The sequence below is a fragment of the Xenopus laevis genome, chromosome 9_10L, assembly GCF_017654675.1.
Source record: "Xenopus laevis strain J_2021 chromosome 9_10L, Xenopus_laevis_v10.1, whole genome shotgun sequence".
NCBI lineage: Eukaryota > Metazoa > Chordata > Amphibia > Anura > Pipidae > Xenopus > Xenopus laevis.
Window position 1 is genome coordinate 82,500,503 of NC_054387.1, and position 64,734 is coordinate 82,565,236.

At 43.5% G+C, this 64,734-nt stretch overlaps 2 protein-coding genes across 6 annotated transcripts in view; one reads left to right on the forward strand and one right to left on the reverse strand.

Annotated features, from left to right (window-relative positions):
- The window catches only part of traf3ip1.L (TRAF3 interacting protein 1 L homeolog), a 22,477-nt gene extending 20,384 nt beyond the window's left edge, over positions 1–2,093 (forward strand). Inside the window, exons 14-15 of the mRNA XM_018236042.2 lie at positions 47–270; positions 805–2,093. Coding sequence (XP_018091531.1) covers positions 47–270; positions 805–958 — 378 coding nt within the window. The 3' untranslated portion in view covers positions 959–2,093. The remainder of the gene's footprint in view (positions 1–46; positions 271–804) is intronic.
- Positions 2,094–6,954: 4,861 nt separating this feature from the next.
- Positions 6,955–60,445, reverse strand: usp40.L (ubiquitin specific peptidase 40 L homeolog). 5 transcript variants are annotated; one of them, XM_041577302.1, is made up of 32 exons: positions 60,212–60,445; positions 59,111–59,344; positions 56,417–56,484; positions 49,793–49,906; positions 49,149–49,313; positions 48,707–48,853; positions 42,686–42,829; positions 40,833–40,961; positions 39,619–39,705; positions 39,260–39,370; positions 38,787–39,069; positions 38,598–38,679; positions 38,124–38,295; positions 36,224–36,308; positions 34,888–34,958; positions 34,261–34,574; positions 33,763–33,889; positions 28,549–28,606; positions 27,846–27,902; positions 27,597–27,685; positions 19,377–19,463; positions 18,818–18,854; positions 17,689–17,756; positions 16,517–16,591; positions 15,865–15,970; positions 15,498–15,592; positions 14,659–14,777; positions 13,684–13,749; positions 13,383–13,593; positions 12,976–13,071; positions 11,670–11,761; positions 6,955–9,056 (listed from the first exon to the last, which is right to left on the reverse strand). In XM_041577302.1, the coding sequence occupies exons 2-32, from the start codon at positions 59,313–59,315 to the stop codon at positions 8,945–8,947; spliced, it is 3,672 nt and encodes a 1,223-aa protein (XP_041433236.1). In that variant the 5' UTR covers positions 59,316–59,344; positions 60,212–60,445; the 3' UTR covers positions 6,955–8,944. The 5 variants fall into 5 exon arrangements, with proteins under 5 accessions (XP_041433236.1, XP_041433235.1, XP_018091536.1 ...); XM_041577301.1 differs by lacking the exon at positions 60,212–60,445 and adding an exon at positions 59,932–60,205; XM_018236047.2 differs by lacking the exon at positions 60,212–60,445 and adding an exon at positions 59,871–60,205.
- Between the last annotated feature and the right edge of the window lie 4,289 nt (positions 60,446–64,734).

Genomic DNA, 64,734 nt, shown 5'->3' on the forward strand with positions numbered 1-64,734 from the left:
GGAGCTCTGCTTAGGGCTGATATGGTTATTATTGGTTATTATTCAGGAAAAGCTATTGCTATCTGATGCTGGGAAGAAAAAAGAGAAGGATATGGTGACAAGGGAGATTGAGAAGCTCCGTAGTTCTATTCAGACACTGTGCCGAAGTGCCCTACCCTTGGGCAAGATCATGGACTACCTTCAGGAGGATGTGGACACAATGCAGAATGAGCTGCAGATATGGAGACGCGAGAACAATCAGCATGCCAAAGCGTTGCTCCAGGAGCAGAGGTAATATATATATATATGCTGTATATACCATATGCACATTCCTTGCAGTACTGCTAATAGTGATTTGGCCTTGATGTTGATAATTTAAATAGTGTTATAGTTTCTGCATAGAATATTTAAACTAATTTATTTTCCCTAGCACTCTGAACACATGACTTGACACAAGGCTGTCACATAGCAGGCCTTTTGGATGTGTTGCACCCTTAGTTGTGGTTGTGAGACAAGAGACGTTTCTAAAATTAGAGAAAAGGGCATACTGCCAAATATTATATAAAAAGACATTTAGATATCTACATATAGGTAGATAGTGTGGGTATAGTAGGGAAAGAAGCCAGCACTAGAGCAAGATGTTGGTATAAATACATTGTCACTGGTAGGTTTGTTTTGCTCTGGGCCTCACAGCAAAAGGAGATGCCCTGGTAACATAGGCCAGGATTGCAGGATAGAGCTGCAAGGCTTGTGTTTATGCAAGAGATAAACCGTTTAGAGCTGTAAATCTCAGAACAATTCATGTGTCCTCTTCCTTCTACCCAGTGTCACTGAGACAGCTGTGGAGCCCCTGAAGGCAGAGCTAGCAGAGCTTGAGCAACTGATCAAAGAGCAGCAGGACAAAATATGCACCATGAAATCCAACATTCTGTGTAACGAGGAGAAGATCCAGAAGATGGTGCTGAGAATTAACGCGTAGCATCTAGGGTGGAGTGAAATGATAACACCTACTAGGATTTTCTTCACTGCTTCCCATGCCAAGTGGAAGAAAGTTCAGCTGATCTGTTGTGCTCTGGTTACTGATGCATTGTTTCTCTCTTTATAAATCTATCTCAGGAGTTCCCTCTTCTGCACACCTGCCATGTTCTTTACCTACTGAATGCTGTAAGGCTTGGCAATTGCAGAGGAGACTACTTCTGCTCTTTATTCAAAGCCATATGCTTTTGGTGAGATTAGGAGAAGTTGTATCAATGTTGTATGTTTACATATGTGTAATATACTATAAAAAACAAGGGAAAATGTCGTGCTCACCACTAATTTTTCAAAACATTAAGCAGGGGTGCAATGAGGCTGTGACCACAAAATTCATACAGACATACAAGAGGTCCTCTGCACTCAATCCAAAGCAGCAAAGTACGTTGCTGGTAAAACTTAGTCCCTGTGTAAAATGTATAATGCAGCAATTGAAGTGTTAAAGAATGAGATGAAATATGAGTGAAGGACTGGCCATACCTGGATGACTTCTTTAACTTACTTGCTGCTTTCAAAGTTAAAACTCCCAAACATGGTTGCCCTTTTATTATAACTAAAGGGAACCATGTTTGGGAGTTTTAACTTTAAAACAATCCCTATTTTGTTTAAAGGGTAAAGCATTTCTAAGTAGCTCAAGTGTGTGTGCGCTCTCTCTCTGTCTCTCTCTCTCTCAATTTATATATAGTGCACATGTGTCTCTTCTTTAAATGCCATCTGCATTCAGCATTTGATCATTCATTGGACTCTCTTCTTTCACAATGCAGAAAACAATCAAGCACTTTGTTAATCTAAACTGCACTAACAGAGTGAAAGCTCTTCACATTTTATAAATTGTCTATGTCTGCTTTCCAGATCCCACAGTAGCTGCAGCGTCTCTGCTTTCATTGACTCTGATTCTACTGAAGGATCTCAGTATGTGTATTTTTGCAGAGCATGCAGCTCTTCTAATGTAAAACCTCCCATACTGCACTGTGGCTTAGACAGTTATTAGACTTCAACATTTATATATTGTTTTATATGTTATTTATATGCACAGAAATTACACACTATGTATTTTGTAAAACTTAAAATATTCTGTCAAATTGGATGTGTTTTTTTTTTTAAATTAATTTACATTTTTAACAGGCTTTGAACGGATGATAAATGGAATGACTAATCCACCTTTGATTAAACCTGAGGTGGGTAAATGTAACAGTTAGTTTAAAATGACCAATGGAATAACCGAGCTTTCCTTACTATGACAAAAAAATAATTTTATTTAATCCCCACACATACACGCTCATACGCACAGTGAGATGTTCTGGAAGGTGCTCTAGAAATAAGTCATTCTGGGAGATTTCCATAATATAATGATAAAAACACTGACATGTACGTGAGGATATCACTAGGTATCGGATATACAGTAAGTAGAAGGAAATATACAGATTTTATAGTTTGATTGTATTATTTATCCATTGCAATATTGTACCCCTAGCAGAGACAGGGGCTGCCCAGCCTGCAGTCTTACAGGTATTGTGACAGCTGGGACATTAAAAAGGTATGTATAACAAGGGAAAGATTGCAATTGGCATTTTGTTTAGCCAGAGATCCATAATATAAAGCCATACTGTATATCCCCAAACAAAAATGTATGTATGCATGCACATGGGTGCTTTTAAAGGGGTGCTTCACTTTTAGATTTGATGTAGATGTTGATATTCTGAGACAATTTGCAATTGGTTTTCATATTTTTGTGGTTTTTAAGTTATTTTGCTTTTTGTTTGGAAGATCTCCAGTTTTGTATTTCAGCAGCTATCTGGTTGCTGTGGTCTTGTTTACCCTAGCAACCAGGCCGTGATTGAAATGAGAGATTATAAATAGGCAAAGGACAGAATATAGCAAGATAAGTACGGTAATAAAAAGTAATCACAATAAAACAGTAGCCTGAGAGAGCAATCATTGTTGTCTACTTGTCAGTGACCCACATCTAAAAGTTAGAAAGAGGCAGAAAAGGAGGGCAAATAATTAAAAAGAACTTTTAAAATAAGTGGCAGTGTTCCGAGGAATAGCACATTTTATAACATACTAAAAGTTAGCTTAAAGCTGAATCGCCCCTTTTAGGCAGAGAGGACATTCATACTGGGTGCTTAGCATCAGAGGCTCCACTAGGAGGCACTAAAATTTGGTCAAACTCTATTGGGTAACAATTTTTACAAATATTAAGTCCACATATATTCAACTAGCAGCGCTCTACCTCTTTTTACAAAATGTTTCTCCTAAATTTACACTAGAGCAGAGGTTACCCCATGGGGTGGGGGTTGGGCAATCTGATGTCCAGTTAGGGTGAAATTTAAAAGGATTGTTCAACTTTGAGATAACTTTTAGTTTGATGTAGGGAGGGATATTCTGAGACAATTTGCAATTGGTTTTCATTTTTTATTATTTGTGGATTTTGAGTTATTTCGCTTTTTATTCAACAGCTCTTCAATTTGCATATTAAGCAATCTGGTAACCAGGGGCCAAATTCCCCTAGCAACCATGCATTGATTTGAATAAGAGACCGGAATATGAATAGGAGAGGCCTGAATAGAAGGATCAGTAATAAAAAGTAACAATAAACAATACATTTGTAGCCTTACAGAGCATTTGTTTTTTTAGAAGGGAGTCAGCAACTCCCATTTGAAAGCTGCAAAGAGTCAGAAGAAAAAGGCAAATAATAAAAAATAAATAATGAAAACCAATTGAATTAGAATTGGCCGTTCTATAACTTAATAAAAGTTACCTTAAAGGTGAACCAGCCCTTTAAGGGGAAGGCAGTGAGATTTGGAAAGAGCACTTACTGGCTGCCCTGTATATTCCTCCAGTGAGTGGCTGATGTATTGATGTATCAGGAACCTTATTATAAGTGGCAGGAGTCCTATCAAATGGTCAAACTCAAAGGGGGTGGTGGTTAAACTTAAAATTAACCCAACAGCAACTGAGCTAGAGGTTGTAGTTGAAGAGGTGGAGGGTTGCAAGTTGTAAGAACTGATTTTTTATGAAACCCTTTTCCTTACTGTTCAGATGGGCCTTTCCCAGGGGTCCCTCCAGCTGTTACTGATGTTCTTTAGTATTCTACCAGGAACCAAAGGCCGTCGTGGTTTAACTGCAGCTCACACATTATAATGACCCCTGCAACGTGTGTGAAAGGCTGAAGCACAAACCTTGCAGGTTATTCACTATTGGATATTCACTTCCCTCCCGTGGGAGCCTGCTAATAAGTGAATGTGTTTGCTTACAAACATCTAAACACTGGCCAAAGGATATGCCCATGTCCTAGTGCACTGACACTTGCTACTTCTGCCAGTTAGGGTAAGAGGACTCCACGAGTGATTTTGTCGCGATCCGACGTGCTGCGACAAAACGCATGCGAATTGTGTGCGACAAAAATAAGGCAAGAGATAGAATTGTCGCATGGTGTCGCAGCGTTGATCCGACGCGACACGACTGTCGGATGCAGACTCAGCATGCAATTAATCTGACGCAGACGCAGCGCGTGTTGATCCGACGCAACATGACTGTTGGATGCAGATGCAGCGGATCAACGCTGCGACAATTCTATCTCTTGCCTTATTTTTGTCGCATGTGACAATTTACTTGCGTTTTGTCACAGCGCGTTGGATCGCGACAAAATCGCTCGTGGAGTCCTACCATAAGGCGCAGACTTTCCTTTATAACTGAACAATCTGTTACAAAGAAAGCTTCTGAATTCCGGGAAGAACATCTCCCATACGCTCTATTTGAATTAATTCAAAAATGCTTCCTTTTTCTCTGTAATAACAAAACCGTACCTTGTACTTGATCCCAACTAACGTAAAATGAATCCTTATTGGAAGCAGAACTAGCCTATTGGGTTTATTTAATCTTTACATGATTTTTTGATAAATTAAGGTATAACCCTCCAAATTTCAGAAGATATCCCTTATCAGGAAAACCCCCAGGTCCTGAGCATTTTGGATAGCAGGTCCCATACCCGTACAGCAATAAACACAAAATGATTACAACTTGAATAATAATTATATAGTGCGGAGAAGTCCGTGTTTTAAACAAGTAATGCCTTGATGTGTCATTATTATAGGCCCATATGTTTTTCCTTGCCGGGAATTCCATTTCCCATAGCGCTCACCAAAAGAAACGAAATCCAGATCCGTTACTGAGCCCTCCAGTGTAAATTGTAGCAATTCCCTGTTAGTGACAAAGGCTCTGGCCAGAACTTGAAACTGACAGAAGCAGAATGAGCAGCAGTGCAAGCTGCCTAAAGAAGCGCTGAGTCAGTGTATTACCCCATATACATATGGTTTCCCATTGGAACACTCGCCTTTCTCTGTTTCCCCCTCTTGTGGGAAAACCAACTAATTGTACAGCTAATATTTGCTTTTAATCCCCATTCATTTGTAATGTTTACTCACTGGGTTCATGTACTTGTCTTTTTCCAACTCTCACTTCTCGGCGGCCCTTTTATCTTCCTACGGTTGAACGTTTGTGGGGTTGTCACAATTCAAGCACAGGGCTGCACTGAGGGTGCTTTGTGGGAATGATTGTGAATAAGGTGTAACAGTACAACATGTCACACAACTACTTTCACTAACTAGACTGGCTATGTTGCCTGCTTTACTGCAGTTTCTGCTTCAGCAAAATACGGGCACTTTATAGTATACTGTACAATTAATATGATAGGAAGCAATTTATTTTTTGTGTGCCTCCCACAAACTGCTCCTCATGCTGCCCCCATATTGTGCCTTCTTGTTCAGTGATCCCTTTCTCTTGCACTGCTCTCATTATTATTATTATTATCTTCCCCACCTCTTGTCTTTCCCCAGTGCCACTTTGAATTGCACCAGTTTGTTTAATATAAACCTAGTGATGGGCGAATGAGCGGCAAATTTCTGTGTTTCGCCTTCAACTAATACGCAAATTTGCTGCGAAAATTTGCCGGCGACAGTTCCGACACGGGAGAGAAACTGACGCCCATTGACTTTTTTGTCAATTGTCGTCGGAATCAAAAGTTGCGTTTTGTAAATTTTTTGGCGAAACGGGACAAATTTGCCCATCACTAATATAAACCCATGGATGAGCACTTTTTTGTGTGTGTAACATGCACACAGATAAACATTTTTGTTCTTAATGAGCCATTCCCTGTGTATTTTGCAGCCCAGGTGATCCTAAATTGCTGCTTCATGGTTACAAATTGCCCCCTAGCCAATAGGAACACATCCCTCCCACAGGACACTAGTAAAACTACAGAGGTCCTCCCACACAGTATGGGATGTGAATTTTCCTGCTGGGCTGCTGTGCAGTTGATTCGAATATGGTTGATTTTGCATGTGCTTTTAGGTTTTGATTGTTTACTGCACTCCAGGGTTTAACCCCTTCAGTGGTGCAGATAGAGGACTTTAAAAGATGCCAGAAGGTAAGCTCCTAGCTACTGACCCATCATATAGCACCAGCTCCACTGCAATGTAGGAAGAAGGCATGGAACAAAATGATGATGGCACGTCTACTGTACATAACTCAAGGTTATTATTCACTATTTATAATTTGTAGAGTAGATACTAGTGATGTGCGGGTCAGGGTTTTCCCGACCCGTTCCCACTCGCCTTCAGCCTGCGCCGCACTTCCAGGCTCCTTTTATAGACCTGTGATGATGTCACAAAAAAGGAGGGGCAAGCAGGCACGTGGCTATAAAGCCAGAAGTCACCACCCGTGAAGAGCAGTGTGAGGTAGACCCAAACCTGCCCGACCCACAGGTAAACCCACCCTTTCCACCCAAGTGCATAAGTCACTAGTTCATACGCACTATTCACTACATCATGGGCACGTATTCCTTCCATTCCTGTGTAACACTCACAAGGCAGAGGCGACGCTCTTTACTACTGTCCCATCTGATAGCGCCAGCTCTACTAATGCACAAACCACACAAGATGGTAACATTTATATTTTATTAGAATTGCTTATAGAAACACACCAATCAGCCACCTTATCTAAAGTAGAATTGTTTAGTTGTGACATGTCTATGCCCCCTGTATGAGCAATGTGTCCAGGTGCCTCTGCTAGTCAGCCAGTAGTACAGTATTGATCAGACAGAGGCACTGGGCAACGCTCCAGCTTCTTATTACCGTTTCATTGAAGGAAAGCACTGCAGTAACCTCATGCACAGGCATCTCATCAGAATCTATACTGGCAAAACAAAATTCTGCAAACACAACTGAGAAATGAAGCCCAGAAACATCTATAAATGGAACCTGTCTGCAGCCGTCACTGTGGAAAGGGGAGACTTGGTCGGCTGTAGTGCAGGGTTTGTGTTGGCCACTCGTGCACTGATTTAGTCAGGCAGTTTGGCTGATATCATATTGATGCTGCTGCTGCATTTAGGTGCAACTTGGAGGTGAAACAGAAAATGTCTTATTGTATGAGGGGCCTCAGCAGACAGGGAAGCATGAGATGCTCAGCACGCTCTCCATTCTGTTTGGGGCACTAGTTTGTCTTATACACCAAAGCACAATTGGCATCTGCGTGAGAGAACATTTCTCTGCCTTTCAGCAAATTGGTTGGATAAGAACAGTCGGCCTATAGGGAGCCTGTAATTAAATGCTTAATACCTTTTTCTGTGATCAACCTTAATTACAAATGATTTGTTACTGGATAAATAACAGTAAATGAAAGACACGAATGGCAGATTTAGTATTGGGCTGATTCCCAGCACTTGTTGAAGGATTCGGATTCAGCCAAATGCTACGTGTTCAGCCACACCAAACACATTGATTACAATCTATCTGTGATCATGGTAGAATTTATATATACGTAATCCAGGGTTCAGCTTTGGTTTGGCATTCAGCTGAATGATTTCTGGCTCAATCTAGAAACTATGGATCTCAGTGTGTGCCTAAAAAATGTGTGATCCATAATGATGATAAAAGGGAAAATAAATGTAAATTCTGACACATGATACTATGGATCTAACAGCAGAAGTGCCAAACATAAGGTAAATGTTAAGAATTTAGGCAAAGGCACAGAAAAGAAAGGCTGTTACTGCTGATAGGGCTGTACAGTGTTTTGTGCAATTGGGCAGGTTAAAAGTGCATTTAAATGTATTTCATGCTCATTTGAACCATTTGGACTTTCCTTTCAGGTATAAGGAATGTATTATTACTTAATAAGGAACCATTAAAAGAGAGAGTGGGGGGGGGTGTTAAGTGTGTTTGTTTGTGTGTGAGAGAGAGAGTGAGAGAAGGGGTGCAAATCGCCGGCATAGTGCTCATTACTAACATACCTGTGCTTCTTATGTACCCTGTGCCCATTAACTTGAGAGTCTGGATGGCACTCCCCCCAGGTTATATTCCTAACTGTATTTCTAGGAGAAGCACAGGTGTTTGTATTTCATTTGGGAGTGCAAGGACCTATGTCCAAGGTAACGTTTGGGGCAGGTTGCAAATAAAACATGGTGGTTTGTGCCTGTTTCTTGCACTTTGTTCTACATTCTGTAAATGACCCCTAGTATGTTTATGTGAGTATATGCAGGGTGTGTTTTAGAAGAGAAACATGTGTGCGTGTGTGTATCATGTAAAAGAATATATAGGTGGATGTATGCTAGTATGAGAGCGAGCATTAGTGTAATAACGATTATTATTTGTGTAATAACTGTTCCCTGGAGCAGACATTTGGTTCAGTAAGAAATAACAGGAGAAATGGGGAAGTAGAGGGAGAAATGGAGAGGGAAGGCACTTTTATATAGAGGCATGTCCCTGATTTGTATGTGTATAGATCCTTTATGTTGTGGGGGTTTAAGAAACCCAGTGCGTAATTTCATCCACAAGAGGTAGTGCAACTTGTTGTTGTTATCTCACAGAGACAACCACCTGCAGCAGATCCTCTCATCCCTGAGGTATAAGGAACTCCCAATGAGTGGGACTCTGCGCTATCTGAACGCGCCCACTCGGATTGAGAGAGAAGTCTCCGCTTTGCGGGCCTTTGGATGGGCCTTTCCATGGCTTCCAGATGGATTATTCTGCAGTCCCTCTGTGCGCTGACTGTAAGGAGAGACCGAGAGAAAAATATGACTATACTTGTGGTGCGTGTAGCAGGAAGGCTCCTACACAAAACAGACACATTCCTAGACAAAAAGTAACATTTCTTTAGCTGCTCCCACATTTAGGGTAGGGGGCACACTGGGCGATTCGGGGAGATTTAGTCGCCTGGCGACTAATCACCTCGTCTTTGTAGCAATCAATCTCCCCGAACGCCTTCCCTCTGTCTTGAGCCGGCTAAAATGAAAAATCGCCTGCGCTAAAGCACACGCGGCACAAGACAGAGGGAAGGCGTTCGGGAGATTGGTCGCCGCAAAGATGAGGCAATTAGTTGCTAGGCGACTAAATCTCCCCAAATCGCCAAGTGCGCCCCTACCCTAAACAGAGCAATGTTCTTCAGACTTTTTGTGTTGAAGCTGTCCTTTATCATCCAACAGATATACAAAAACACAGTCCCACAATTGGATAGCCATTAAAGGAGAACTAAACTCTAAAAGTTAATATGGTTAAACATCCCATATTTTATATACTGAACTTACTCTACCAGCCTAAAGTTTCAGCTTGTCAATAGCAGCAATGATCCAGGACTTCAAACTTGTCACAGGGGGTCACCATCTTGGAAAGTGTCTGTGACACTCACATGCTCAGTGGGCTCTGAGCAGCTGTTGAGAAGCTAAGCTTAGGGGTCGTCGCAAATTATCAAGCAGAAAATGAGGTTTGTCTGTAATATAAGCTGATGCTACAGGGCTGATTATTAAATTCTGATGCTAGTTGCACTGGTTAATGTGCTGTCATGTACTAATTATCTTTATTAATTATCAATCAGCCTTATATTGTGACATTTATATTCTATGTGTACTGTTTACTTTGTGTCGGTCCCTAAGCTCAGTAATGACATCAGCACAGAGCATGTGCAGTGAATTAGCAGAAAAGAAGATGGGGAGCTACTGGGGCATCTTTGGAGACACAGATCTTTACTGCTAAAGGGCTGTGGTTGCCTTGGGCTGGTATAGAAGCACAAAACATTATGTACAACATTTCTAGCTACTTCTTTATTTAGGCTTTAGTTGGGATACTATTTAAAAGAGACAGAAACTCACTTTGACATAATTTATCAATCCCGCCCTACTCCCCAGCCACTATGTTTATATATTCAGATCTTTTAGGCTACCTGGACTTCTGTTCTTGAAATGCAACTCACATTGCATCCTTCCGGCCGCCATCTTGGACAGATCAACTTTTGTTGTTCCCACTGTCTTCTTTGCTATGCACCCCTGTAAATGAACTACCCCTGCCAAGCTGCTAGCTAGTACTCATTTATATATGTGTGTCAGAACAACTAAAAGCAATGCACACATGCATCTTTATGGTAACACCCCCAGCACATGTGCTGATCAGGGACCAGAGAAAGAAGAGGTGGAGGAGCATTAAGTAGTGCCCTTGCTCTACCCACTCACAATAGAAGCAATTGGGCTTTCATAGCTGGTGAATAGTGTCTCTGTGGATAGTTATAATAATGCCAGGAGATTACTGACCTATTAGATAACTAGGTAATTGTGTTGCTTTAATATCCTTTTGCTGGTAAATATGGTTATAAGGTTTGCAACTTGCAGCTTCCTCTTTAACGCAGTGCTATTGGCAGGGCTTTCTGCATCCCAGGAAGAAACACATTCCACTTATGAGCTGCTGAACCCAACCTTGGTGTAGTGTTTCTCTTGCTCAGTCTCTATACCAGATGCTGCCCCCCAGGGATCACAAAGTAGAGCTTTGAGGGTCAGCCTGTGCACACTAGTAAGTACTAGCTAGCAGCTTGGCAGGGGTAGTTCATTTACAGGGGAGCATAGCAAAGAAGACAGTGGGAACAACAAAAGTTGTTCTGTCCAAGATGGCGGCTGGAAGGATGCAATGTGAGTTGCATTTCAGGAGCAAAAATCCAGGTAGCCTAAAAGATCTGAATATATAAATAGTGGCTGGGGAGTAGGGGGACTTTTGGTAGGGCGGGATTGATAATTTATGTAAAAGTGAGTTTCTGTCTCTTTTAAATAGTATCCCAAGAGGCCACATAATGAGGGGAAAGTGTCAGATGCATGTTGTACAACTAGTGGCTGCTCCATGAGACTTCAGCTAAAAGTGGAAAATGAAGATCAATATGGAACCTGCCATTCATACATGTAACATTGTTAAGGGCTTTTTTTAAACATCATAATCCATATTCTAATGGCTATTAAGGAAAAAATAGAAACGAACCTTTACTTAGATGTATTTCCATTTACAAATACATTAATACACTGCTAAACTTCTGTATAGATCTCTTAAGCTAATGCCACGAGAAGGGAAGAAACAACCCTGTGTGGCATTAGACCAGTAAGATATCAAGGTCAGTGTCAACCCATGACCCAGTTCCAGTTGAGAAGAGAGGGAAATGAATGGATAAAGGTGCTTTTAATCCCAGAAATGCCTTTTTCTCCTACTTCTAGATTGGCCAGTGAATTTGCACAGACGCAATACTGGACCGTTAGGCGAAATAATAAAATGTCAATGGCACTAATTATGAATGGAAATGTTGTCATTTAGAAGGTTTTCTTCAGTGGGAATATTCAGAATATGTCGGCTCACCTTTTGTTTCCATTCCCTGGGAGCTGCTGCTTTTCTTTTGCAATGCGGTCAATTTCAGAGTTGAAGTCTGTCCAGTCATCAAGCAGCAGATTCTGAACAAGAGACATTGGGATTGCACATTAAACACCTTTCTTTTATAATGATGCTTCCCTATATGCTCCTACCAGAAAACTGATGTATGCACTGAAATCTACATTTCTGTCAGCTCATGACTGTGGGACTTGGCATGGGGAGTGGCCCTCACTGGTAGTTCTCTTGTGTGTTATGTGCAGCAACAGATAGTACATTTTTATTTACGTTAGTATTCGCTATGAGGCAGATCACACAGCTAAGAGTGAGCACACACAATGGTACTAGCACATGCCTTTACAGCTGCTGGCATTTTCATGTGAGACAACTCTAGCACAAGAGGTGAGTATTGGCTTTAATAGACTCCTGAAAGGCTCTGTTCATAAGCCCCTCCAGTCCCCCGAGAAACAGGGCTAAATAAGTTGTTGTTACTGCCCTATATCCAAATCATGTCCTATGGTCTTTAGTACCAACGTCGTCTGTCTCTAAATCCATAGAACTATATTTCAACCCATTTTGCTCTACTCTATTCTACATTCTAAAATGTTCTCTAGTGTGGACTTTTCAACTTGAGAAAAGCTGCAGTTATTTTCTTGCAACACCCTTGGCCAAATAACCCATGCAACACCCTGCACAGCTCACTTTGCACAGTAAAGAATGATAAAATGAACTTGAAATTATATTTTAATATGACATTGATGAATGATAAGCAAACTTTCAAACAGTTATTTTATACATACATATATATATATTTATCCATGTTCGTCTGGGTGGCACACTGTTTCTCATCAATTACCTGGGTGCACGGTAAAAAATATATACATACACTGTTCCAATGACCAGCATTGTGAAAAAATTGTATTTAAATATGTGCAGTTACAGCCAACGTGACATTTCGGTCCACTCAGGGACCTTTCTCAAGGCTCATTGGAACAGAGTGTGTGAGTGTGAGTGTGTGTGTGTGTGTGTGTGTGTGTCCTTAGCAACCAAAAACACAAATGGACTAAGATATTAGTGTTATTCTTCTGTATTATTGCTTGCATTTCTATTCAGCCCTCCCCTGGTTTATTTCTCTGAGACCCATGCTACTGCTGCTGTCAATTGCCATTCATGTGCTTCTATAGACTGAAGCATAGTACTGGTATACAGACAGAACTGCTGCAGCCAGCAAAGTATGTCAAATACTTGGTGTGATTAGTGTCTTACAGGGTTTTAAGCAAGGCTGAATGTCACTAACCTTGACCCCAATGATATCCCCATCCTTTATGTGATAAGGGGCCCCCTGTAAACTTTCCATCTTTTTCTTTTTCCTCTTTTTGGAGACATGTTGGGTCTGAAAGAAAAAAAAAATCATCAGAAATGAACCACTTTGCTGCCCTTTCCCCTATGCCTTAGAATGATGTCCAAATGTTTTCAAATAGAAAGGGTCATTTATTTACTAGCATAAGTGTTCAAGGGCCACATTATTATACAACGATGATATAATCTAGAGAGATCACTGGAGCTCCTGGGCAACATAAGAATGCCTCTGGATGAACGTCCTAATCACTGATGTCTAATAAAGAGACATGCTTAGTTGTTAATACACAGCACATTGTTATCCATTTGTACACAATGGAAGACTTCTCATGTCTGAGAACTTACCCAACTGGATATTGGAAGCCACTCATATTTTTCTGGAAAGTACTTTGCAATCTCCACCTTGTCTGTTGGCAGGGAGCAATGCATGGCAATTCTCTGTAGTAAGGCTGGGGCTGTGCAGTCTCTGGAGATATCCCACACAATATCAACAGGAGGAAAATAGCGACGCTCCCCTGGGACAGAAAGCTGCACCCGCAACACAAGATCTTTTGGTCTGCAACAAGTAAAGAAATCAAACAAAGCATATTATTTCCCTACAGTGTTTGGTCATGAACATGAAATATACGAAAATATAGGTGCTCACCCCAAACATTCCTCCACCTGCAGAGGTTCAATGCATAGTGCTGGCTTGCTCCCCAATTTGTACTCGCTGAACATAAAACAAAAGTTTCACAGTTATAGGGGAACTCCACAAAAACATAACTTGAGCTTTCTGAAAAGTAAACATAATTTCTAGCACCTTTGAAATATGCATCAATTAAAAAAATATGCAAACGCTTCATGATTTTTAATGGTTTCTGGCAGTTCCCTAAGCCTAGCCCTAGACTACTTTGCTGAGCTGGCTGACTACTGTTACTTTGTATCAACAGCCAGCTGTCCTCAGCCTGCATCCTCCAAACCCCACAATTCCCTGCACATGTGAATTGAACGGAACATCATAGTGCAATGCATTGTGGGTTATGTAGTTCCTGCATGCTGTCTGTAAGCTGTGGAGAAGTTGTTACAATTTGTAGCGTCAGTGTTTAGTCCCTCCTTCCCTGCCAGGATTTCAAATGATGCAGAAAGAGAAGAACTGTTAACCAGCTGGATTGCAGCATAGAAAATGCCATTTATTCATACTTTTTGAAGAAACAGGTAACTGTGATGGGAATATTAGGGGTTCATGTGTTATGTGGGCTCTATCAAATTTTGGTTTGGAAGCCGAGTTCCCATTTTAAGAAAGAGACACCAGTTCATATAAATAAAATATAGCTGTAAGAAGTACATGGCTACTAATCTCACACTGCAGTACCATTTGACCAAGGAAAGCTCTTCCACACGCTACATTTTACTTGAAAACCAATAACTTCCAACCTGACCCCAGGCGAGTGCACTGCTGTTATCCACACCCCCCTTATTAGTCTTCATAATTAGTCACTGACGGAAATTGTTGGTCATCACTGCTGGACATCGGTCATGCACAGTCAGTGTGATTCTTGATTCATTTTTTTTTTTTTCAAACATATGAATTTCATCCCCGAGTAGCTATTTTACTCTGTGTAAACCCTTTTCTCTGCACCTGAGTAACATTTGAGGCGAGCGCAGGATTTTCCCCAGAAGCTTGTTTTCCATGGTCCAGACACGGAGTAACCCAGGAGAAGGGATCTCTAAGGCTTCAACAACTGGCAAAGTCATGATCTGCGGCAACAAAAAGGACCAAAGCTGACTGGACATAATCCACCATCATAGAGAAGCACCATCATAAAGAGACTCTAACAGAGTAAATCTAGTAAATTCCATATAATGTACAGCTCCAAACTCTTATTTTTACCAAATATTTATGATGTATGCAGTGATACTACTTTGACTGCCCCAAGGGTTTCTTTAGCCTTACACAGGTGTTCCCAAGCTGTGGGGCTGCCCGTTAGGAGTGTTCAAGGCAGTGGGAGAGGGGAGTCCAGCCTGACAGTGAAGGTGATATTTGGGTGCATGCTGATTGGCGGTCATGCTTTATCTTGGGACTGCAGCAAGGTGCTTTTACCACAATGTTTCAACACTGTCATAAGCTAAATCAGCAGTGCAGGACTGGTCCACCAGTGGTCTATGGGCCCTTCTTCTCTCCCAACCATTTGCCTAGTATGTCTACACCATGACCATTTCCATAACAGAGAAGAAATGAAGGGAAGGATAAATGATAATATGTAAGGAGAATTGATTAGGAGAATAGAAAAAGTGATTGAAGACAGAAGGAAAGAAAGTTTGGTGGGCACATGGTACCCCAGTTCTATACTGTAAATTAGGCTCTGCCAAATGCTGGACCAAAAAGAGGCGAGCCAGGGGAGGGGCTTGACCCCAAGATGCTGGAAAACGTCTGCTCACAGAATAACTCTACGTAATATGTATTCTCTTGAAACAAACCTGCATTTTCACATCCTGTAACGACAAGTCTCCAGATATTTCTATCTGACCAACAGAACAGTAATCAGAAGTTCCACCTTCTTGCACACTATCATCTGAGAGACAGAATGGAGGGGAAAAAAGAGGCTAAATGGCAGAAAAAATGCAGGTTCGTGTGACAGAGAGAATTCTTAGGGTTCAAGGTACTTTAAACAGAGACTTTTTCCCCCCTAAAACAAGTAGTCATGAAAACCAGCAATGCTTGTTTGGTTTGAAGAGAAAACATGGAAGAAGTCAGCACTCAGGTAATGGAGCATTTTATCTGTACTGAATGCCAAAGAGCAGCTGGAGCACCCGCGTGCCTACTTTTAGAATAATGATCGGTCACCTTCTGTAGTGGAGGTCTGCAGAGTAGCTTGTGCACTGGCCACATGATTTATAGCATCTTGCTGTGTCCGGGGGCAGTACAGCCATATAAAAAGCTTCAGGAAACCCTGTAAGAAACATACGCTTGGCATCATCACACAATGAATCTTGTACCTATAGTAAATGCAAATATATATGTTTCCCAGGCTAAGGAAAACAATATGTAATAAGGAATAAAACAAAATAAAGTTATTTACATGGAAAACTTGGGCTCCCACTTGAATGATCATATGAAAAATATGGAGGCGAGACATAACCAAAAGCAATTAATGCAGTAAGCTCTGTTTTTGGGCAGGTTTATGGAAAGTATTTCCTCCATATTTAGGTAAAGTTGTCAGATTTTGTCAACTGCAATCTGAGGACATTAAGGTGTTGTTACCCACAGGAGTTGGACGGACACCAATTTGAAATGCATAGCGCAAAGACACAAAATGATACAGCATGGCTCTTGGCAGGTGAACAGTGTATTATGGGGAAGGACAGAAGGATTCATAATAAATAATCTAAAGTGTACTCATGATAAATAACAGCAGAGCCAAAATTGCATTACATGGGCAGGTAAGGAGTAATAAGTAAGCTGTTTAGGGCATACCACACAGGGACTCACAACCCACCTTGGGTGGAAGTTTCCCCTCAGTGATGACCAATGTTTCTCCAGCGCAGATGTTCAGTTCCTTCAGTGTGGAGTCCTGAAGACATAGTCTAAATGATTTCTTGCATATAACACCATATTACCAACCAACATCTACTAAATGGCCCATTAAGAACAAATACTAGACTCTATTACTCGTGTATGAATTTAAAAAAAACATTTATTATTAAAGGGATACTGTCATGGGGAAAAAAAATTAATAGTGCTGCTCCAGCAGAATTCTGCACTGAAATCCATTTCTCAAAAGAGCAAACAGATTTTTTTATATTCAATTTTGAAATCTGACATGGGGCTAGACATTTTGTCCATTTCCCAGCTGCCCCTGGTCATGTGACTTGTGCCTGCACTGTAGGAGAAAAATGCTTTTTGGCAGGCTGCTGTTTTTCCTTCTCAATGTAACTGAATGTGTCTCAGTGGGACATGGGTTTTCACTATTGAGTGTTGTTCTTGGATCTACCAGGCAGCTGTTATCTTGTGTTAGGGAGCTGCTATCTGGTTACCTTCCCATTGTTCTGTTGTTTGGCTGCTGGGGGGAAAAGTTAGGGGGGGTGATATCACTCCAACTTGCAGTACAGCAGTAAAGAGTGATTGAAGTTTATCAGAGCACAAGTCACATGACTTGGGGCAGCTGGGAAATTGACAAAATGTCTAGCCCCATGTCAGATTTCAAAATTGAATATAAAAAAATCTGTTTGCTCTTTTGAGAAATGGATTTCAGTGCAGAATTCTGCTGAAGCAGCACTATTAATGGATTCATTTGGAAAAATTTTTTTTTTCCCATGACAGTATCCCTTTAAGTAATTTTTGAAGGTGTGTTTAAATGGTACCAGAATCAGGATGTCCACCCTGAGCCACGTCATCAAGCTATTGTTTACCTAAAACTCGCAGCACCTCCTCTGAAGCAGGGAATTGCTGCAAAGCAACAGCTAGAGCGCTGTGGGGGGACCCTTTATGAAAAAGTAAAATGCTCAACAAGAAAAGGGCAAAATAATTATATGGTCAAGATCCATTAAATAATGGAAAAAGGGCAAGTTGTGAGTGTGAGAGTGAAAACAGTAAATGAATGCCTTCCAGTAATATAACAGTAGTGTAGTTGTTGTCCTCAACAAGTTAAGGACCAAGCTACCTTGTTACCTCATCATTCAGAGCCTCTCCTGCTTCATAACACCAGTCCATCTTTCTCAAGTGCCATCCCGCCTCACCTACAATAGAAAGTGGACAGTTATTAAAGCTAAAATCATATAACCAACAATATAGCAAACACAGTATCCTTACATGTTCAGTTCTCTGGGATTTTAGCATATCGCCAGTTTGTCAGCAACCAGGATTGTCACTGATATTCCAAAATTGCTAAATCTTGTATGTTCTTGGTGCTGGGCACTTTTATCTTACTAAATATAGCCAGTTTTCGGACTACAGATTTTGCAATTACCCTGGGAGTTGTTTTTCATCTCAATGTGACGTAATGTGAAAAGTAGATTTTATACTTGTTGGGAACCCATAATGAATGCTACATTTTTTTATGGAAAATTACCTGCATTTCATTTATTCTTTCTTCTGCCCTTCCACTACTCCTATCATGATGGGTAATAAAACATCAGCCATTTAAATGGTACCTGATCTTTCGTGTCCACCCAGTAAGCTGGATGTTTAGGAAATTTTTTTTTAAAAAACCACCCTGGTATACAAAAATGTGAATGGGATTTTGCATCCTTCACAATTGATATCTCACCAAGCCCTGATCAAATATTAATAGGGGGGGGCTATTTTTTTGCCAATAATCAATAAATTGGAAAATAAGCTGACAACTTGGTCAACAGTAAAAAAAAGTTATATTGTCCGGTATAGGATAGCTTTTGCTATTCTTCTCTCGGTGTCTAAGAGCCAGAGATTTATTGTACACTGTAAACCCTTGTTTGTTATGCACCATGTATTTCCTGTTTGTTATAACTAAGGTAAAGCACTGCGTATCTTGTCTGCGCTATATAAATAAATGATGATGTGAGAGTGAAGTCTGGAGGATTAGTAGCACTGCACACTGTGGCCCAATAAAGGAATGAATGTCATTTGTCAATCATCCTCTATTAACTAAATGGTGCTGGATTTCAATAAAATGCCAGAAGACAGCTCAACAAATTTGTTTTAGTTCATATGTGCTGCTTCTTGTTTCATGGAACATAAGACTGTCACTTACATTATCTGCTACTAGCTATACAAGGCTGGAGGAATTTCTAAAGCAGAATACTGTACATGTTTAGCTCACCTGGTAAACCTGCTTTAAGAAGCATCCTTTCCAGGCTCTGTTAAAGAGAGATGATGGAGACAGAGTAAGCAAAAGTTAAAATTCACTTCAGTAAAGAAGCATGGAGAAAGAGTGGAAAAAGTATATATACTCTCTCTCTCTCTCTTACAGCACATACAGCAAAAAGGCTAGCTAGGCTTTCAGTTATCAGGTTGATAGAAATGATACCTGCTATGAGAAGCCACATGTCATGCTCACACTACTGAAAGATAATAAGGCACACTTGCATCCTGTAAACAACATTTTTGAGTGGAGCAGTCTTGGTGTTCACTAAATAAGATCCTCAATGTAGGTAAAAAGTCAACAAATACAGATCTCACATAAATTATAGCAATCACAGTTACAATGTCTATTCTCCCCAATAACTGATGATGGCTTGACCCATCTACAGAGTAAAGAGAAAAGGAAAGCTACAACATGCAGAAAAGTATGAATAAAATGTAGATACTGAAAACAGCAGAAATGTGTAAGTAAAGAATGTATTTAAAAAATTGCATCAGTGCCATTCAAGAGAATATACCTGTCTCACAGTGAGAGTGTCCTCTAAAATAATCTCCTGCTCGCTGCCCTCCTGCAGATCACTCCCAGAAATAAAATACAAGAAGATCTGCAAAGCAAGCAAAAATTAATTAATCTTTCTTACAGTTTCGGGGTGGGGGGGGGATAACGTTCGCTATGAGGCTCCCAGACTTGGAAAAAATGTACATTCTAACATAAATGAGATATTACTAATTATAGTATTACTCTAATATTTCACCTATGCCCCCCCCCACCTGTTTTTGTACTACAGCTGCCAGAATTCCACAGGTTAAGAGGTTCTTGGAGCTGCAGTTAAAAAATAGTTGGAGGGTGCTATTTGGAGATCCCTAGTTTAAGTTAATACAGGCTCCCAAATCTTCCTGCATTTCCTGGAACTCATTTATCCTACTGAGACCCTATCTTCCAGGGTAAGCTCAGCTGGAAAAGCAGTGGCACTACACAGTGGACTGTGGTCCTGGAAAGCCTCCCCATACATAAGACTGCAAATATCTCATATCTGAGGCTGTGGCCTATTTTCATGCAATAAAATAAAGCACCTTAACTAACCTGCATACCTACCCTCAGAATTGTATGCTCTTGGGGACTGCTGCAAGGCAGCTGTGGTACCATGACAAGCACTACTACAACATTTGAACAAGGGTATCCGCTAGGGATGCACCAAACCCCCGAATCCTTTGCGAAAGATTCAGCCGAATATGGAACCGAATCGGAACCCTAATTTGCATATACAAATTAGGGCTGGGAAGGGGAAAACATATTTTTACTTCCTTGTTTTCTGACAAAAAGTCACGCGATTTCCCTCCCCACCCCTAATTTGCATATGCAAATTCAGATTTGGTTCGGCTGGGCAAAAGGATTCCGCCGAATCCTGCTGAAAAAGGCCGAATCCTGAACGGAATCCTGGATTTGGTGCATCCCTAGTATCCACATAGGTTATTTGAGGCTTGCTTACAGGGCTAAGAATTGCCCCGGTCAAATGCAAGTTTAGTAATCAAGGAGCAGAAGATTCAGGGGTGTAACAGTTTTCTATTTTTTTTCTTTCATATGTTATGAGAGGTGTCAATGAGGCGAGTTAAGTAAGTCACCTCAGGCGGCAGCACTAAGAGCCGGATTTTCGTACCCCCTCTGGTGTAGAAAAGGTAAGTGCCGGAGGCGAGGGGGCAGCGCTCTCTGGAGCCACCTCAAGGAAGTGCAAACACAAAGTAGTGCTACACAAACACTCTCACCGCTTTTTGAAGCGTCGGGTGCCGTTTGTGACTCTGTCTGCACAGGTCTGATTTGTGTACAAGAAATTATTTCAGTAGCACTCCGATTATGGTGAAAAAATTGTAACTTTATTCGTGCCTCAAGCTAAGCCACGTTTCAAGCTTTTCCAGCCTTTTCCAAGCTTGATAAAGGACTGGAAAAGCTTGAAACGTCGCTTAGCTTGAGGCACGAATAAAGCTACAATTTTTTAACCATAATCGGAGTGCAGCTAAGATAATTTCTTGTACCTCAAGGAAGCGCAATCTGCAGAATCATCCGTGCATGTTGTACCTCCTTTATTTATTATCCCACGTTTCCTTTGTTTTCAAAGAATATACCAATATCACAATAAACAATTCACAGCACACAAAAGTTGTGAATTGTTTTCATTAAAGTCCAGACTAAAAAGGAGATTTTGTGTACTCACCGTTAAATCTTTTTCTCTTACGTCACTTGGGGGACACAGGGACCTTGGGTATAGCTAGTACCACTAGGAGGCAGGACACAACCATAAAACAAAACTGACTCCTCCTTCACTGGCTATACCCCCAGCAGGCGGAGCTTAGGTCAGTTTGTACCAAAGTCAACAGAAATAGTAACCATAACTAGAATAAACAATATAAACTTGTTAACCACAAAATGTCTGACGGAAAGTAAAAGGCCTCATTCCAGGGAGGGAAGCCCTGTGTCCCCCAAGTGACGTAAGAGAAAAAGATTTAACGGTGAGTACACAAAATCTCCTTTTCTCATAGTCAGCTTGGGGGACACAGGGACCTTGGGACGTACCAAAGCTGTCCCTAGAACCGGGTGGGAGAAGAGGCCCATTAAGAGGGAACCACCGCGGCTTGCAGCACCTTTCTGCCAAAGCGAGTGTCAGATGCCGCAAAGGTATCAAAATGGTAAAATTTGGAAAAGGAGTGGACCGAGGTCCACGTTGCTGCTTTGCACAGCTGGTCAGCCGAAACTTGGTTGCGGAACGCCCAGGACGTACTCACACCCCTGGTGGAATGGGCGGTGACCCTGCCTGGAGGATCCTTCCCCTTAGCAGTGTAAGCTCTCTGGATGGCTTGTCTGATCCAACGGGAAATGACCTGCTTGGTAGCCGGGTTACCCTGGCGTGGACCGGAAGGAAGCACGAACAGGGCATCTGATTTGCGAATGTCCTGGACCCTATGAAGGTAGAATTTCAAGGCCCGTACGGGATCCAGTGTGTGCAAGGCTCTTTCCTTGGGGTTGGCTGGAGCAGGACAGAAGGAAGGCACAACAATTTCCTGGTTGATGTGAAATCCCGAAATGACCTTCGGCAAAAAAGATGGAATCGTGCGAAGAACCGCTCTGTCATGATGGAAGACGAGGTAAGGCGACTTGCAGGACAAGGCACCGAGCTCTGAGACTCGTCTCGCTGAGGCGATGGCAAGTAGAAAGACTGCTTTCCAGGTGAGCCACTGAAGAGGCACGGAGGCGAGTGGTTCGAAGGGTGGAAGTTGTAGGGCGTGCAGCACCAATGTGAGATCCCAGACGGGAACCGGAGCACGAACTGGGGGGGCGACATGAGCAACCCCCTGCATGAAGGTCTTGACGTCGGAGAGAAGAGCGAGGCGCTTCTGGAAGAGGACTGAAAGAGCAGATAGCTGAGATTTCAAGGACCCTAGAGACAGGCCCACGGAGAGACCATCTTGTAAGAACTCCAGAAGATTTGGCAGGGAAAATGTCCGGAACTGTACCTTGTGCTTAGCGCACCATTGGCGGTAGGTAGACCAAACTCGATGGTATGCCCTGGCTGAAACTGGCTTTCGCGCAGCACACATGGTGTGGGCAACGGCCCTGGAAAAACCCTTCTGTACTAGAATGCGGGTCTCAAGAGCCATGCCGTCAAATTGAGACTTGCCGAGTTTGGATGGAGGATTGGCCCTTGCGTGAGAAGGTCTGGACTCGGAGGGAGTGTCCATGGGTCCGCCACAGACAGATGAAGTAGATCCGAGAACCAAGAACGTCGAGGCCATCTTGGTGCTATCAGGATGAGGGTGGTCTTTTCCCGTTGCACTTTCCTGATGGTTATGGGAATGAGCGGCAGAGGAGGGAAAGCGTACGCCAGATGAAAAGGCCACGGAGCTGTTATGGCGTCGGCTTGTAGAGCCAGAGGATCCCTGTAGCGGGCAATGAATGCCGGCACCTTTCTGTTGTGCCTGGTTGCCATGAGGTCCACCTCGGGGGTACCCCACCGTGTCGTTATCGCTTGAAAAACGTCGTCCTTTAGAGACCACTCGCCCGGATCCAGCGACTGGCGGCTGAGGTAGTCCACTTCCCAATTCAGCAAGCCCGGAATGTAAATGGCTGACAGGTGGACTTGCTGAGCTTCGGCCCATTGAAATATGAGTTTTATCTCGGATAACGCGCTTCTGCTTCTTGTGCCTCCCTGGTGGTTGATGTAGGCCACCGCTGTCGAGTTGTCCGACTGAACCTTCACTGCCTGGCCCTTGAGGATGTGCTGCCAGTGTAGTAGACCGAGACGGATTGCCCGAATCTCGAGCAGGTTGATCTGTAGATGCCGTTCGTTCTGGTTCCACTGACCTTGAGTGGTCTTGCCCTCGAGAACTGCACCCCACCCGAAAAGGCTCGCGTCCGTAGTCAGAACGCGCCAGCAAGGGTCTCCGAGACGTTTTCCGGTGGTGAGGTGAGCGGATTGCAACCACCAGAGGAGGGAGGACCTTGTTGGACGAGACAGTAGGATCTCCTGATGTAGAGATTTCCGTTTCCAAGAGGATAGGATGTTCCACTGGAGCTCCCGGAGATGGAACTGGGCAAATGGAACCGCCTCTATTGTGGAGACCATGACTCCCAGAACTTTCATGCAGAATCTTACTGTATGGCGTGGTTTCTGGAGGAGAGTCCTCACCAGACTTTGAAGATGGACGACCTTCTCCGGGGGGAGAGATATCGTTTGTGAATGTGTGTTGAACATCATTCCGAGGAAGTTCATGGACTGGCTGGGAACCAGTGAGGACTTGGTTAGATTTAGCACCCACCCGAGATTTTGAAGCTTGGACATGGAGATCTGAAGAGATCGCTGAGCCTCTTGAATGGAGGGTGCCTTGATCAATAGGTCGTCGAGGTAGGGAGTGATGTTGACCCCTGCACTGCGAATGTCTGCTGTGGCTGCGGCCATGATTTTTGTGAAGACCCGAGGGGCCGAGGTGAGACCGAAGGGCAGACTTGTGAATTGGAAATGACGATTCTGGAAGGCAAACCGCAGATACTTCTGATGTGGAGGAAAAACGGGAACGTGTAAATAGGCGTCCTTTATGTCGAGGGACATGAGAAAATGTCCTGGAGACATCGCCGCGATGACAGACCTTAGGGATTCCATCTTGAACCTCCTGGGTCGGATAAATTTGTTCAGTTCCTTTAGGTCTAGGATGGGGCGGACTGAGCCATCCCTTTTGGGGACTACGAAAAGGTTTGAATAGAAGCCCTGGAATCGCTCCGCAGGAGGCACGGGAATGATGACTTCCGCGAGGAGAAGGCTGGAAATGACATCTTGAAATGCGGATTGCTTGTTTGGCTCTCGGGGAAGACCAGACATAAAAAACCGGTGAGGAGGAGGAGCTGAAAACTCTAGGTGATAGCCCCGAGTAACGACCTCGTGAATCCACGAATCTTGGATGAGCGTGACCCACGTGTGTGCAAAGCGTTTTAGTCTTCCCCCCACAGGTGCTCCTCCTGGGAGCACGACGTCATGCTGAGGTATTCTTATCTGTGGTTTTTGAGGTGTGTTTTCGGGTTTGCCAGGAAGATCGTGGTTTGTTTCCGAAACGCCCTCTGTTTGCAAAGGAGTGTCTGGGCGGCGACGAACGTGAGTTTTTGGATTGGGGGCCACGAAAAAACTTTCCCCTCCGGAAAGGTGGACGAGCTTTCGGTTGAGGCAGCAGAGTGCTTTTGCCACCCGTAGCCTGGCTGATGAGCTTGTCGAGATCGGGCCCAAAAAGAAGCTTACCCTTGAATGGAATGGAAGTAAGTGACTTCTTGGAGGAGAGGTCGGCAGACCATAACTTCATCCAAAGAGATCTTCGAGCTGCTACAGCAAGAGCTGATGATCTGCTGATGACTTGAGTAGCATCCAGTGAAGCTTCGCAGATATAGTCATTGGCTTCTTTGATTTGGGAAGCTAGTTGGGAAAGTTCGTGACGCGGAACTCCGTCCTCGATCGCGGTAAGGAGGGTATCGGACCAGGATTGGATGGCCCGGCTGACCCATGCTGTGGCAATAACAGGGCGAAGGGAAAAACCAGATGCGGAAAAAACAGAGCGTAATAGGCTCTCCACCTTCTTGTCCATCGAGTCCTTGAAGGAGGAGGCATCAGGGACAGGTAGGGCGGTGTTTTTTGAGAGTCGAGAAACAGGAGCATCAACGGATGGGGGAGATGACCATTTTTCTGTGAGGTCAGCCGGAAAAGGATACAGCTTTAAAAAGCGACGGTTGGCTTGAAACCGTCTTTCCGGTTTGTCCCATTCCTGCTGGATAATCTGGTCAAGCTGAGAATGCGAGGGAAAAGCCAGAGATGTCTTACTATGACGTTTGAATAGGGTGTTTGAGGACTCAGCAGAGGTCTCCGCCTCCTGGAGGTGGAGAGTTTCCAGAACAGAAGAAATCAATGAGTCCACAGATTCCGAGGAGAGCTTAGGTGATTCCTCGTCATCATGTTCTGAACTGGATGACAGTTGACCATCCGAGCGGTCCTCATCCCCAGAGTCTGGCAGAATGGGGGAATGGTGCCTGGGGGGAGTGTCGCTCTCGTCTTCAGAGGGAGATGGGGCTCTGCGTTTGGAAGACCTAGGTCTAGGATTATCTAGGCGAGAAAGTAGCTTGTCCAGAGACTGAGCTAGGATAGGAATTCCAGTGGCTAATTGGGCAGCCCATTCAGGAGTGGAGTGCCCTCTAGGCGGGGAGACTGGGCTGTTAGGAACTGCGGATTCCCCTTGAGTAGCCTGGTTCACCGTGGGTGGAGTAGGTACTGGAGGTTCGGCCACCTGTGGCCTACATTTAGCACATAAGGGATCCTTATGCCCCGAGGGCAGCCGTTTGCGGCATTTGGCACAAGCCAAATATTTAACATTTGCAGAGACTGCTGCCCTGGAAAAAAGGCCCTCACTTGGCCCATCAGACATGGTGTAGATATAACAAATGCCAGGGGTAGCGTAAGAGCTAATGGCAACACTAACACCCCCCAGGGGATAGAGAGCTACACGCTAACCTGTAGATGATATAGCAGGGAAGGAGGAGTAGCCTGGTTCTGTGTCCCTGGAAGGAACTAAGTCGATCCCTGTGACCCTGTGCTGCTATTCCTGCTGCAGAAGAGAAGGCAGAGAGAAGCGCGCGAATCCGTGCAGTGAAACCAAAATGGCGGCACGTAGAGAGGGGAGGAGACGCGTGTGGCGTCACTGCCTGAGTTGCGCGCGCATGCGCAACTTAAGGTTTCCCTGCCAGGCACTGTATGCGGCGCGCCAACTTTGAGCGTGTAATGGCGAAGTACTGAGTCGCGCAGGACAAGCGCGCCTCAGATGCGTATAGGGGAAGCGTGTCAGCCTGACTGGGGAAAAAACTAAGCCGCTTCCCGTTATACTGCCCCATGAAGTAAAAACAGCAGGGACAGAGAGAGTAAGGGCGCCACTAAAAGTAAGCGCTCGCAAATACCCAGTCAGGATAGGCCCCTCCAGGGGCTAGGGAGACTAGGAGGCAGTCTATAGGATTGTCGTGCCTGGGAGAGGAGGGAAAGGGGCTGAGGATTGTTACTTACCTCAGGCCCAGTGGATCAAACACTCTCCTTGTCTGCCGGCCAGCTCTGCTCCTCCTGCAAGGGAAAGGAGACGTCAGATGGGCTGGATGGTCTGTGCCAGAGCACAAGATGACCCCGGAGACAGGCTCCCACGTTGGGGGATGCCAGTAAGAGCCTTTACGCAGTGTAAAGGGTTTGCAGTGCCCCTGGTGTCAGCTTAGCTGACTTAGAGTAAGCAAAAAACAAAAAAAGTCCTAACCTCCTGAGGACACAACTCAAACTGACCTAAGCTCCGCCTGCTGGGGGTATAGCCAGTGAAGGAGGAGTCAGTTTTGTTTTATGGTTGTGTCCTGCCTCCTAGTGGTACTAGCTATACCCAAGGTCCCTGTGTCCCCCAAGCTGACTATGAGAAAAGATAGAATAATGGTATTAAGGAACATGGCTTTATTTTGCCAGCATACATTAACATTAATCCTAAATCATCCCCCATATGTCCAACATAAAGTTCCGTACCTCCACTATAATTATTATTTGGTATTTCCAGCACTAATGCATGACCTATAGAACATAATGTTTTGTGTATTATACCTTTCTTAATTTGTGTGTTGTATGTAATGTTTAGTGTTATCTCTATAATGCACATTTATATTACAGTTATGTACTCTAAAGGTGGCAATACACAGACCAATAGTGCCTTCCATCTTGGCAGGCTCCAGATTCCATTCTCTGATAGACAATGGTTTAGACCTGTTTTAGTTTATCAAATCTGGGAAAGAGTTCCTGGTGTGTGATCTGTTGCAATCTGACCTAAGATAAATGATTCTTTGTAGCAGTAACAGTGGCAGTAAAACACCACTGTCTGCCTGTCACTGAATCCCCTTGTGCTCTATAGCAAAAGTGTCTGAAACACAGGTAATGAAACGCAGATATCCTTTTGCTCAGATATGTAGTGATAGATCATAGAGGCCGACAGTGTGGGATTACAGTGAAACCTCAATTTTACACCCACTGAATTTTAGTTTTCCTGCATTTCACATTGATTTTTTGAGGTCCCACCAATATGTAATGCTTAATACATGTGCCTGATTATACATTTTTCCGGATCTTACACCATTTTTTTATGGTCCCCTTAAAAAAAGGTAAAATGGGGGGTTCTTCTGTATTAATATTCGTAACGCTCACCTCGGAGGAGCTGGGGGCTTTTCCTTTGCAGAGCCCTAGGGTACATCCATATTTCAGTTCTGCCTCCTGCACAGTGAGGCTTTCTGGCACTAAAATAGGGAAAAGAATAAAGAAAGTGAGTGAGTCTAGCCTTGTTCCTCTTACCCCACTATACAAGGTTATTGTCACTCTAGATAGTTTAACATTAGACCTTGAAGTTAATAGATTTAGACACCCCAGTCTAATAAGAAATGTGCCTTAGTGTCTCACCTGGGGGAAGTAGCTTCTCTTTTTTGTTTAGGGGTCTTAAGCAAGTGTCATATTTTTCTGCAAAAAAATGGAAGGAAAATCTGGATTTTTGTACCAGTTTAGAAACAGTTTGATATTAAATAAGCAATATACTATGTGCTCAAACACAACAAGAGAGAAAGAGGAAGGGGATGAGAGAGCAATATAATATAAAGGCAACTCTAGTCACAGCTGATTATGTGGAGGTGGCACTTTCTGCAGTATACTATAGTAGCAGGGTCACTTTCAGTGTATGGTAAAGGGGACATTTTCTCCCCATAAGGAAAATATATTAACTAAATAAAATGTGTGATCTAGTGTATATAATAGCAGTGTCCATTCTGCGGCCTTCCAGCTACAACACCCAGAACTCACTAATAATTCTATGGGAGAAGGCCTTTTCGATTTTGGAGCTTTGTGGATAATGTGTACCTAGATCATGAACTCCATACCTGTACTAAATTTCTGATCCAGTATCCAAAATTCTACTAAAAAGCTAAAAGGAAAACAGGGCTCCTGTGTTTTTGAAAGGATTGAGCACTGCATAATCAGCTTGTGCTAAAAAAATAAATACCAGAAAAAAACAAAACGCTCATTTAGCAGTGGGATACAGTACAATTGGTGAAGATGGACTATTTGCCACTCTGCCAGATGGGATACTTAGTACAGTTGATAAAACTCTTACTACAATCTTCCTCTAGCTGCAGCAATTCAACAGCCTTCACACGGATATCTTGTACAGTCTAAAAAAGGCAAAACAAAGTGAGAGAAATTAAAATGCATATGGGGAAAAAGCCATTTTTGCAAATGCTGCAGAGTATGCTAGCACTTTATAAATTAACTTTATAGCAAATAAAACAATGGCAGGAGTGGTAAAAAGAAACAATATCCTTCCCAAAACTGGTAAAAAACCAAGATTTTTCATACTCATAGTTAAATCTGTCGAAAGGAGGACACAAGTAACAATGGGGTTAAGCTCCATCCCCCAGAGGCAGGACACTTGAATATTAAATTTAAGGGGGTGTGGCCATTAGGCTTAACTCCACACAGCATACACTCAGGGAGGGAAAATGGGAACATGTAGGTACGCATCCTTCGTGTCGAAAGATACTTGGAATTCGCCGGGGACATTGCTGCGATGAGGGAACGAAGGCAGTCCATCTTGACCCCACATGGACGGACACATTTCAGACTCCTTGAGATCCAGTACTGGACAATAGGAACCGTCCTTCTTGGGGACTACAAAAAGGTTTGAATAGTACCCTCTGAACCGTTCTCTGGATGGGACTGGAAAGATCACCTTGGTTTGGAGCAGATTGTAGATCACGATCTGGAAGGCCTTGTGTTTGGTCGGCTCCTGAGGAAGTCTGGACATAAAGAAGCATCGGGGAGGGATGGCGGAAAACTCCAGGTGGTAGCCTAGAGTCACAATCTCGTGCACCCAGGGGTCCTGTATGAGAGAGAGCCAGGATGTCGTGAAGTGACATAATCTCCCCCCTATGGCCCTCTGGCCTGACGGAGGGCCGTCATGCTGAGGTGGTCTTGTCTGTGGTTTTAGTAAAGGGATGCGACCCTGCCAGGAGGATCTGCCCACTCAATGACCTCTCCCCAAGTTCAAATGGCAAAGGGGGGAAGCTCTGGAGTTTTGCTTTGTGGGCCCCAACAAAAACTTTCCTCTGCGAAAGGAAGTTTGTGCACTTGGTTGCAGCAGTATGGTGCTCTTGCCACCTGTCACTTGGCTTTTGATTTTATCCAGATCAGGTCCAAATAGTAGCTTCCCCTTGAATGGGATGGAACTTAGTGACTTCTCGGAAGAGTTGCCTGCTGACCATAGTTTTAGCCAAAATGAACGGCAGGGCGGCGACCGTCAATGTAGGCGTTCGGCATATCACCTGGACGGTGTCTAGGGATGCTTCACATTTGTAGTTGTTTGCATCCTTGATCTGTGAAGTCAGCATTGTCAGTTCATAGTGTGGGGGCCCCAGATTGGATAGTGTCAAGAAGAGACTTTGACCAGGATTGGATGGCTCTGCTAACCCATGCCGTGGCAAGGGCTTGGCGAAGAGATGTGCCTGACGCTGAAAAGGCTGATCACAGTAGGCCCTCCAGTTTCTTATCCATAGCATCTTTGAAGGACGAGGCATCGGGAACTGGTAAGGCAGTATTCCTGGAAAGCCGTGATACCAAAGCATCAACTGAGGCTGGTGAGGACCACCTATCCGCAGACTCTGCACGAAAAGGGTGTTTTTTGAGGAACCTCTGGGTTAGCTTGAAAACGTCTTTCGGGCTTGTCCCACTCTTGCTGAATTATCTGATCTAGTTGAGAACGAGAGGGGAAAACTGGGGACACCTTGCTGTGTCTCTTGAATAGTGAGTTAGATGACCCCAAAGAGGTCTACGGCATCTGAAGAATTTGGTGGGGACTCCTCATCCTCCTGGTCACTCTGGGACAGTTCGCCCTCTGATAGAACGGGGTCTGAAGGGGGTGGTGACAGGTTCCGGTAGGCAACGTCACTCTCCTCCTCTGTAGAATAGAGTGGGGCTCTCCGTTTGTGGGTTTTGGCCTTAGGGTTTTCAAGGAGGGATAGGAGTTTGTCCAAGGATTGAGCTAACCTTGGAATTTCTGTTGCCAGCTGTGATGCCCACTGCGGAATATATTGTGCATCAGATGGAGAAGAATGTAGGGGGTTGTCCCCTTTACTCCCTTGGGAAGCCTGTGGCACCTGCGAAGGGGCAGTTTCTGGGGGTTCTGAACCAATAGCAGTGGACTTACAAGCAGAACATATAGGTTCCTTATGGCCTGTAAACATTTGCAATATTTGGCACAAGATAAAAATGTTATTGATGCTGATGTGGCTCCTCTAGAAAAAAGCCCATCACTTGCCCCTTCAGAAATCAGAAAAAAGCCCATCACTAGCCCCTTCAGACATTGTAAAGTAAATACCTGGTAGGCCTAAACAACCTATGAGAGAAAACTCTCTCCCTTAAAAGAGTTGCACTGCGTCCCACCTGCAGCAGGGGGTGAAAGGAGTCAGGGAGCAGGAGAAGAACGGGAAACCTGGAGTGAACCTGCTGAATAGTGGCTGCAGTCGACCTTGCACGCGGATCCGTCCCCTTGACTGGTGCGAGACTATTGGAGCCAACCGGGTTGGATTTTGAGCAGGCAGGAAGTGCTTGAACAAGGATGGTGACAAGCTTCATGTTTCGCACAAGCTGGAGAGACGTGCAAGTAAGAAAATTTTTTGGCGTCAAATACAAGCTGGCTCGCCTTCTGCTTGTCTATAACAATGCACCCTTAAAGCATGCTGTGAACCGCACCTCTAAGTGTAGGAGGCGTAAGGGGGAGGTGCTCACTCCTCGCTCCCCTCTGCCATCCTAAACCTCTATCAACGTTCCCCGCAACAAGGAGTTTGGGAGCGAGCTGCACACTTATGTACTGCGGTTTTTAGCTCCCTCCTTGTCATCTGACCAGTCGGACTCTTCTCCTGTAGGGTAATGGAGAGGTTCAGTGACTGGGTGATTGGTGGCGGATGCACACACTTAAAACCCCCAGAGACCATCCCACGTTGGGAGATGACAGGCAGAGACCATCTACTCAATTTAGGGGTCCTGAGCCTCTCCTGTTGACATAAGCTGATTGCATGATATAAGCACTTCCTAACCTCCTAAGGACACAGCAATAAACTGAACTGGGCTCTGCCTGCTGGGGTGTATAGCCAGCATGTGAGGAACTAGTTCTATTTTTTCTATTTTTGTGTCCTGCCTCCTAGTGGTACCAGCTATACCCCACTGTTCCTGTGTCCCCCAAGCCGACAATGGAGAAAATGACAGTATTCGTCGTAACATTGGTAGTGGGGGATAGAAGTATGCTAGGTCGAATTGCCAACGCGGTGTCATGGCATCTGCCCCTGCTGCTAATGGGTTTCGGGAGCGAAAAATCTTGTTACCTTGTGATTGGATCTGGATGTCATTAGATCTATGCTTGGTTGTCCCCAGTGATCTGGCCTCTGCCAGTGCTGCTTGACTTCGTGTACCTCCCGACCAGATTATTTATGCCATTGTGGTGGCATTGTCCCTCTGGATGCATCCTGGCTTTCCTCTGAGCAGCTGCATCCATTGAGCTAGCGCTAGTTTTACCGCTCTTTGTTCTAGTGTGTTTATTGTGTTCACTCCTTGGGAGACCATTGACCTTACACAGACCGATGTTCCCATATTGCACCCTAGCCTTGGAGGCTGGCATCTGTGGACATCACATTTCACTCCGGGGTTGCCCATGACTGGCCCATGGCTAGGATATTCAGTCTCATCCACCACTGTAGTGCCTCCTTTATCGTTTGGGGTAAGGACAGAGGTCGAGACAACGATCCCCCTTTTCCATGTTGCTAGGATGCTGGCTTGAAGTGGGCGGAGATGTGCAAATGGAACTGCCTCTATGGCAGACACCATTGTTCCCAGTACCTGCATTGCCCTGTGTACTGTCATTTTGTGGTTGCCGAATAAAGAGCTGACTTGATCTCTGATTCTGCTCTGTTTGTCCCGGGGCAGGCTTACAGTCTGTGTAGTTGTGTCCAGTCCAACCCTAGGAATGTCATCCTGTGACTGGGACTCAGGTTGGACTTCGACCAGTCCACCCGAAGTCCTGATGGAGTAAAATCGCCCTATTCAGATCCTCTTTGGCCCTCACTTCCGATCTAGCCTTGAGAAGGAGATCATCCAGGTAAGGTGTCACAGAGATCCCTTGTAGTCTCAGTGTGGCTGCTGTCACCGCCATCAACTTGGTAAATACCGTGGGAGGGGATGATAGTCCGAACGGCAGATCGAATAGTTCGAAAAGGCAAAGCAGAGGTAGCGATGATGTGGGGGCCTTATTGGAACATGGAGATATGTGTCCTTGAAGTCTAAAGACATCCCTGCCCCATCCCTCGGATCACTGAGCACGTTTTCATCTTGAACCACACTGATCAAATTAATTTGTTGAGACCCTTAAGGTCGAGCACTGGTCTGACTGAACTGTCTTTCTTTGAGACTATGAACAGATTTGAGTAAAAAACTGCGAACCTCTCTGCAAGTGGTACGAGAACAATTACTCAGGTTCTCTCCATCTTTTCCACGCAATCTAAAAAGGCTTGTGTCCTTCTGGAACCCTGGACATCAGAAACCTCCTGGGTGCACTGGTTACAAAGTCCAGGTGATATCCTTCCCTAACAATTTCGTTAACCCAGGCATCCAAAGAATGACGGATCTATAACTCCCTAAATTCAGATCCCCCGATCTGTTCCAACGATTCCGGAGGATTCTGGGAGGTAGGTGTGCAGAGTTCACCGTCTAAAAGCCCGGGTCCCCTTCTGCACTTTCAGCCGCTTAAAAGCCTGCAAACAAAATGGCTGCTGGAACGCAGTATGCATTCCAATGATGCATGCATTGCACATAAGAGACTGTAGATACTCTCTCTTGCATGTCCATCCTCCCGTGAGCAGGACACCTGAAAAACTATTTGGGAGTGTATGGTGTGTGGGGTTAAGAGTAATGGCCACGCCCACTTAAAATGAATATTCAAGTGTCCTGTCTCTGGGGAATGGAGCCTAACCCCATTGCTCCCTGTGTCCCCCTGAGACGACAGAGAAAATATATTTTACTTTAATAGTATAAATTCATACAATAATGTGTGCACAAAATATCCTTTTCTGTATTGCATTGCAGACAAACAACATGGCATAGAGATTGCTCCAGCAAACATGCAGAGAAACCTGCTTAGAAAAAGGGATATTTTCAAGAGATTTGAAACCACATTTTCTAGTGGATGTATCTTGTGATAATTAATGAAACATAGCTCAGCAAAACACAATGTAAAGCCAAGACTTGCACAGGAACAAAACTGCATGCTTACAGTGTGACTTACAGCGTTGGGGGCTATAACAATCGTAACCGTCTCTTTCTCATCTTGCTGTCTGCACCAGTCCTGCACCATGAGGAAATTCTGCATTGAGTCTTTTGATGAATGTCTTTCTGCTGCGAAAAATGCTTCCCTGTAGGAGTGAAAGAGCACGAGCATCAACATTTTAATTTCAGTAAGGGCTCAACATCAAAAAAGAGAGACTGCGCCTATTGTGAGTCCAGTTCAGCCAGAGAATCTAGATTGCTGAAGGATGTCTGCCAGAGATCTCAGAGTGACAATACTGGCTGACAAACTACCTCAATTGATTCTGTTGTTGTCCCAACACCACTGCTGTATTACTTACTGCCAATGGTAGTTTGAGGAACATTAGATGTATGTCACGCAAAATGTAATGTGTGTAATGGGTAATGTGTATTTTCTTTTATACTATACTATTTTTATACCTTGGTTGGACTTTTCTATAAATGACTTATTATTTGTGGGTATTCCAAATTCACTCACCCATCATCACGTGTATCAAACAAGAGAACAGAGCTGCCATCTCTTAGTCCCAGTTGTTTCAGGCTCTTGGTTGAATCTTCAGAGGAATAGAAACTCCACTGCTCACTATTGTCCGTCGAAGGGAAGCACAATACCGACTCCTTGTGGGTGGGACCAGCAAGTTCTTCCTGTATGTGTTTTAAATGGGCACATGATGTGAACACTCTTTGACTTTCACTATACCGCGCTGAAGAATTTGTTTGCAGGACTGGGCGTAGGATGGTGAGGAGGACTGGAGCGAACTCTTCTCCACTGTGAATCAATACACCCCCAAGCTAAATGAAAAAAACAATACATTTCACTAAAGATAAAATAATTATGAAGTGGATATACAAAATCAATAACCAAAACGAAAATGATGCAAATGCAAACGGAATTATGTAAACTATCCATTAGTTTTACTGTGGAATAAATATTGGGGAAACTAATAATTATTGTATGAATAATGTATCCCTTAGTCTAAATACACTACAGGGAAACATAAGAGCTATCAAGACTAATTCAGTTCTTCTGTACATAAACATAGTTATAACTGGGTGCCCCTGTGAGCAGGGTAGAAAACATGATCCAAATATATATATTTCTCACCTGCTTTCCATCCCACACAAAGATGTCACTTCCATCTGTAATTCCTGCAGTGACCAGATCCATCTTGGCATCTGAGAGAGAACTAGAAATGTAGGGTGACAATAGCAATAGAAGGGAGGGGGTGCAATGTGGATGCTGACAACACACAACAGACAATGCAAAGTCATTTCCTTAATCCAGCTTTCCAACTGCATTGGTAATGTCTGCTATCAAGGATGGGATAGTTACTACAGTTGCTACAGTATAATAAACCTAACTACATATACAGTTTGGCTAGTAGGGTGGCACCTGCAGCTATAAACTACAAGAGAAATTGCACACACTGCTTGAGAAGAATTCAGGGAAGAAGAACTGAAGAACTGGTCCCTTATTTGCTGGGGAGATTCAATCAGTATTTGCGTATATACATATAAGAAATATGTGTATATATCACACAGAGAAGGTCTGCACTCTCAGGACTTAAATAAAAATGTTTTATTGAATGTCTAACGTTTTTTAACATTTTTATTTAAGTCCTGAGAGTGCGGACCTTCTCTGTGTGATAGATATTCTATATTTTGGACACTGCACCCAGGCACATTTGAACTAAGTATCGAGAGTGCCGACTCCTTTTTATATATATAAAAAAAATATATATATATATATATATTTTTTTTTATCCATCCATATATATATATATATATATATATATATATATATATATATATATATATATATATATATATATATATATATATATATATATATATATATATATAGTAAATATTAGCCCTCCAAATAAACTGAATATCTGTTGAGCAGGCACAACTCAATTGACACAATCTTCCATCAGGCAAGTAAAAGGAAGTAGCGACTTTACTTATATCATGAATAAAAAGCCTTATTTTTATTGCAAATCACAGTGCATCTGATGTTTTGCTTCTTATGAGATCCTTTATTATGTCACAATTGGGTCAGAAATGCTGGTAGAGTGCGATATGCAATAAATCGCATAAAAGTTTATTTTGACTGCTAGTCCTTTCTACAAATATATGCATAACCTTTGACCTTGTACCCACCATCAAACTTGCTAATGAACTTTACGTAAAAATGATATGTAATGCGGCAACTCAGAAATTCAATGTAGTAGTAGTTATGGTTAAAAAAAAAAAAATACTTAATTTCACCCTTTATCTATTCTATCTTAGCATCCAGCATTCATAGCAAGGCTGAAAAAACAAAAGTTTTACAGAGCAAAAAAAAACAAAAACCGTTTCAGTGCTTTTAGTTACAGAATTAGAATATATCTATTAATTGTTTTAGAATGTCTCCTTAACTAAGCGGAGAACTGACTTACCAATCAGATCCTGGAAGATGTGTAGTCCAGCGGGAAGAACTCTAGCAATACTCAGAACTTGTCCTTCCACAGATTCATCAAGTAACTAGAGACATAAATTCAAGACAATACCCAAGAAAATAAGCATTTACAGTCTTACTGCTGGATCTCAGTTGGATTATTTCTGCAAAAATGTCCAATACCTGCACATATTGTAACTGACAGAAGAAAAGAAACAAAAATCTCATTTATTTGTTTACTATGTATTTTCCGTTGCTCAGAATTTGTTTCATTGCAAAAACCAAGAGTAAAAAAAAAAATTCTAATACAAAACTGCATGGAAGTAATAGCAGACTATATTCAGGGCAAAACTAACAGACCTTGCTATAAATCCTTCACTGTGGTCATGCTTCCTGCATTAGAAGATAGGCCTAAAACACTGTTGAAGAGGCAGTGAGTCACGAAAGGCATTAAGCGGGCAGCCCCACAGGAGAGATGCTGCTGTGATTTTTAATGGATTTATAATAAACTTTGACTTTTTTAACATATTGCAGCACGCAGAAGCTTGGCTGTGTACCGGTAAGTGCTCCCACTATCACTTTGTTGCTGGACCCCATATATATTCTCTAAACTATATACACAAACATTAGATTTAGTGCCAGGGCACAAGGAGCATTGGCTCTACTGCTCTCAGACTGCATTTTCTGAACTTATTGCTCTTACAAGCATTCACTCAGATGATCTCTGTTGGGCATAAATGGCAGTTTGGGTATGAAACAGTACTCCACACTTTATTACCTGCAATTTTTATTCTATTTCAAGACAACTATCCAGCTAAAATGTAAACCTATGGCACCAATTTGATGCAATACTAGACACTTGTCTCAAACCAAAGATTGAGCTTATTAGTCAGTGTCAGGGCCACCATTAGAAATCACGGGCCCCGTACAACATTTTTGGGCCCCCTGGGCCACACCCACCCTGGCACCCAAGCCTCGACCATTTCACATCTCAGTTAAAAGACCACACAGACATCAGCGCTAAAAAAGTAACCCCCCCCACACTTATAAAAAGCTATTGATGGTCAGGGCCCCCTTATAAGTTAAAAAAAAACATTGGTGCCAGGGCTGCCCATAAAAGTTTTTTTTAAAAAGCATTGGTGCCAGGGTCCCCCTTACAAGTAAAAAAATTGGGGCCCCAAAATGTTTTTTAAAAAAAACATTGGCGCCAGGGCCCCCTTTACAAGTTCAAAAAATTGGGGACCCAAAAAAATATTTTAAAAAAAAACCATAGGCGCCAGGACCCCCTTACAAGTTAAATGACCATTGGAGGCAGGGACCTATAGAATATTAAAAATAATACATTGGTGGCCAGGGGATTAAAAAAAACAAACCACAAATTGGTGTTCAGTAGAATTGAACTCGTGGCTTCAGGATTTCAACTTCGCTTCCTTTTGTGACTTTGGGTCTTTTCGCCGCTTCAGGACTTCAATTCTGGCTGTTTTCGTGACTTCGGGTCTTTTCGCCACTTCAGGACTTCAATTTCAGATGTTTTCGTGACTTCGGCTGTTTTCGTGACTTCAGGTCTTTTCAGCGCTTCGGGACTTCGGCTATTTTCGTGACTTCGGTCTTTTTGGCACTTCCGCATTTTCGGCTGTTTGCGCTGGCAAGGGGGGCCCGGCTCTTTCGAAACTGCAGCACTGCCGGCCCCCCTTCATGTCTGGGCCCGGGACACTTGTCCCCTTTGATGGCAGCCCTGGTCAGTGTAACAAATGTTCTAAATGAACATGGCTCACCTATCTGTTACTTTCTCTTTTCTTTCTATTTCTCACTATAGTTTGCCTTTTTATTGTTAAAACAAAAATAAAAAAGAGCTTCAGAATGTTCTGGTGATATATAAAGAATAACAATATTTAACTTACCTGAAAAGTTATTTGCTTCAGATTTTCTACAGTTCCCCTGCGGTCTATAGCAATTTTCAGTGCGCAGTTATTTTGGGGAAGAGTTGGATGGAGGGCACCATTCTCATACTGGTAATGAGAAGACAGATGGAGACGAAGATCGATGCGGTTGAGCTCTAAGTCTGATTCCGTTCTGTGTAGAAACATCAGCATGCTGTCTTTATTAACTGATTTAGCATGCAACTCTATAAGTAAGAGTTTGCATGATAAATAGGCTCTGCATGAGTGTGAATATCCATACAGAATAAGATGGGGTTTAGTGTTATTCTATGAAGCAGGGTGAAAAGATGTAGACATAGATATAGAGAAAGACTTTAATGCACATCCATGTAAGATCACATGACAAACAAGCTTGTATTTCTGTGTGAAAATGGAAGGCAAATGTACCAAGCTGTATTCAGTGTTAGGCTTAAAATAGAGACTGGCTAGACCTACCTTTTTATCTGAAGCTTGATATTTGCTTGGTCCATCTCATTCAGAATGTACTCTGTGACTCCAAACCGAGCATTGCCTTTAGCTAAAAAAAAGAGAAAAACCAAAAAAAAACCCATGCAGTTTGTAAGAAAACAGAAAATTGGAAAGGACAAATAAAAAATTAATTTAGTACATGCAATATGTCCTTACCTTCTGGTGGTCTATTCAACTGACATTTGCGATAAAAGAGCATATATGCCGATTCCTTGCCCTGGAATTGCTTTTCAATATCCTTCTCACATATAGGTTCCACTTTGGAGTCATTAAAGTCAAACCAGTGACTACCACTTCTGGATGGAGCTTGAGATTTCTCTGGAGTACCTGGCCTAGAAGTCTGTGGATTAGAGTCTATTGCATCTGGAACACTGTGTGCCAAACCTACAAGGGAACCATCTGAACTGATTTGGAAAACGGAGGGATGGCTCCGAAGGAACTGTGAAAACAGATGACGTAATGAAGAAAGCATATAAACAGAATTTTAGACATGTAGTTCTGAGCATAGAATAATGCAGAAAGAAAATATTCAGAAAAACAATTCCCATGTAATGCTGCCTTACTGCTATAATGCCCTGTCACCTCAATGACAGTAAAGCCTACACTGGATTTAAAGCTTTACACCTTACCTTATGAATGGCTCCATACTGCTTGCGATAAGTCTTGTTCCAAGATGTTCCCATGTACTCCAATAGCTTCTGTCCCAGCTGGTCGACTGCCACCATTTTATCAGCCCCAGCCTGCAAAAGAAGTAAGCATAATCTGAACACCACACAGATCTACAGAAACCTTGTATTTATGTGTTTGGAATCAGGAAAAAATTTAAAAGAATGTTCAGAGAGCTGCTACTGGCCGACTGGTAAAAATGATGCTTGATGTCAATAGGGAAAAAAGCTAAAAGAAAAATGGGAAACAAACAATTATCAAGTATATTTTATTATTTATTCAAATGTGCTAATAAGATAAGCTATCAGATAAAAAAGTGTACCTCTGCTATGATGGAAGCAAGAGCAACTATTGGGCAATCTTGTTTATTCTCAGACTCCTGAGCTGGCGTAGTCTTTTTAGCCTCCTCCTAAATAGAACACACAGAAAATATAAAAACAGTAGCCACTAATTAACAAAAGTACAGTAAACCAGATTTCCCATAAACAAACACCCTTCTAAGCTATTTCTTTTCTGTAAGATGTGTTTGTTAAATTATTGTAAGACCCATTTGTTGTAAATTATTGTAAAGCCCTGTGTAACTTGCTGGCACTGTTTCAATAAATCATGTTGATAATGGTGATGTCAACAAAGGACTAATTTGAGAGCAAATGGGGGGTTCCCAATCTTTATTCCATGGTGCTCATGACACTTCACAGTGATCAAACGTTTCAGGACCGCATGGCCCTTCCTCAATGACGTCAATAGGAAAGGGCAATGCGGAACCCACCATGTGCAGCAGACAAGGTATTGGCGTCAATCTTTTTCAAATTGTATATTACTGGTGAGTGGCTAGGCCAGGGCCTCTACCTAATCCCCTAATTGAACTTTCATTTGCAAGCACTAATTTGAGAGTTTGCCTTTTTTGAACTTTAATTAAAGGGGAGGTTCACCTTTAAGGTTATAGAACAGCCAATTCTAAGCAACTTTTCAATTGGGTTTCATTATTTTTTTTTTATAGTTATATATAGTTATATATAACTCTTTGCATCTTTCAAATGGGCGTCGCCAACTCCCTTCTAAAAAAACAAATGCTCTGTAAGGCTACAAATGTATTGTTATTGTTACTTTTTATTACTGAACCTTCTATTCAGGCCCTCTATTCATATTACAGTCCCTTATTCAAATCAATGCATGGTTCCTAAGGTAATTTGGACCCTAGTTTCCAGATTGCTTAAAATGCAAATTGAAGAGCTGCTGAATAAAAAGCTGAAAAATAACTCAAAAACCTTCAATAATAAAAAATGAAAACAAATTGCAAATTGTCTCAGAATATCTGTCTCTACATCATACTAAACGTTATCTCAAAAGTGAACAACCCCTTTAAGTTAATAGATAGTCGCTTCTCCCTGACACTGAATAATCACTGCAATAGGTTGTGGGCATGCTACCCCTTTGCCACCCTAGGCTCGGACCTTTGTGGCTTCCCACAAATCTACCCATAACAAATATATTTTACAATAATAAATATTTCTCATTATCTAAAGTCATGCTCACCTTGAGTCCCCAATGCCCCAGCTCATCAACATCTCGAATATATGCATGATAATGACCCCCATAACAGCCACCCTTGTGTATGATAACGGAAAAGAGCTCGTAGGCATATACAGAGTCTTCTAGGAAATGCTAAAAGGAAGACAATTAAGAGAACGGTCAGAAGGCATGAAGCTACAACCCACAGACCTGAGCAGAGGTGAATAGAGGTAGGGAGTGATAGGGAAAACAAATAAAGGGTAGTGTATAGCAGAGAAAGAGAACACACATCAAATTTCAAGCAACTCTGCAAACTGATCTTTAATTTTTATTTGTAAGTTTGCTAGGGACAGCAACACTAGGGTAGTTAAACTACATTATTATAGCTAATATGATTTTTTAATTGGTTTGTATTTCATCCCCCAGTCTGCTGTTTAAACAAATACAGTTATAGGATCCGTTATCCGGAAAGCCGTTATCCAGTAAGCTCAGAATTACAGAAAGGCTGTCTCCCATAGACTTCATTTTATCCAAATAATTAAAATTTTCAAAAATATATTCCTTTTTCTCTGTTATATTAAAACAGTAGCCTATTGGGTTAACTTAATGTTTACATGATTGTATACTAGACTTAAGGTATGACAATCCAAATTATGGAAAGATCCATTATCTGGGAAACCCCAGGTCACGAGCATTCTGGATAACAGGTTCCATACCTGTATCTGATTTCTTTATTTAGTGACCAGAAGAGCTAGTTGGAAGATTTAACTTGAAAGCTGCGGATCAAGGCATATGAGAGAGACGTAGAGATGGTGATTATCAAGTTACCTTGTAATAGCTCATGTAAACAAAAACAATATAAAAGTTTTTTTTTAAAAAAAGACCAGCTGCAAATTGTCCTAGAAGACCACAATCAACGCCATACTGAATATTATTTAAATGATGTGTCCTGCTGATTTTATGCAAGTATTTTTACTATATCAGTGTTTATATCTAAAACGTATGTTATTAAATATGCATAAATGACTGCCATAACCGATCATGGGCTCCATACTATTAAGGTAGCAAGGCCCACCCCCTGGGGGGCCCAATTATAAGCCCACTATCCCATGGGCCTCCTGGAAGGAAGTAATAAGTAATATGGGATTCAATTAAAAAAAAATCCCTAACCCACCCCAATTATGGCAAAAAAAAAGAAAAAGAACGACCTATGATGCACCTAAACACTGCCCCATTCACCTGCAAGCCCCACCTCTTCATAAGAGCTAATCCACTCATCTTGTCTGGCTTTTGAACAGTTTAGGTACCTAGTTGTTATGTAGGTACCAATATGTAGTTAACATGCATACAATAAACAAACACAACCACTAAATGTAGAACTTATTTTATTAAAACGTGTTAGATTTAGAAGTGGATCTGGTAGCAAATATTTACACACAATCAGCATATTATAGATCCCCTTTAAGGTTAAATTCCTCTGTAGAAAGAAGCTGAGTCTGCTTTACTTTAAAGCTTTTGGCACATGGGCATTTTGACTGCCTGATCAACTGAGAATTTTTGTATGGACGTATGACTTTTCATTGATTACTATTACAAGTGGTCACAGGAAGAAGTGCTGCTGTTTTCTGCCAGACAGCAGCAATGGTTAAAATCCCATTTTTGCCATTAGCTTCATTCTTATTTTGCTTTAGCTGTTTGTAGCAGACAATTTCTGTGCATCACTAAGGAAAACAGTAAAAAATTGTTTGAGCAAACCGGGCAATAAAGCAGAGAGATGCATATCACAAACAACCAGTCCTTCAAGCAAGGAACTTCAAGTCAATGGAATACCACATCTACCCCACACCAAACAACCTTAAAGGTAAAACCACTCAAACCTGCTCACAAAAGGGCCGGATGTTGAGGCGGGTGGGAAAAGTGTACCGTGCGGTTTCCTTATAGCGCTCACACTTTACAAAGTCAAAGTTAAACCTCAGAAGAGATATCGTGAGGAAAGGTGGTAGTTTCCCCAACTTGGCAGACTGGGATAAACAAAAAGAAAACAGATGTAATTATAAGAATCCAGATTTTTAGCTATGCTTTGGATACGTGTCACATGCATATTTGTTGTTTAAAATATATAATAATACATGATTTTTTCCCTGTAAAAAGGATTTTGTGTTACTCAACATTAAATCCCTTTCTCTTCAGTCTCAGGGACACAGGAACTACAGGTTATATCTTTTACCATTAGGAGGCAGGACACTAGAATCAAGTCTCTTCCCACATCGGCTATAACCCTATAAGTAGCGCCCTGTGGTGCTCCTTTCCTCTTCGGCACCAGAGGCAAGATGGTGGTGACAGGGGCCGCACACATTGCGTTGCTTTGCCGCATGGTGTCAAAACGTGCACATCGTCTTGCAAATCACGCGTCAAAATGTCTTGCAAATCACGCGTCAAAACCTGCGGCATCAACACGCAATGTCAGCACGTCCATTTTGGCGTGCAAATCCTCCTTAAATAGATGCCCGATTATAGGTTCTATTTGTGTATTCCTGGGTGCGTTACTCTACTGTTTGATTCTGATTTCCTGACATCGGCCTGCTTACTAAGAATACTTGCTGCCTGAACTGAACCATGCCTGAACTTGACTTCGCTAACGTCTCAACCCCTTGACTACCGCGACCTGTGTTTGGTGCCTGCTGCTTCCTCCTTGGTCCGTAAATCCCAACCAGAGCCCTTGGGTCTTGACAAACCCCAGGCGGGTGACTAACTGATTTCATTTTAATACCAAAAAAGGAGTATGAACAAACGGTACAATAAAACTCAACTATGTATAAGGATGGCTGAAGGTGTAGTGAAGACTGTTGCTTCCAAGGGAGGGAAAGTCGTGTCCTGCAAGAGACTGAAGAGACAGGGATTTAACCGTGAGTAACACAAAATCACCTTTTCTCTTGCAGCTACTTGGGGGACTCAGGTCCTCAACTACGAGGACAGACCAAAGCTGTCCCCCATGAAAAAAGAAAAGTGGGCAGGAAGCAGAGCCGTAAGCATTTTTGATTTAGGCCTTCCTGCCAAAGTGTGCGTCTGATGCTGCAAGAACATCGAATTTGTAGAATTTGGCGAATGAATGCATATCTGGTCTGCCGAGGTTCCGGAATGCCCAGGAGGTACTAACTGATCAGGTGGTGTGTGCCCGTACTCTTAGCGGATGGATTTCTTGATCGACCTTGCTATGGTGGTTCTGAAAGAAGGTTGTCCCTGATGAGGGCCCAACAGAATGACAAACAGTGTCTCAGACTTGCGGATGCCTTCTGTTCTGGAAACGTAATACTTTAGAGTACGAATCGCATCCAGAGAATGGAGAGCGACTTCCTTCTGATTATGAGGCTTGGGACAGAAGGACGGGATGGTTATTTCTTGGTTGATGTGGTACTTTGAGACCACCTTGGGGAGAAAGGTGGAAGCCATGCGGAATACTGCCTTGTCGATGTGGAAAAAGAGAAATGGGGATCTGCAGGAAAGAGCAACAAGTTCAGACAAGTCGTCTTGCCGAGGATATTGCAAACAGAAAAACGGTTGTCCACGTCAGCCAGGTAAGGTACACTGAGGAAAGAGGTTCGATTGGAGGTTCCTGAAGTGCTCGAAGTACAAGGTTGAGATCCCACGGGGGACAAGGGAACCTGGGTGGCCCCCCTGGATGAAGATCTTGGTGTCCGGGTGGAGGGCCAGGCGTTCTTGGAAAAGTACTGAAAGAGTTTAAACCAGCGCCTTGATGGACCCCAATGCGAGTCCCTTGTCTTGGCCAGCCTGGAGGAACTCAAGTATGGATGGAACAGAGAGCTCCCAGAAAGGAATCTGGTTGTGTTGACACCAGTTCGAGTATGCTTCCACACCCTATGGTAGGTTTGTGATGAGACCAGTTTACGGGCAGCCATGAGCGTTTTGATGACCGGGTGGGAAAAACCTTTTTCCCACAGAATCAGGGCTTCAACAGCCAGGCTATCAAATTCAGGAGCGGAAGCCACGGATGTCGAGCTGGGCCCTGGGATAGCAGATCTGAAATCCAGGGAAGAGTCCAGGGCTCCTGTGTCATGGCAATCAAGTCAAGTCTAAGAACCAGGTTTGACGTGAGCCAATAAGGGGCAATAAGGATTGTCCTTACCCATTCCCTCCTTATCTTCCTCTGGGAAGCATGGGAAGAGGGGGGGGGGAATATGTATGGCAGTTGGAATGACCGGCGTGTTGTCATTGCGTCCACAGACTCCACTCGTGGGTCCCTTGCATGGGCCATGTCCGGGAAACCTAGTAGTTTAGCCGGGTTGCCGTTAGGTTGATCTCTGAGAGTTCCCAAAAGCCTGCAAATGATTTTGTCATCTAGGAACCATTCCCCTGGATCTATTGTCTGCCAGCTGAGTTAGTAGGCTTCCCAATTGTCGACCCTGGGAATGTAGACTGCCGGGGGCTCCTTGGTGAATTATGTATGCCACAGCCTTGGCATACTCTGATTGAACCTTGACTGGATGTCCCCTCAGATTGTTCTGTCAGTGGGAAAGGACTCGCGAATAGCGCAAAGTTCTAGTATGTTTATGGGAAGAGAGGTCTCTTCTGTTGACCAGAGCTCCTGTGCCATCTGTCTCTCGAATACTGCTCCCCAGCCTGATATAACTGGCATCCGTGGTCAGTACTCACCTGATCGGGTCGGCGAGGGGTTTTCCCTTGGTCAGATGTCTCTCCACCAGCCACCACGCCAGCGAGGACCTGGTTTGTGATGACAAGGGCATTCGTTGTAGTAGGCTTTGACCCATGTGACACCGGGATAGAATTTTACACTGGTGTTCCCTCAATTGAAATTGGGCATAGGGCACCACCTCTATTGTTGCCACCATGGAGCCCAGAACTTACATGCAAAAATGGACTGTGGGGTGACAAGTCTTGGTGAGCCGATGACGACATGCTATGATTGGCATAATGGTGAATCAATGAATGATTGGCAAGTTGCCGGCTTGCTCCATTGATTAATTGTCAAGATGCAGAATAGTGATGTCAGACGCACTGACATGTAGCACACTACAGCTGGCACGGAATGAGCGAAGATTTTTGCAGGTTGATCTTCCAACTGAACTACTGCAGAAGTGTCATCACAAGCTGCAGGTGGGTTGACACTAGATGGTAGGTGGGTGCCTTAATCGGATCGTCCAGGTAGGGTGTGATAGAAATCGCCCTGGATCAGATCATTGCAGAAGGTACCACCATGAGTTTGGTGAATACCCTGGGGGTAGCCCGAAAGGCAGGGAGGTGAATTGGAAATGTCAATTTTGGAAAGCAAATCTCAAGAATCTGCGATGAGGAGGGGAAAGGGGACGTGGAGGTAGGTGTCCGATGTCCAATGCCGTGAATTACTCATCCCAAGTCATGGTGGCTATGACTAAACGGAGGGATTCCATCTTGAATTTGGCTGTGCGGATGATTTTGTTCAGGTGCTTGAGATCTAGGATAGGCCTGAGGGACCCATCCTTTTTGGGAAGCATGAACAAATTTGAATAGAACCTGCGGAATCTCTCAGAGTCGGGAACGTGAGTGACGACGGCTGATTCCAACATGTCTTGGATAACTGTTAGGAAGGACTTTGCGCGAAGTGGGTCCTTGGGTATCCTAGATATGAAGAAGCCGTGGGGTAGGAGTTGGGAAAATTTCAGGTGGTATCTCGGCCCCGAGATACCACCTCGTGGACCCAGGGGCCCAGACTCTATGCAAGCCCCAGCCTTGCCTGTGTTTTGGTGGATACTTAGATCTGAAGGTGGAAAACTGAGCAGTGCCTTGGATGGCCTGGTTCTGGCACAGAAAAATCGTCTCCTGCGTAAGGAGGAGCGGTTCTTGCTCTGTGGCAAAAGGGTGCTCTTGCCGCCTGTTGCCTGACTGATAATCTTGTCTAGTTCAGGGCAGAATAGTAGGCTTGCTTTGAAGGGAATGTATGTGAGTGATTTTTTTTTAGATGATAGGTCTGCGGACCATAGTTTTAACCAGAGGGAACGACTGGCAGCTATGGATAGTGCTGAGACTCTGCTAGTGAGTTGTGCTACGTCCAGGGTTGCCCCACAGATATAGGCACTGGCGTCTTCGATCTGGTGAGCCAGCTGTGCCATCTTCTGGCATGGGGCGCCTGACAGGCTGTCTACTAGGGAGTCCAACCATGCTTGCACTGCTCTGGTGACCTAGGCAGAAGCGAAGATAGCCCGCAATGCCCCACCTGAGGCGGGGAGTGAAGGATTACTTCTAGTTTCTTGTCCTTGAAGGAGGACACATCTGATACTGGTAGGGTGGTATTTTTGGACAGGCGAGAGACTGGTGCGTCTACTGAAGGAGCTGTGGCCCATTTGTCAATTGGTGCCTGTAGAAAAGAGGTATAAGCGTTGGAACCTTCTGGTCGGCTGGAAAACGCCGTTCTGGAGAATCCCACTCGGTTTGGATAATGGAGTACAGCTGGTTATGAGAAGGAAATACCAGGACACCTTCTTTTGTTCTGTGTTTGCCCCTGGGTCAATTAGATTTAATTTCTCTAGTACAGAGGAAATGAGGGTATCTACTGCCTCAGAAGAGAAGTGATGGGATTCTAACGGTTCCTGTTCCTCAGATAATGCTCCCTCACTTAGGGATTGGTTGGGTGCAATAGAGCCTGGTAAGGAAGGGTGGTCACTCTCCTCTTCAGATGAGGGGGGGTGCATGACGCTTGTGAGATTTAGGTTTGGGTGTGTCTAATTGGCAATCAGTTTGTTCAGGGAATTAGCCAGTCTTGGGATGCCGTCAGACAATTGGACTGCCCAGCAGGGACAGCCTGGGAACAGATTGTAGGGGCTGTTGGTATGGGGCTAGGGGTGTCCCTAGCTGTGTATGTGGAGCCAGCCACGGTGCAGTCTCCCCAGTGGCAGAAGTACCTGGAATGGGTACGGAAGGGGCCTCACTGGGATGGCATTTATTGCACAGGGGGTCTTTGTGCCCCACTGGTAATCTCTTGCAGAACTTGGTGCATGCCAAAAATTTTACCTATGTGGAGGAAATCTGTGAAACAACCCATCACAACCTCTTCAGCCATGGTGCGCCTGGGATCTGAGTGCGGCGAGTTGGTTCTATGTCCTACCTGCCTGCGGTCTCGTTGTGAAGAGGACCGAAACGGACGGGTGGCTGAGGTATTGTGCCAGAAACTGTGCCTTGGGAGTACCTTCTGTGCTCCAGCCAATGAGGGAGAGTGGTGTGAAACAGCGCACAAGGACGTATAGGCAAATCTGTAAGAGGGAATCCGAACTGCCGGTCGCGGCCATGGGTCTGCGGTACAGCCCGGGGATGGGTGCCCAACGTGGGGATGTCTGGGAACCAACAGGTTTACAGCAGGGTGCAGCGCACGGAATGAAAGCCGCACCTCACTTACCATGATTGCTACCTGTGTGGTAAACCCTGTTGACGCATACCCTCCTTCCTGCTAGCCATCAGCTGCTTGGGGAGGAGCAGGGAACGCTAGGTGGCCCGCGCTGGATGCCTCTTACAGCCCTGGAAGGGATCCAATGATAGGGGGAAGTCTGGATTGCGCTACCTACATAGTTTAAGAAAACATCCCCTGGTGTCCCGGCTAGTCCGGGACCGTAGACAATGATCTTGTGTCTTGCGTGTAGGCCTGCTAATGCCATGTCCATACCTCCAGAGGACACTAGAAAAATTTAAATAAGTTAGTCTCCGCCTGGGGTTATAGCTGATGTGGGAGGAGATCAAGACTTTTGATTCTAGTGTCTTTCCTCCTAGCGGTAGAAGCTATAACCTGTAGCTCCTGTGTCCCCCAAGAAGCTGGAAGAGAAATTACAGTTGTCTTATTAAGCAGACAAATGTTGTCAAGATATAAATCAAACTTCAGTAGAGATACCAAGTACCTTGGTTGCAGGAACAAGCTTGGCACAGCTCCCACATCTGTACAAATTATCTCCATCAAATTGCTCCTCTTCCAAATACATGCTACACAGAGACTCCTCCAGACTGCACATGCCCTTCACTGCCACAGTCAAGTCAAGAAAATCCTCCTGCACAAGGGTGTAAAATGCCAACTCAACTGTTTGCATAAGATGCATTTTATACAGTGATATGGTGGGGAGATTAAGGTTTAAATGTATGACCTAGCTCTAGAGGTGAGCTGTATGGACAAGAGATTGTCCTGAGCTAAACACAAGGCTTGAGAGTCGGTGCAGTGTAAGATAAGAACATAGAAATGCATATCTTTGAAATAGAGACAAAGAAGATTCAAAATTCAGAAAATACAAACACGAATGTTTCCTGTTTATGTGAACTCATAATGCTCCCCTCTCCACTACCTCTTACCTGCCTTTCACTGATGTAGCCACATTCCTTGCATTGGATGCAGTTAACAATGGTGCCATGGTACAAGCGCTGGATGAGATCATGGCCAGATGTGCCCTCCAGTGAGCTCTCAAGAGCACTAAACAAAATACGGTTTAACTCCTGCACATCATGCTGGCTTGTCTCCTGCAGGAAATAGTGTGTTATAATATGAAAAAGTAGCATTAAATATTGAAAGAACAAGTGAAAGGCAAAATGGGAGAGGAGGAAGTAGGGATAGTAACAAAGAAAACGCAAGGGTTGGCCTTTTTTTTTTCTTTTTTCTTTTTTTCTTTTGGCATACAAGCTTGTTACAATCACAAAAATTCTGTTCAGACAAAAACTGATCTCTTTAAAGTTCCTCACATCCATGGGCAATTATGCAGTTTAGTTCAGAAATCAGTTAATCTGCAGGAAATGCCTGTGTCTGTGTGTTCAGTGATGCTGGAGAATTCAGCAAACGTTTGCAGGTCACAGGTGAGTCAAGATTTAAAAATGGAAAGGAAACCATTGATGACTGGGCTATGGCAGAACTAAAACTGCCAGCATGCCCTGCCCTAGCCACTGCAATATTGTAACACAATAAGATTTTTTTTATTTATTCCTAATCCATACGAGATACAGACCTCACTACTGTTCCACCCAAAGCTGTTTGTGAGATCTGTGGTTGACAAGGCCTGCTGATCCAGCAGCAGAAGCTGAGCAAAAAGACGCTGTAACTGCAAGGGAATAATTCGCACCTGGAAACATAAGCATAAATATGAATAAAATGAAAAATAATCAAGTGGTACAAAGAGATATGGAAACAGATCAACGCAATGGGAAAGAAATGAATGTTTACAGCTTTTTAGTACAGTAAAGGTGTCGAGATATATACAGTACCGTATATATATTACAGCAAGATCCCTTATCGAGAAAACTCCAGTATATGGCATTGCTAAAGTAAAATTATTGTGCTTGAACCCATCCCTTTTACTGTAGGTTACAGTGTAAGACCAAACACTAAAATGGATTATTAAAAATAAGATAAGCAAATTTCTGTGGTTAGTGAGATTTCAACACCAGGGACCATGAACAAACAACACTCCCAGGTACAGAATATTAAACTAGAGACTGTTCCTAAAAATGAGGGACTACTGGAAGGAACACAAAAGGTTTCCTTAAAAATATAGGTGTATCTAGATAAATGTCCCTTTCTGTTTTCATTCACAAGTCTGTTTTTTCACATGTGGTTTTACTACAACCTGAAATTAAAATGGCTTTAAATGCGATTTTCACCAATGAATTGAAAAAAAGAAAAAGAAAATTTATGTACTTACCGTTAAATTCTTTTCTCTCCAGTCGTAAGGGGGACATAGGGACCGTGGGGTAAAGGGTCCCGCCCATCAGGAGGAGGACACTGATGACATCAGAGCTGACAGCCCTCCCACTCTCCCTTTATCCCCTGTCATGCCCAGAGGGCGTCAGTTTGTAACCAAGAACCAAAAACAGGAACGTAACTGCATAACAAACTCTCACCATGGAGAAAACATAACAACAAGAGTTCATGGGGGGAAGCCCTGTGTCCCCCTTACGACTGGAGAGAAAAGAATTTAACGGTAAGTACATAAAGTTTCTTTTCTCTCACGTCTAGGGGGACACAGGGACCGTGGGGACGTACCAAAGCACCCCCACAGTAGGGAGGGAGAACTCTGACAGTTTAGGAAACTACTGCCTGGAGAACCTTCCTGCCGAAGGCTGCTTCTGCAGACATGTAGGTATTAAAGTGATAACATTTCGTGAATGTATGTAGGAAGGACCATGTAGCTGCCCTACACACTTGCTCAGCTGAGGCCGAATTTCTGAAAGCCCAAGAGGTTCCTAGGGCTCTGGTGGAGTGAGCTCTAAGCTTAATGGGAGGCGTCCTCTTCCGCGCCAGGTAGGAACGTCTCACTGTCTCTTTGATCCAACAAGCAATGGTGGTTTTGGAGGCTGGGAGGCCCTTCCGGGGCCCCGAAGGAACAATGAAGAGAGAGTCCGTCTTCCGAATGGCCTTCGTACGGGAAACGTAGGATTTGAGAGCTCTGACAACATCCAAGCGATGCAGGCGTGCTTCCTTATCGTTGGACGGTTTGTTACAAAACGAAGGCAGAATGATCTCTGAGTTGATGTGGAAGGCAGAGACCACCTTGGGAAGAAAACTGGGAACAGTGCGAAGAACAGCCTTATCTTCGTGGAAAATTAGGAATGGTTCCACACAGGATAGTGCCCCTAGCTCCGACACTCGCCTGGCCGATGAGATTGCCACCAGGAATGCCGTCTTCCATGTGAGAACGTCCAAACCCACATCGGGAAGTGGCTCGAAGGGAGGATCAAGAAGAGCCGACAGTACTAAATTCAGGTCCCATGGTGGTATGGGTTGTCTGAATTGAGGCGAAACACGGGCGACGCCCTGAAGAAATGTCCGAACATCTTCCTCTAGAGCAATCCTCTGCTGGAAAAGGATGGATAGAGCCGATATTTGAGCTTTGAGGGAGCCGAGGCTGAGGCCTTTGTCTAGCCCTGCTTGAAGAAACTTCAGAATCCAGGGAAGTCTGAAATCCCCAAAGGTAACCTCTTCTGAGCTACACCAGGAACGGTACGTTTCCCACACTCTGTGGTAAACTTTGGAAGTGACCGGTTTACGTGCTTTGATCATGGTTTGTATGACGTCTTCTGAAAACCCTTTCTGTCTCAGTACTGCCGCCTCAAGAGCTATCCCGTTAAGGCAAAGAGCTGAGGGTTGTGGTGAAAAACCGGACCTTGACGTAACAGCTGAGGAGACGAAGGAAGAGTCACTGGAGGCTCCAAGGACAGATCGAGGAGAGCGGAGTACCATGACCTCCTGGGCCAGAGAGGTGCCACGAGAATCACTGTGACTGGTTCTCTGGCGATTTTTCTTAACACTCGAGGTAGCATGGGAAGTGGAGGGAATACATACGCCAGTCGAAAGTGCCAGGGCATGGTCATGGCATCTATGCCCGCCGCCAGAGGGTCTCTGCTCCGTGCGAAGAATGTGGGCACCTTCCGATTTCCTCTGGTTGCCATGAGGTCGATCTGTGGCCATCCCCACTTGGCTAATAGCAACTGAAATGCGTCCTGGTGTAGTTCCCATTCGCCTGGGTCTAGTTGGTGACGGCTGAGGAAATCGGCTTCCACGTTGTCCACTCCTGGAATGTGGATTGCGGATATCTGGGTGGTCGTTCTTTCTGCCCAATCCAGGATGAGGGCCACCTCTTGATTTGCTAGTGTGATTCTGGTGCCTCCCTGACGGTTGATATACGCCACCGCCGTGGCGTTGTCCGACTGGATCCGGACAGCTTGATTTCTCAGCAGGTGGTCCCATCCGAGAAGAGCTTTGAGGATGGCTCGCAGTTCCAGAATGTTGATCGGTAGACTCGTCTCGCCTGGCGACCAGCGGCCCTGAGAGAATAGGCCCTGGAACGTTGCCCCCCAGCCCGTGAGGCTTGCATCTGTGGTGACTATCTGCCAGGACGGTTCCTGGAAGTTTCTCCCCTGGTTGAGACGGCCGGGGGTTAGCCACCAGTTCAAGGATTTCCTCGTTGTTGTCGGGAGGGCTATCCTCTGGTGAAGGGATGTCCTGTTCCACCGCTTCAGTACGGTTGTCTGAAGTGGCCGGAGTCGAAACTGGGCAAAGGGCACCGCCTCCATCAAGGAAACCATCAGCCCTAGGACTCTCATGCACGTCTGGATTGTCGGAAACGTGGAGGACCGCAGGGACCGGACAGCTGCCTGGATCTTGGACTGCTTGTCGGGAGGCAGGAATATCTGTTGCCGGGCTGTGTCGAATTGCAGACCCAGAAAGAGCAGGGACTGGCGGGGTGTTGGAGAGGACTTTTCGAAGTTGATTGTCCAACCGAACCTCTGCAGACTTCGTATGGTGAACTGAATGTTGTGTTCCGCTATGTCTTTTGATCTGGCCTTGAGAAGGAGGTCGTCCAAGTAGGGCATTATGAACACTCCCCTCACTCGTAGGAAGGCAGCCATGGCAGCCATTATCTTCGTGAATATCCTCGGAGCAGAGGACAGCCCAAAGGGCAGGGCCACAAACTGAAAATGAAGGTTTCTGTAGGCGAACCTCAGGAATTTTTGATGTTGAGGGAATATCGGGACGTGCAGATAGGCGTCTCGAATGTCCAAAGATGCCAGGAAGTCTCCATGCTCCAGTGCCCTGATGACAGTGCGAACCCACTAGTTCAGCTGTTTGGAGGTCGAGGATGGGTCGAAAGGAGCCATCTTTCTTTGGCACAATAAAGATGTTCGAATAAAACCCCTGAAATCTTTGATGAGGAGGGACAGGGACTATGACCCCGGTTTCTGTTAGAGAGTCTATGATTTTGTGTCTTGCACAGGCACTCTGGACATGAAAAAATGACGTGGGGGAAGCTGATGAAACTCTAGCCGGTAACCGGAGGAGACCGTCTGAGTGACCCAGGAGTCGTCTATGAGATGGACCCAGGTATCTGCAAAAAACTGAAGTCTTCCCCCTATTCTTCTTACATCTGGAGGATTCGTGGGAACATAGTCAGTTTGAGGAATGTTTGTCTCCTGACGTCTTGGGCTGAGGTTTGCGATGTTGCCAAGCCGATTTCCCCTTGTTTGGGAAACGACTCTTGAAAGAGGAGTGTGAGCTTGCGGTTGGATTGGTTTTGTTGTGGCGAAAACTTTGGTTCCGAAAGGACTGTCCCTTCCTGAAGGAGAAGGCTGACTTGGCTCTTTGCTGAGGCAGGAGCGTGCTCTTGCCCCCAGTTGCCTGAGAAATGATTTTGTCCAACTCATCCCCAAACAGTTTGGAGCCTTGAAAAGGGATAGAGATGAGAGACTTCTTGGAACTGAGGTCCGCAGACCACAGTTTGAGCCAAAGGGCCCTGCGGGCCGCTACTGAGAGAGAGGATGCTCTGGCGATAACCCTTGCTGCGTCAAGAGAAGCAGCCGCTAGGAATTGGTTGGCCTCTTGGATGTAGGAGGCTAGTTGAACAATCTGGTCTCTTGGACCCCCTTCTTGTGCAATCTGTAGTAGTGAGTTGGACCAGGTTTCGACCGCTCGGGTCACCCAGGCGGAAGCTAGGACAGGTCGAAGTGCCGAACCCACCAAGATGAAGTTGGCCTTGAGTATGCCCTCTAGTTTTTTGTCGGTGGGGTCTTTAAAGGCAGATGCATCCGGCACAGGCAGGGTAGTGGCCTTGGAAAGGCACGAGACAGGCGCATCCACCACTGGTGGTGTGCTCCACTTATCGGTACATTCCTTGGGAAAGGGGTACTGTTTGGTGAAGTGTTTGGTAACTTGAAACTTTCTGTCTGGATTTTGCCACTCTTCCTGGACTATGGCCTGTAGCTGTTCGTGAGCAGGAAAACAAACAGATGTCTTGTGTTTTCTCTTAAAGAGAGTCGATTTTTTCTGAGCTGTATCCTCTTCATGGATATGTAGTGTCTCTAGTACTGCTCTTATGAGGCCGTCAACCGCAGGGGCTGCTTCAGCCGCGTCGTCTTCCCCAGAGTCAGACGCATCTGAAGAGGAAAGAACTTCCCCCTCACTGGCCTCTTCATCGGAAGAAGGGAGTGTAGGAGACCCCCCAAGTGCATCCTTCAGGTTGTGTGATCGCTTGCGCTTGGTAGCGGTCATAGGTTTGGCAGTTATTTGTGCCAGCATTTTGTCAATAGAAGTGGCTAGTTGGGGAATGCATTGCAGGCTGGAGAGGGACTGAGAGAGTGAAACAGCCCACCCTGGTGCGTCAGAGGTGCCTAGGGAAGCAGGGTCCCCTCTATGTGAAGGCCCAGGATTTGAGGTTGCTGGGGCTGTGAGGTCAGAGGCTGTAAAATTTGAAGCCTGTGCCTGGAGGTTGCTACAAGCAGAGCATAGGGGATCTACTTGGCCCTCCCGGAACTTTGTGAGGCATTTGACTGGTTAGAGAGAACGCCCCCCCTAGAGAAAAGTTCCCCCCTGCCTTCTGCCATGTGAGAGAGAATGTTCGCAATATGCGCGAATTCCCCAGGTACCTGAAGCCTAAGAGGCTGAGGGAGAGAGGAAGGGCTGTGGTCCGAGTCTTCTAGGCTGCTTAGCTGCCGAGCGACGCTGGGCCCTAGTCTGTGAGGCGGGAGAAAACCGCGCGAAGAGAGCTGTGCAGAGGGGAGGCGCGCGCCGTGACATCCCCAGGGCGTGAACGCTGACTAAGGCTGCTCCTCCCCTCCTCGCATGGACGGCTCGCAAAGAGGAGCGCGCCGGGTTTAGTGTGGCAGAAGGCAGGTGGGACTATATGGGGGGCGCCTGTGTGCCTCACCTGGTAGGGAGAGCGCTGATGCTGCGCATTCGGCTCTCCCTGTGAGTGTGTTGCCGGTGCGCCTGTCGGCTCCTTTTCTCAGGACATTGCCGAGTCGACACCGGTCTGCGTTGGGGGCTAGCACGAGTGAACAGGCTAAGCCTGACACGGCATCACCCCTGGTGCTGATGCTAATCATCAGCTGACGAGTCCTATCGTTGGGCCTTCCTAAGGCCGGTCCAACCTCCTGAGGAGAGTGGGAGGGCTGTCAGCTCTGATGTCATCAGTGTCCTCCTCCTGATGGGCGGGACCCTTTACCCCACGGTCCCTGTGTCCCCCTAGACGTGAGAGAAACATACTTGTCCCTTTTAGTTAAAAATACCACTGTAGGTTATTTGGTGGCAAATACATACCCCAAGAGATTTACGATAATAAAATTTAAGACATACTTAAGAACTAGTATATTCCATATTCTGATAAATTAAGGTATCACCAAGTTTGTTCTCACGTGGATGCAGCAGTCCATCCTGCAGACAATTGCTTGCCATGCAAGTAAACTAAAGGGTATGAGGTTTAATCACGTCTCTAGGGTTGGGACAATTGTTGCCATCCACTTAAAGATCACTGCCTGAATTTTGTTATGAATCCCATTATTCGGGGTTCGCCAAGTGCTGCTTTGAAGGTGCAATATACAAAATTAATTTTGGCATTGGTGAGTTAAACTATAAAAAAAGTGCGTATAGTGCATATGCAAATACGTTTATTTTATGTATTTTATTGCATGAAGTATATTTTTCTCTGGTTTGGCCAGCTGAAGTTGTTCTCTTGCACAGAGCTTTCCCCTTGAACCGGTGTCATCCACTGCTGTTAATTCCAACTTCAGGCCTTGTATCTAATTGTATACATGCATTTTTGAGAAACGTGTTTAAGACTTTTGTATTGAAAGAAAATCACCTGGGACTCCGGTGTATCTTTATCTTCTAGTGAACCAAGCTCTTTAGGACCCAAAGCAAAAAGGGCTTCTGTTACGATACAATAAAAAAAAAAAAGTACAGTCAAAGAATATTGGATCATTGTTCACTTTTATTAAAATTAATTAATGTATTTTTGTCATTGCAATACAATTAAAGGCATTAAAAAAACCATCATCTTCTACCATGTTAAGTCACAGGGGTTGGTTTTCAGCCTGGTATATTATATTACAGCCAGTGCAAAAGAGCCTGTGATTGCCTACTGCAGCTTCCACTCACTTAAATCAAAATACCTGGCAGCTCACATCTGAGTGCTTTTTTGGCATGACAATGTTCTGGTGTGGCTCTGTTTATGATGAAGAAGATGTGTAAGGGGGCCGGTGTGACAAGTGTTTCTCTGGTGGCATACATAAATGTGCCATGCTGAATTTAGCAATTTAAACATCACTAAAATAAAGCAGTCCCATGTACAGACTCTTCAGTTGGCACTAGACACTGGGAAGTCTGTAGTTTTATGCAAGTTCAAAAACAGAGTTATCCAGAGAGCACACAGGGGTGCAGCTACCATGAAGCATGGTAGCAAAATTTGCAGTAATTTTTAAATGCTATGACTGAATTAACAGAGAACCCTCTCTCCAACTTATACTAGGCTGTGTCCTGCCAGTTGGTACCAAAGCCCAAAAACAAAATTCTACAAATATAGAACACAGGGATCAATGTCAAGACCTACCACTACTGGTAAAACTTCTGACAGTGAAAAGAGAAAAACTAAAAATAATGGATTTTAAGATACATTTTAAAAAAAAAAAAACTTTATTATTTTGTTTTCCTACTGGGGCTTCATGAGGATGTTCTAAAGCAATCCAATTAGAACACCAAAAATATACAACATATGGTACTATGGCATGCAACACTTCTTACCCAATCTGGCATACTGACACAGTAAGAGGATGCTGCACTACACAACTACTCCAATTATTCAAAGCCATTTCTAAATCAAGCGGCATTCAAAGCTCTAGTAGAATGCACCAGCACCCCCCGACATTGCACCTTGAATGCTTCCACAATGGCAGAACAAATCAAATCAAACCACTTAGCAACTGGATTTTGACCCTTCTGCAGGGACCATATGCAAGAACCAAGGGTTTGTTCCACTTTACATAACTCAGCACTTGACTCTCAGTGTAGGGCTGTCTCCTTAGCGTATCTTTTGGTAACAAGCAAACATGTATCCTACTTATTACATAGATCCCCTCCAAAAGGAACTCAGTCCCATGTAGTAGGCCACCATACCCTTGTAAAAATTCATATACAGAGACCTAAAGAGGAGCGCACTCAGATAAGCAACTTTCCTAGCAGGAAACTTCAGATGACTTCAGAAAAACAAAGCAACATGTATGTTTTTCCACTGGCAATTTTGATTATTGCAGATGGGAAAGCATCTGCAGGAGATCAATTGCCTGCGGTAGAGCAGAATCTCCTTAGAAGTGGTTAAAATAGCCTAGGAATATTTTTCTCCTTTCTTCCTTCTTATTAAGGTAGGAATGTTAAAGTAACCATAAGCTTTTCTCTATGAGAACTTTGTGAGCAAAACATAATGTTGGTAATTATCCTATTACTCCTGTATTTCTTAGTTATTACTGCCCCTTTTCCCACAAAAGACAATATAAACCCCTGCTTGAGGGTTATTTTTGTCTTTCAAATGTCATTCTTGTTTTTGTAGTCTTTCATACTTTTTCATTCACATTGCTACCTGTTTGTGGAGGATGTACTGATCCAAGCCTGATTTCCGTTTTGAGCCCACTTAAACAGAAATTGGCATTGCCTTGAGATTTCACAAGCTCTACTGTCAACTGTGTATTCTTCAATAAAAGTATAGATCTGATTCATTGCAGTGTAGACATTTTGTACACATAGCGGGAAAACACAAATAACGAAGTTTTGAGCTTGCATCAATTTATGAGTTCATGTACTTAATAACTACTATTAACTTTTAAAAGAATCCAAAAGAAGCTTTGGTGGGTACCAAAATTCCAAAGATAAATAAAAAAATAAATATGCGCAAAGTAAGCAGCATCTCGAGGGCACACCCATCTGCCACTTCCAGCCACTCCCTACTTTCATCCCTGCAGGTACATTGAGGTACTATGTGCTGCCAGAACTCACCTAGTAGCACAGAGACTGGACCCTCTAGTCAGACCCCAAAGGAGTGAGGCCCCTCTGATGGCATTGAGGCTCACCTCCGGCCATAAGAGAGTTGTCTGAGCATGGAATTGCTTCAACCAGGGAAGATGATTGCTTGAATTAAATAAACTTGAAAAAAAAAAAAATCATTGGGCTGCCATTAACCTTTTAACAGGAGGGCACTAGAAAATCTGAAGGACACAGGCAGGAGGGTGGGATTTAATTTCTAATGCCATGCCTTTGGAGGAGAGGGTTCTTGTCTCCCATAGAAAAGATAAAGGCATATTCTTTCACACAGTTCAGTATGGACTTTAGTCATCATTTTCCTTTGATAAGCAAAGCATCCAATGTTACAAGAAAACATTTTTAAAATTCAGGTAAAATTCTACAAATGTCAGAGAGGAAATGTATCTCCAGAGCATACATTAACACAATTATGATGCTTATATTGTATACAATTACATTTGCATTAAATAAAAAAAAGTTACCAAACCTCTTAATTCTGGTGTGAAAAACAGGGTCTGCAGAAGCGAATTCAGGTAGCAGGTGCCACCTTGATTTCTCAGTCCACTAAGCTGTGTATCCCCTCGTGGCTCTGGGGTCTCAGAATCTTTGGAGTGTGATTTCTTACTATTCGTGTTTGGACTGCTTGAAAGGAATGAAAAGTCTTCATCTTCCTCAAATAAGTCCCCAAACATCTTGCAGCCCAGAGATTAGTATGAGAAACCTTTATGTCGTAAATAAAAGTGATACATATTAATTAGCTATTTTTTTTGGGGGGGGGGCAGTGATCTCAGGTCTGACCACTTCACCTGCTGAATAACCAAACCAAGAAATAAACAAATGGGCATGTTTATTTTAATACTAGCGTGTCACTTATTATTGATATTTTATAGCTCTCCTTCATATTTATTTACAAATAATCTTATAATGTAATTTCTCATTTTTACAGTTTGGCAACATTTTGTCTCTGGACATGGGTTTATATTATTTAAACACTGGGCACATTTAGACATGGGCAGTAAGCCATAGCAACACTATTTTGTTCATACACCTGCAGGAAGAACAATGAAAAGAAAAATGTTATTGGTTGCCATGGTGAATTAAAGGGGCTACTGAGAGGAGCAGTGATATTTCGAAGGATAGATATACTGAAGGAGAGAGGCAGTGTGGGCCACATGGGTAATATTATAATAAATCAATAAAGAAATGTAAACATTATGTGTACAGTATAAAAAAAAAAAGATTTGTACCTTGTATAATTAGGGTTGTAGGGTGTGGGGGGAGAATTAGGCTGAAGCAAGGGCTAGTTACCTCATCAGTGACTTGTTTTTAGGGAATGTATGTGATATGAAAATAAGCAATTAAGCAGAATCTCTACGGAATTAAGCATTGGCTCAGCAATCTGAGGAGAGGTCTGCTGGATTTACTGAAAGAAAGTCCCCGAATGGTCGCTGCTAGTTCCAAGCGGATAATAGGCCTCTGGTGGCGTCACGAGCACATGACAGTAAGACTCTGGTGACGTCACGAACATGTGACATTCAGCGCCTTGTTCAAATGGATTATACGCGGGAGTGCAGTCGTCAGTGCTTACTTGGAGGCCTGGTGAAGAACGCTTCATTAATGTATTGGGTTGAGCTGGGTTGTATTCGTTTTTGTATGCTTGGGGCAGAATTAAATGCGGCAACTAATTCATTTCTTCGCATAGTGGAATACATCATGCGCAGAACTCCGCTATGGAGAAGCGTGTTGCTTTCATGTACTGCGCATGCCTGAATGGAATGACGTCATATGCATGCGCAAAAGACAGTCCTCAAAGAACCCTCCCATTGTGCTGCAACCCAACCAATGGTTGGCACCACAGAAAGAAGAGATAAGCTGTCAGCCAGCCCCCCCTCTCTCCCGCATATTTAAGCCTGCCCTGCTACCTATTCTGTTAGTCAAGTGTAACAAGCACTACCGAATCTGCTCTCTTGGCCTTCCCACTGACTGTGATCTTTCCCGCTCTCCTGATTGACTTTATGTAGGGTATTAAGCGGACAAAACGGTCTGCATTATGTAGTCGGTAGTGTAAATTAACTCCCAACATCTGGAACATAGAAAGAGGGGCAAAAATATTTGCTGTACAGAGTGGGGTGCAATTTTTTGGCCACGCCCATTTCATGGACACATCCGCTTAATGTCACATCCATTTTACAACATTTGGCAGGCTATGGAAAGTTTGAACACATTTCTGAGTGTTTTAGTGTCAATGTTTATGTTTTATTACCGTTTGGCTAAGAAAGGTGAATTGACCTTTAAGCTGCACGTCACTGTTTCCCCAAGAGACCAGATTGTTGTAAATTGTTACAATTGTATCTAAGTGCACCTGCCATGTATTCTGGACTCTGCCAACAGCCTCTTATTTAATTAAGTTTGAGAAATGTTGTATCTTTTTCTGGCTGTTCAGTGCAGGAGATCAAAGAGAAACTCACTAACAATCTGGAACTGTGGGTCAAAATTTGAGACTGTCCCCAGAAAAACGGGACAGTTGTAGGTATGCTGTAGCGCAGAGCTGTTCTCTCTGTTGTCACATTCTCTAATTAGGGTAGTAAGCTCATCAGCACAGAGCAGGGAGCAATAAACAGGGAAGGGAATTGGAGTGAGCAGGATTGACTCACTTCTAGTCTGCAAACAACTCTTGCTGTACACTGTTTTTCTTTAAAAAGCTCAGTTCTCTCTTAGTATAACAACTCCTTCCCATTGCTAGTTGCTTGCAAGTATTGGATGACATTCCAGGTAGGATTTGCAAGAATATTAACAGTTATCCATAGCCCGTTTTTAAAGAAGAGCAAAATGTCAATTTTTAATGAATTTGCTAATTATTCTCAAACTATAAATACATATATTATATGCTGACTATTGAGCTGTTTCCTGTCAGAGTGGCCATCAGGGCGAGAGAATAGTTAGTGAGAAGTTAGCCTGGGCATTTTTAAGGAGGATCTCATCCTTTTCCTCCCCAATCTGCAGCTGCTTGCTGTACATTGTTTTAGAATGTAGTGTCTTTAGCACTCCGCAGTACAGGCAAGCAGTTTTTAGGCTGAACTGCAGCACAATGGATGTCTAACAAAACCCAACTTCCTGCTTTTCCGCTCTCTAACTCTGAGTTAGTCAGCAACTCGATGGGGGGGCCACATGGGACATAGCTGCACAGTGAGTTGATGGTTGGTGTCATTTCCAATGTTTGCCATGAAAAGGACTGGTGCACTGGCGCATCTGTGCTGTTTTTATTGATTCAGAGCGCTGTGGGAACCCTACTGCCTGATTTGGAGTGAGGTCCTAAGGAAAGAGCTATCACACTCTTTCATTATGAGTATGTGTGTGCCCTAACATGGCCACCCACACTAGGAGGTCCTTCCTATTGCAGAGGCAAGAGTGCTCTATAGTTGGCTTTTCTAGCAAAATACTATTGCGTTCTCCAACCAGAGTGTAGGCTTTGTTAGCAGTAGCAACTTGATTATTTTAGAAACAGTACAGAATTTTTTATTTGCAAAAGAGGAAACTTGTACTACATTTTTGGTTCATCTTGACCTTCAATATATTTAACCCTTCGGAGCAAATTTAACCAATAAATTATACATGGGGGTTATTTATCAAAGGTCGAATGAGTTTTTTATCCCTCGAATGAACTCACAACTGGAATGGTATTTTATTTAAGAAAGAACTCTAATGGAAAAAAACTCGATTCAAGCTATTTCCAAGGATGGGGTATAATAAATCTCGAAAAAAAAAAAAAAGAAATTAAAAAAAAAATAGACAAATTCTAGATTTTTTTTAACCTGAAAATGTGAATTTTGACCAAAAAAAAAATCAAAAACTCAAATTTTCATGGAAAAAACAACATGAACCTTAATACATAACCCCATAATCATGAGTAATTGTCATTGCAACTTTGGAAATTAAGATCAAATCACAATTTTAGGCATATTTAAGAAAAATCCAATAGGTTAATTGCAATCAACCCCTTTATTTTCTTGAGTCATTGTTGGTAATGCATTTTCAAGCCATCTCAGTAGATTTGAGCTGGTGTGATCAAAACTTTTCCTTTTACACAATCACATTTCATAAGTCACAGATGAAATGTAAGTGACTTAAATTAAGCTTGGCCATGATTGCCACGCATATGCCTAAAGGTCAGACTCAATGCTGAGAGTGATGTATGTGATTTTAGGGGATTTTTGGCTTTACTGCAAGGAGAATACACTGCTCTCACACGGTTCAGCATGGATGCAGGGGTAAACCTCTCAATTTGTTCCACAAACATAGATACATCTGAACTGCAACTACAGGGACAATCCTATTTCAGAATGTTTAATACCAGCACAGCCTTTCCCTTTTATCAATCACAATTAGAAAATATGAGTGTAGACAGGCCCTTTGACTGTGCTGCAGCATGAACATTATTGTGCTTCTTAAAAAGAAGATTCTTCTACTTCAGTTAAAGTATCCACTGCCTTGGCATGAAGTCCAATTTTGCTCTGTGGCCATCCTAGAAATTATAGGCAAGAAATCGCCTGTGAATTAGGCAACAATGGGCTATCATTCCACATTACTTCAAAACTGCTGCGTGCACTTTCACAAACCAGAGGTCAGCGGTAGATTAAAAAGTAACTTTATTTCCCCAACATTTCTCCTCCTAATTATTCCACATTACAAGAGTTCTTACCTGTTTGGTGCCACTGCGCTACATACTATACCATAGCAAAGCTAATAAGTAACCCTGTGCTAGAGTCCTGCACAGAACCAATTAGTTAAACCCGACCCGCAACCCACATACTTACCCGCTTGGACCCGCTACCCGACCCGCAAATACCTTATCCGTGACCCGCTTACTATTGTAAACCGAAAGTGACATCATTGGAAGTAGGCGTGATCAGAAAAAACCCGCTATTGAGAAGACCCGCGACCAAACCACGACCCGGAGAACCGCCAACCCGCATCTATACCCGCTTCCGAAACTTCTACCGCAGGTTTTTGCAGGTACCTGACCCGCCGTAGGACCCTACCTGTGCTCCCAGTGAGGAAATCACAAATAGGGTTACTAAATTGAAAAAATCTGAGAAATTACGCCCTGGGGAGATTTTTGCTGTTCAATGAAATAGTGGTAATGCATAAGGGGGAGAAGAGAACTGGACTTTTAGGGGCAGATTTATCAAAGGTCTAAGTGAAAATTCTAATTAAAAAATTTGAATTTCGAGCTAATTTTTGTGTACTTCGACTAGGGAATAGTCCAAATTTGATTCAAATGGAAAAATGAAAGTTGTTTTTTGGGAAAATTGAAAATGGACCTATTCACCCGAAAAAACCCTTCAATTTAATTTCAATTGGTCTCTTTGCATTTCGAAGTTTTTCAAATTCGAAATTTGACCCTTGATAAATCTGCCCCTTAAAGTGATGCTTCACCTTTAAGTTAACTTTTAGTATGTTATAGAATAGCCAATTCTAAGCAACATTTCAATTGGTCTTAATTTTTTCATAGTTTTTGAATTATTTGCCTTCTTATTCTGACTTAAATGGGGTATCACTGACCCCATTTAAAAAACAAATGCACAAAAGCACACATTTATTGTAAATTATACTTTTTATTACTCATCTTTCTAATCAGGCCCTCTCCTATTTATATTCCAGTTTCTTATACAGATCAATGCATGGTCGCTAGGATAATTTGGATCCTAGCAACTGCTGAATTAAACTTAAAAAAAAAAAAACCTAAACTAAATAACTCAAAAACAGAAAATAATAAAAATGAAAACCAATTACAAATTGTCTCAGAATATCACTGTCTGCATCATGCAAAAATTAACTCAAAGGTGAACAATTCACCTTCCAAACACTTTTTTCAGATAAATTGTTCCCCAGAAATAGAAAGATTTTTTTGTTCAGTTACTTTCAATTTCTTGTTTTTTACCGTTTTTTTAAAAGTCAGTTTAAAGTTGAATGTACCTGTACCTGTGGTGTTTCAGTCTGGCAGCTCAGTAATTCAGATGCAGACTCTAAACTGTTACAATTTTGCAACACTTAGTTACTTGCTATTAGCAACTATTGTATCTATAACAGCTGCCTTTAGAGGGGAACACA

Bases quoted from the DNA above. Each gene is read 5' to 3' on its own strand.
- usp40.L (XM_041577302.1), bottom strand. From the start codon at position 59,315: ATGTTTGGGGACTTATTTGAGGAAGATGAAGACTTTTCATTCCTTTCA. The intron at 49,907-56,416 runs GTGATTTTCTTT...TTATGTTTCCAG, and splicing joins AAGATACACCGGAGTCCCAG to GTGCGAATTATTCCCTTGCA. The intron at 17,757-18,817 runs GTGAGCTAAACA...TTTCTATTGTAG, and splicing joins TCTTAAAGCAGGTTTACCAG to GTGAGGCGGGATGGCACTTG.